Source organism: Apteryx rowi, unplaced genomic scaffold, assembly GCF_003343035.1.
Source record: "Apteryx rowi isolate R43461 unplaced genomic scaffold, aptRow1 scaffold_0, whole genome shotgun sequence".
Lineage (NCBI taxonomy): Eukaryota > Metazoa > Chordata > Aves > Apterygiformes > Apterygidae > Apteryx > Apteryx rowi.
The window spans coordinates 4,596,959-4,669,047 of NW_020447195.1; the positions used below are offsets into that span (position 1 = coordinate 4,596,959).

The window sequence follows — 72,089 nt, forward strand, 5'->3', positions numbered from 1 at the left end:
GGATGCATCTCCTAAGACCTTTCTTCCTCTTGGGGCTTCATGTGCTGCTGCTTTATGAGAAGGCTGACTCTGCTTCTTCAAAGCTTTTGTTCCTGTTAGCAGAGAGGAATCAAACAAAATGGGGAGTTTCTGTGTGGAAGGCAGTGCCAACACTAACCGTTATTTCATCTGCAATAATAGCTCAGTGGCATAAGGACATCCACAGCCAAACTTACTGTTTTTCTTGTTTTTCTGCCAAAAGGGTTTCCTGATTCCTGAAATTAGCACAATTGCCAACTGATATGGTCAAATCACGTGGTCACCAGTCCTAATTGCCTCTAGAACTACAGACTTGCAATGAGCATGGACCTGCTCTTAAAGTGCAGACCAAGAAGGGTTCTTAAGTTGTTTTCTTCCACAGAAGGCCCAATCTATCCATAATAGTAATATTTATAATATAATTCATTACCCAGAGCATATTTTAACTGAAAATTGCTTAAATGCTATCCTAATATAGAGGAAATTATACCAGTATGAAGACACTATATAGCATATTCCTCTTTTCTGATAACAATCACTGTGCTGATATTTGGCACTTTGATACCAGCATGTAAGCATGGTGGATGCCGTGCTGTGTGTAACTTTACATGTGTTGATCTAATTAAAGCTGTATACTCTTCTAGCAGAGRCAAAGCCTAAGGCTTTTCTTTTGCAGCAAAGCTGGATGTAACATGCCCAATTCTTCTCTTGTGCTACCATGAATGAGGATCCACAAAAGTTACTGGTCCTATGCTGATGTAGAAGTAGGTCATTATGAATCAGGTCTAAAATCTGTAAGTAGTCACTCTTGATTAATATTACTTTGTATGGCATCAAAGGCCCAGTGTGCTAGGGAGAAGAACAGAAAGTACTGTTGTAACTAAAAGATGAGGGCAGGCTTTTGTGTTCTGTGCACAGAGAACCAGTGGCAAGTTTTGGTCCTCCACTACTAGTCCACAGGTTTGCAGAGGCCACTGCAAAAATATCATCTGCCTGCAATATTTCTCCTATGGAGAAGCATGTTTCTTTTACCTCTGTCTTCTATAACTAGTAAGAAACATAAATCTGCAAATTTTGCAGGATTTATGCAGTTTTTATGKGATAGATTTAGTGTCACATCAATCACCAGAAAACGGACATAAATAACAAACCTGGTTTTAGAATTAAAGAAGCAAATGAATTTTTTGAAAGGATAAGTATTAGTTTATTTCATCATAAGGAAATCAAAATATACAGTACAGTATCATTCAGATGCTAGTGTGAATTAAAATGTCAGGCCCATGGTTCCCTGTCTGAGCTAGTCCAGGGTTGAATAAACTACAGAAATCTTAATTTTCTGTAAAATTTATTAACTACAGTTATTACAAGAGTCTTGTAAAGCAGGGAGAGGCCTGATCAGCCTTGATTTTGGTTTTTACTAGGATTAATTACAAGTATGGATATAAACAAGTATTTGATGAAACAACTAAGATTTTTTCCTATCATCTGAAAAACATTAATAACAGGATTGTAGGTACGGCCTTGGAGTTAGGACTGCAGTGGGGATACGGGTGCCCCCTTGTGTTCCTATTAGAACCTTAAATAGCTTTTAATTTGTTATCCCACCTCACCAAGACAAGAGAGAAGTTGTCTCAATCATGTAAAGCCTTTGCATTTTAGCTTTTTAATTTACATTAATAACCAATATGAAGCATAACCTTATAACCACTGATTCTATTATACTGCAGACTTTGCTAATTTCAGCACTATTGAAAACCACAAAAGGTGGCTTGGTTGTTTTTACTTTTAAGTATAAAGTTTATCAAAGGGTGGGTTTTTTTTTTTTTCCCCCTGGCTGTTTTAAAGCTCGCTAGTTGAGGATTTGTTTCTCATGCCTTACTGCACAAACTGCATTCCTTTGTCACATGCACTTTTTCTGCCGTTTATTTAATTCACTACCCCTTTCTTACCTTACATACCCTACCCTCCATAGACTTAAAATCATCCACATGACCTTTCTTTAAATGTAATACTACACATTGCTTCTTGACAGAGTTTTGGTTTAATCTTTACAGTTACTTTCTAGCATCTAATCAACAAATCCTGTAAATGATATACCTTAAATGATACACCAATGTTTGCTTTAGCCTCGGGCATTTGATGACAGCCATATAAAGGAAAATAATGAGTCATCTTTACTGCATGGGAGCTCATAGAGAGCTGCTGTCCTTCAGCAGCCAAGTGTATTTATTACTTGGATTTCCCAGCAGGTAGGATAGACACGGGATCTGTTTGCACTTCAGCATCAGACATCCTTTTGGGACCCTGTGGAATAAGATATAGAAATTTATAAATAGTGTTGAACATTTCATAACAGTTAAGTCTGGAATTACGTGTTGGGGCTTTGCTAGCAGACATTTTCCACTCATATCACCTCACTGCTTTTTTTTAATTTGCCCTTTTAAAAATATGCTTAAGTATATGAGCACCATCTGCATCATGACAATCCTAGAATGCTACTGCTTGTGATTTTCCCTAAAAGTGTTGGTTGCTTATTTTAATATAATTTTCTCAGTCAACACGGGAAGAAATTGTRCTCAGAAACTGGACTAACCAAATTGGAGACATGTTGCTGCATACCTGCAGTATTGTAGTTCTGGCATTATTCTCACTAAAATATCCCTGGCCCAGATGGTTCACTGAAACCGTCCTCTCTGGGTTAAGAGTCCTTCAGGCATGATTAATAGTTATATTATAGCCAGCCTTGATCTGCTCTAAGTTAAAGGAACATTAAATACTTTTTGCATGACAGGTATTTGACAATGTTAGAGTGATACAGCTTTTTTTTACACTACAAATGTAATTTTGGTTTTGGAACCAGTTCAAGACACTACTCTGGCTTAGGTGAAGGAAATGCACTGGTCTAGATATACCAATCAAATTTTTGACCAGTAATTGACAAAAACTTGGCTTTAGTTTAAAATGCCTTGATCCAATTTTACTGGCCTTGAAGCCATTGAACATTTCAGAACAGCAAAACGGATCCACAAACGTTCTTTTAGAGGTTACAGTTAACACTGTATCCTGTTTGTAGCCAGATGCCTGTATCATTGCATGCTTAGCAGAAAAATGTAGTGACAAAGCTATAGCTGACTGCTAAATGCTTTCCCTACAGTAAGAACTGTGAAGAATCATACGCTAATTGTCCTTTCACACAGTGTATTTCACATGGGAAACCTGACTCATCACTTCTGGTCACCATAGGACTGTTCTGTATCGGACCGGGAGAGTGAAAGATCTTGACTTCCTCATTCCTTTTAAGGAGCTAACTGCAGTGTTTTTTTATATTGATTAGGCTTGAACTCATTGGTATCCTTTTAATTTTTCACCTTTGAAAATCTCGGTATAAAAAAGAGCAGCTAACAATCACAGTGGCTTAAGAGAATCCTCTGCCTTTTGCTAACTGTAATCCCGTGCTGGTGTGGGCAGTTACAGCTCCACTGACTGCAATGGATTTGCTTCTACTTATATCAGTGTTGAATTTGGAACAGATGCTAGAACAGCGTAATTTTTTTGGCTACTTATATCCAACAGCATACAGAAGACACTTAAAAATATATATTGTAACAGGTTCTAATGTCTATCAAACAATACCAAATGAGCTAGTCATTCCAAATTTGTCCAGCAGTCCTAACAGTCTAGACATCTGTTAAATGATTTCCTACATTACAAGATTAACTTGGGGTCTGTCAGCTGTAACTGTTCCTGTGCATCTTTAATAAAGATATTAAACCGTTTCTAGACTGACCTAGGAAATAAGATAATACCATTTGCTGTACTTCCTATAAATGATGCAAACTGGGTGGGTGTTCCTTTCAGATAATCCCCATTTTGACTCATTTAGCACATTTGCAGGACAGTGTCATATGTTAATGTTTGCCTATGTTACAGTCTCCCTGCTGCATCCATTTTCAGGGTGGCTTTCTGATTAAAACAGGAAGCTTTGAAGGAGACTCACCAATGATTCTTGTTAAACTGGAATTTCCAAGCCTTAAATGAAATATAGAACTTTGTTCCTGTGCTTTTAACGGACAAATTCCAGCTCTGCTCTCAGGTTCGGAAGCACACGTACCATAGGCTCACAAATTGCTCTCAGTTACTTTGCATAACCCTTGTAAGCTCAGTGGAAGTTGTCCCCCTTTGTGATGGTTAAGCTGGAACATATTTAATTTGGGCAAAACACAGTGCATACAGAGGAGTGTCGTGGAGTTGGGGTAGTTTATTTTTCAGGTTGTGCGCATCAGAAGCTTTTGTCAGTATGCCTGATACTCTGATCTGAAATAGGGCAGGAGGATAATTTCCACATGCTAAGTGCTCCCAGCTTCTGACAACTTCAGTATGAGTTATTTCAGCTCGGAAAACAATGCCGTTAATTTCTATTATTATTRTTTTTTTTCTTTTTGTAAATACAAATCTTTCTAATCATTTAGGTTACAAATTCATCTTTTTTGCTCTAGGAACAGTCATTGGACCTTACTGTCTGTGCCAAAACTGTGCAAACTGGGCCATAACACTGTTTGCTTGCCTAAGTGGCTCCGTTTGTATCAATAGTTTCAACATTTGTTAGCCCAACTGGGAGCAGATGCCTGAACTGAAGTGTTCTCGGCAACTGCATTCCTGCACTATGACATCCTTTAACACTGTGCGCTTTCCCGGGGGAATCAACAAGTTCAGGAGAGAACATTGTTAAAATAGCTGCTATTGAAGTAGCTGACCAGAATTTAGGGGGAGCTCAGTGGGCATGGGTTATGTGAGCGAGTAAGGCCTGCTGGATCTCCTGTTAAATGGCTTCYGTTTTCTCAGCATAGAGCTCAATATTTTGTCCGAGAAATTGTTACCAGATAGCTGAGCTGTTACCTTGAAGTGAAATTCTGGGATTAGTTTCTTTCTGATGCAATGCTTTTAGATTAATGATTACACCTTCCTGAGACTTAGTTTGATCACACAGGAGATGTGGAGATTATTTTTTGGAACCATTGCAGAATAGGTTTCTTAGGTGTGGGTAATTTTCTCAGTGAAAGAGAGAGGTGGTCATTCTCTGTGAAATATTTTTCATATCTCTTTAGTTTTAAATTTAATTCTCCTTGTATAAAGGAGCCAGAATGTCCAGTGCAATGGGAATATATACTTAATCACTTTAGGAGCAGGTTGTTTTTCCCAGTTCAAAAGCACAGTAAACTGGCCAAATCAGCTACATTGTTATCAAAACTTTTTTTTTAAGTGCCATCTTCTATTAATGGGAGATGGAAGATGTAGGGATCCTATTGGCCTCTATAAATACAGCAGAAGATAAGGGACTACACAGTCAAATTGTCTGGCATACTCTTTGAACATGCAAAACTATCTCACAGAACATCTCTTCCTCCTCTGCCCCCCCCCCCCTTTTTTTTTAATATGGTCTTCTTTTTACCTCTGCACAATCTTTCCTCTCTTGATCAAAAGCTTTCTCCTCCCCTTTGGATCAGAGATACCTTTCCTGCATCTCTGTGTCTTTTAAGAACTTGCACTTGAAAGGATGTTTCCTTGCTTGCTTACACTTCCTAATCTCTCTGGAATAATTCTAAATTTGTATCTATTGTTAAACTCTACAAAAGATTTTTGGATACAGTTTGTGTGAATGACATTATACAAAATAAAATGCAACTGTCAACAAGCAGAGAAACCCTTTCTCATACACTGGCTTCAGTGAGAATTTTGACAGAGAAAGGCTCTCAGTACTTAATTTCAGCAAATCTCCAGACCAGGAAAACAAATCTTAATTATCTCTAGAAATAATAGAGGTAGTTAACATTTACCCATTTCTAGATAACCTGTGCCAGAAAAATGTGTCTCTTCCCCCTTTCCTCCAGTTGACATAAGAGATCTATTACCATTTTCTAAGTGGTTTAAGTAACAGAACTCCTGATTTCACTTCTGGGAGCGGGGAGGGACAGTTTCAAATACACATTGCAGAATACTGCAGCTACACACCGTGGTTGTGAGTGTGACTCATATGTTACGCAGTCACACCAATGCTGTACACAAGGGCAATTTCATACAGAAATTTGGAAGCAGGGGGTGAGGGAAGAAAAGTACACATGCACAAGCAGACATGTTTTGATAATTTCAGTTAGCTAGTATATCATACAGATAAATATAAAGCAACAGCCTGGCTTTTTCACATTATGCTAAACAAAAAGATTTCTCTTGATTTCAGTGGGTGCCACAGATTAATGGAAGTCAATGGAGGTTGTTGGTTACTACAGATGAGCTCCATGACTTCCTTGTTCCAYTGAAATCTACAGAAAAATCCCACTGATTCGTAATGGACCAGGATTTTACCACAGAACAGTGGGGTGAAACACAAAAAGCAGAAGTAAGTGGCTGGACTGTTATTAATAAATCCCACAGAAATAGTTTGTTCTTTTGTTCTTAATCCCCCTGCTAACATGTAATTATTTTGGTAATGCAAATAGCTCTCTGTAGGATATAGAGTAATTCTGTGAAATGTGTGTAAATTAAACACTTCTTATGATGTGGAAAAACATCTGCCTCAAAATGAGTCATATTGGTCTGTATAGCTGCCTAACTTTATAACCAAGTGTTCTAACAGGGCTAATTTTCAAATCAGTGTTACCATTTCAATATGTATTACTTGACTTTTCTTCTTCCAGGTCTGGAGGGCTGCCTAACTGTTTTTTTTCTTTCATGACAGCCTTAGAAGCAGAGTAGGGAAGGAAGTAAAAAGCTGTATGTGTCTCAGAGGAACCAAATTCACTACGAAGCGTTTCAGGTAATGTAGTCAAATCAGTTTAGGTTCTTCGTAGCACTTAGAATTTGTGATGAAGCTCAGTTTGCAAATGAGCTTTCTAAAAGATGCTAAAAATGACCCCATAGCTCTATGGATTCAGTGCTGTTGTGGCAGATTGCAAGGGAAAAGGAGTAAACTGCTTCCTTTCAATTGATTTACAAAAAGCAATGGAAGTCTGCCCTTTTGCACTGAGGCTTGTAAGGCAATCCCAGGTCTCACCTGTGTTTTTTTTCTTCATTGACCTCTGAATGTGGTTGAGGAGGAAGAAAAAAGGGGGGGGGGGAAGAAGAGTTCCCATGTATTGTAGTGCTCTGAGGAAGCTCTAGCTGCATCAGTAATACTAAGCCTTGTAGAAACTCAAATTTTAAGTATCCTGAATTCTTTTGTATCTACGTTTCAGGTTTTGGTGACGGGACCATGGCAAGCTGAGAGTGAGATTTAATAAGGTAGGAATAAAAAATACACCTGTATTTTTTTGTGCACTAACTAGTCTATTACTGGTTGATAATACAAGGAGCTTACCTAATGACAGCTCTGTCAGCTCCCATCCACCAAGAGGTCTGCTCTGATTTTCTCCTGGAGAAAATCCCTCCTTGCAAGGGATGCCCATGCTGCTTTGAAGCAGCAGCTGAACCACCATCGTTGCAGGTAGGTGTACTCTGGTAAACCTGCACATCCTTCACTTTTCCTTAATATACACACCATAATTTTTAGGTGGTTCAGTACCTGCTGCGGGAAGAGTTGAGTCATCCGTGTAGCCAGGGCATGAACCTCTAAAACAGGGGTGTGGGAACAATTATAGCTGTCCCATAGTAAATTGTACTTGCCTATAAATCAGTACCCTGAGGCCCAATGGGTTTTTTTGCCTTTGACTAAAAACTTGCTGTTGTTTGGCCTTRGTCCTGCAAGCTGCTTGTAAAGTTGCACTGCTGTGTTCTAACCCTCAGTGCCATTTGGAGCACTGTGCACCAGAGCACAAATCTCACGTGGTAAGCAACTTGCAGGCCTGGTGTTTAAATCAGCTGAATAATGACTTAGAAAGATAGGATGAAATTAACGTACGAGGCCCTTTAAAAACCCTCCAAAGGACTGCCTCTTCTCTGCCTTCTTGAAGGAGGGTTCCTTTGAAGTGTCTCCTCCATTCTGGACGGAATCGGTCTCAGTTGTTTGCTGCTCTCTGGAGTCTGGCTGCTCTCTGGTTTCCTGTTTGTTGCCTTTCTGCTTGCTCAGCTCCACTGTCGACTTCTTGTCTTTTGAACTCTCTTTGCTCTTTTGGCCCACAGGTTCACTTTCAGCTGGGGCAACTGGCCTCTCTGTGGAGTTTGATGTCTAAAGCAGTTTCAAACAATGGTTATTTTTAGCGGGAGATGTAAACATTTTGGCAGGAGATCCATAAATACATTAAAAAATGAAAGGCCACCTGTCAGGGAGAAATCCTGCTATCCAACAGGTTTTCATTTACAGAGTTTGGGACTGACTCCTGCAGCCTTGACTTTAGGAAGTACTCCCAGGGAGATTTGATAGGATTACTTATGAGCAAGGACTGCAAGATAAAGCCATTACTGCATAGACTTGCTTTATTTTTGTATATGTCTATGCTGAAGCTGCTTTAGGAGGCAGAGAACATGCATGGAAAGATGCAGAGTCACAGGCATGCACTTTCAGCTGTGACTCCCTCAACTTCTGCATCCGAGGCTGTGAAAGCACCTGAAAAGTGCAGGGGTAAAGTTTGAGAGAGAAAGGAAGTAACTGGCATCAAAGTAAAGGATAAAGAAAGTCCCTTCTATAAAATTGCAACACTCCACCAAAAATTAACAACATATGATTTGGCTATGGAAAGCCAGTGTTATAGAAAATTCTATGTACAAGTGTAAAAGAAGAGATAGTGAGTATTCCAAAGATAAACACAATGACAGAGCACCTATTTATAGTGAGGGCAAAGATTCTGAAACTTGGAAAAGAACGGGATATGATTGAAGTTCACAGGACAAAATTCAGATCTGTCAAAGAGGATAAGACAGTGAAACTGTTTCCGCAGTAGCAAATGACTAGATACATTTTTGCTAGGAAATCTGCTTGCAAATAGGATTTTCTTTTTCCTTATGCCAAAAATCATATTACCTTATTTATTTGTGTGTCATGTTTAAATGCTGGAAATCTGACATTGGCACTCAGGCAGTAGCTCAGAGCTTAATGATGTGCAATTTTCCTGACTTTTGGGATATTATCATTACTCTTGAAAAGTTAGTGTTCTTCTAAAAGTCTAGAGTTATATGCTTRCATGACTAGCTTAGTTTTCATTAAAAACAAGACATTTTTAGACACCGTGATTTCAGATAAAAATCTGAAAGCAGAAACTCTAGAGAAATAGTATGCAAATAAACCTATCAGATATATTAAAAAAACCCTCTCAGCCCAATCTCTGGGGTTGTTTTGGGGAACCAAGAAAGARAGGGGGTAGTAGTATTGCCACTGGCCTTTTTCACTTGATTCTCCTTTTTTCCCCCACCTAGTCTTATTTTTTAAAGTTATTAGAGCCTTTTGTGCAGCAACCACTTAAGCTGAATAGTCAAAACTGAGTGCATTAAGTCCTCAACAAAATATGTGCTTGTATATAACTATTTCCCTTTCCTATGGGCAGACATTTATATGTGGGTGTATATTTGCTTATATCTGGATTTGTCTGCTTTTACACGCAAAATATACAGTCATGAAGCTAGTCTTTTTTCCTTCTCTTTGCTCTAGTTCTGCAGCAGAGACATGAAGACAATGCATGTAATCTGGAGGTGCAGTTCTATGATCAATAGCCCCATGCACCACAGGCAGGCAATCTGAGAGCCAGTAGTTTATTAAAGCAAATTCAATAACCTCAAAATACAAGAGGACTGCTTGGTCTAACTACACAGACATGGCACGCTATCTGCATCTTGTTCACCTCACCTGAGGAAAGAAACCTGCTTGGATGCACTTTTGCGTGCCCAAGTGATGCAGGATCTCTCCCAGTACAAGGRTGAATGGAGCTTCATAAACCCCAATTTAATTGTCTGTTTTTCATTCTGACTCATTTCAGAATGAGAAGGGGAAGCACTCAGTTGCTGGCCCCATCAGTTAGCTTGACAGAATCCTTCTAGCTCTCATTTGCCCTGCTTTGCTTTTGAAATGTTTCTCTTTGGTGCAGTTGCAGATGTGTACATTCAGTTCAGAAATAACCACATCACCCAAAATACACCTATGAGACTGGATATGTCTGCCTTCAAAGGTGCCAGAATGACTTCTATCTGGTATTAACACTCTGTGAAATCTGTGGGTTTACTTTGTGGGTGAAAAATTAGAGTAGAATCTTCCTTACCACACGTTTTTGATTGCATAGGTGCCCGATAGTTATGGTACTGCAGTCAAATTCAAACTGGATGCAACAGGACTATTTCTATGAGCAGGTTTGGGCCTTTGATGTTAGTCAAACAAAACACTTCAAAAATATTCATAATACATTTTCCAGGCAAAGTAAAAAAAAAAAAAATCAGATAATCTCTTTGAGGTGTTTCATATTAACCTTGAAAGGCAGGAAATTGGCATATTTTATATTGATGGGAGCAGCTCAGGAAATACAAAGTGAAAGCTATGAATAATGAAACATGTTAATGTTTCTTATTCTAAAGGTTGATCTGCACCTGACAGATTGCTTTAACTCTCTTGGCATTAACAGTGCCACTGAAAAAAAATAATAAAAGATTAACGGGATAGTATTTTTCCCTGTCATGTTACAGGAGGCCTTAATCCAAGGCTCCTTTCTAAACGCAAAAGAAAGACCTCATAAATTTCAGTGGACTTTGGATCAATGTTCTAATGCATTTCTGTAGCATGCCGAATGGCAGTAATGAAAAGTGAACAAGAATCATGGCATTCCAGAAACAGTAAAGGATAATTTAAAGAGATTGTTTCATGCAAATTCTTAAAAAAAAGGAAAAAGTCACAAAAGAAGATACATTCTTCTCCTAGGCTGTTTTATATAGCAAAATTCTGCTAATTTATATCAGTATAAGTGAGAGAAGAAGGAGAACTACAAGTTGGTTAAAAAAAATGGAAAGAAACTGGTCACTACTTAATAAGAAATAGATGCAGGACTATAACTTTCAGTCACCTGATCAGATTGTCTAAAAAAAATCCCAAACTATTGTATGAAATAAGGAATAAAGATCACAGGACAAGGCTTTCTATATTCTGGGATGCTTTTAGAGAAATAATTTGCAAAGATTAACCTTAGTATCGTGGGACATCATGAAAACAGGAAAAGGGAGAACATCATTTTGCTATTAAAAACAAAAGGAAAGTTTGAAAGGCCAGTTTTCAATACAACTTCAGTTTTGCTCTTGGGTTAAAGAAAACCCTATATCTATACACAGAACCTAATTCTTATCTGTTTTTGCTAGTGTTAATCATGCTGAATAACTTGACTTGTAGCAGATGAGGGTTTCACTCAGAAAAGATAACAGTATTTGCATTTCCAATGAAAATGTGATTTTCTGAAGTATTTTTAAAGCTGTAAAGAATGTAACATAAAGGTTGCATCCAAAGTTTTGCTTCAGATTCTATGAACAAAGAATAAAAGAAYCACAGAGCAAAGAAAAGGAATTATTTTGTTTTTTCTTAAATTTCAGTGAAAAGTTTTCATTTCACTTTCACTTTTCTTCCATACTGTTTCCATCTAAATAATTCTGTCCTTAGCAGACAAAAATAAATCTACAAAATAAAAATTATTCTAGATGTATGTAGTTAGTTCACTGCCTAAGCCAAGGATTATGCAGAAAGTAAAATAACAGGAAGAGAGATAGAAACAAAACTGAACGTAAAAACACTTTAATTATATTTTAACAAAAGGAAAACATTTGGAAAAAAAGCATGAGTTTTAATCTGACAGTGACTCTCTAAAATCATGATTAATAGGATGAAGAGATAAAACAAACAAACAAATAGAGAAATAGATAAATACATGAAACTTAGCATGAATCACTTTTCTGGAAGTGACTGTTATGTTTCCAAAGCTAGGAGTTGTATGGAAGTAGGTGACAGCAACCCATCACCAAAAGATGAAAAAAATCCAGGCACTTACTTGGTGATTGGGGTTTGGACCATTTACCTCTTCTGATTTGGTTGTCCCTCCATCACCCTTGACTGACTAAAATAACAAAGGATTATAGGACTTCTAACTAGGTTCTTGGTTTAAATATAAATTCAATATGAAAACACACATGAATCAAAYAAAGCAAGGTTCGATTTAAGGATGTTCTTTACAACACTAAAACAAAACCAGACATTTCAGAGTATCTACTGACATTTTTGAAATACCCACATCTCTAAGGTAGATTTTTGCCAGTTCATTTCTATGTGACATGATTGTCTTTTTGAAGGCAATTTTCCCATTTAGGCTTGAGAAATATGAATAGGCTCTCAGTGGACCAGAGATCATAACATCTGATAAACAAGATAGTGCTATCAACCCTTTCTTTTAGAGAAAAGAGCTTTTCCTTGCATTTCAGAGACAACACTATCTTATAAGATCTAGTGGGACTTCCTTTTTATTTAACCATCATGTTAAGTGCATATAGGAAATAATTAAAACCTACTCAGTTTCATGGATATATTTTTACATTTTGTCATTGGCATCCATTTTTCCCAATTTTCACTTTCCAGTTTATGCCTTCTCTCTCAAATGAATATGTGCATCAGGGTAACAGCTCTTCTTGGTGCCCACTTTTCCCAGCCAGTCAAAGCAGATCCCAAGGCTATAGCACAGGCAGGTCATTCAAAGCAAATCTTGACTCTAAAATATGTTTTTAACATATGATCCCCTGTATGTATCTTAAAAATAACAAAAACCTGTTTGACAAAACTGGCTCAATGAGCGAATATTACAAGATCTGTGATAATGAGATTGGATTTTGTTAGTAATATAAAAGAAACAAAAGGGATAGTATGTGCATGTTTAGTTTAGAAGCGTGTTAGAGGATTCAACATGGTATTCTCCTGAGTATCATTTAAGCCACAGAGTAGTAAAGCATAAAATAAACTCCAGAATTTCAAAGTGCCTGAATTTAAATGTCATTTTGCATTGCATAAGTTCAATGAAAACAATGAAAGGATATGACTTTTKCTCTAAAGACAGATCAGGCGGATTTGTGGTTTTCTGCAGCTTGTAGATTTGTTATTTGCAGCACAACATTATCAGCTTGATCCTATGTATAATGTTACTGCAAGGATCTGTTTCAGCATCTGATTTTCCTATAAAACCATGCAAAATTAATATGTAGCAGCAGCATGATAAAAAACTAACTGACTCTATGACAATTCATTGCTTGTCACAAATTGTGAGAAAAAATACTCTCCTTCTGGAACATGCCTTTGCTCGGTCTCTTGCATGCTTATGCTCATGACAGTTTTTATCTGTGTGAGAGGCTGTAGAAATGGAGGAGAGGAAGCACAGTGTGGTCTGTCTTAACATTACAGGCTAGTAACACATTCCAGAGTGTATGAAGATGTATTGCGATAAGATCTAGTCTGCGTTTCTATTTCAGTGACTCTTTAAATGCCTTCAGAGAAATGTAATGATGTTAAGAAAGTTTGCGCTCTAAGAGCAACCACTTTGCTACCTTTTATTTTTTAAAAAAAAGAACAGCTTTAGCCAACCTTTAATAATTGCTCTGAGTTTTCACCGGAAGAACACAGAAGAGTAAAGGCCTTGTGGACCTTACCTAGACAAAGTTCCCTATTGCTTTCAGTGAAGCTTTACCTGCTGATTGTAAGGATTGCGTTCGGAAGCACTGCTAACTTCTTATTTTTGGCTTTGATCRTTTAGGATTGCTGCTGCTGAGTTCCTGGAAGTGTTTTCTGTGGCAATAGGGGTGGATCAGCACATCTTTAAATGGAGAAGGGTGGGGTCAGGCAATAGACTTGCTACATTTTTGTGAATAATGAATGGAAGTTAAGGTGGGACAACATAAAATAATTATTCTTGAATCAGAAAGCTAATCATTATGTAAAAGTTTGTTTATGTGAGGCAGGAGGCCAGCATAACTGTTGCAGAATAAGTCCTACAACTGCAGGCACTTAATTTGGAAATAGCCTTTGTTGTTATTCCAGAATGATTTACTCAGTTTRGGAGTATTTTCATTAATCCAGAAATTGGACATTTTATTTGCAGAGATCAGTGCTATTTCAGACCATCTGTGCTGTCAATCAATTTCGTGGTTGAAGACAAAGGTATGAACCTCAGTTTAAGCTTAACATTTCTGCTCATTGAATTTAAAGAATGCCATTTTATGCTTTTAATGTGTCCACAAAATATCTCAAAATAGAGATTTTGGAGGGATCTGTCTTATCCAGTTTCACATCTCTGTTTATATTCTGTGGAGAAAAATAGGAACTTTCCAGGTTCAGATCATCTGACCAATTCTAGGTATTTACTTTTTTTATCCTTAGAAGTGCTTACTCACTGTCCTTAAAGGGAGCCTTGTGTCACTAGCTCAGGTGTARCTGTTTCTATTAAGACATCTGCATCAGGTCAGTTGTATCCCACCCTGAATATAAGATAGCTATTTGATTTTGATTAATGAGGAATGAGTGACATTTTCAAGTGGCAGCACAGGATTTCATATTCATGTACAAGGTGTGGCCTGGTTAGATAAAATAGCAGTGATATTTCTTCATCTGTCATTGAAACACAGGGCTTTAAACTAATACTTTATATCTTACCATAATTTCCCAATAACTTTTGTAGTATACGAACCCTCTCCCATTTCAGCCTCCGTGATGACATTTGTGACCCTTGCAATTGCAAACAATTCATACCAATTAAGAATGGACATCTGTACTGAGCAAGTCAGCAGGCAGCCTGGGACATGCACGTTGCCTCATCCAGAGTAAAATATTCCTAGTTTTAGCAATGGTTATCCTTACATCAACACCATTAATTATAGTGCTGTGGATCTAAATGTCTAATTGCTATGGGCCTGTGCTGGTACTGTCTGAGCAGAATGTCACTTTTCTTTCCCTAAGCCCTGATGTTTCTTTCTCCATGGTGATCTGATGATTTAAAGATTCCTTTGAGTGTAGAGATCCCTAAACAGATCAAGACATTCTACTCAGAAGCTGAACAGCAGGTAGTTTTCTGCCTATGCTTTCTATTCTGGAGAATAATCAAGGTTAGGAAGAAGACCAGTGCTGGAGTATTACAGAAGGGATGTTTTGTAGGAGGAAAAGTATTTCTGACGTTCTCTAAGTCTACTTAAGGTAGATTGTCCTACTCAGACTTTGTAGTTTTCATTTACATCCACCATGAACAAACCTCATTTCTCCTTAGCTTCACTGAGAACATGTAACAATTCCAACTTTGCTAACTATCCTGTGGAGCACTGATGAAAACGCATGTAATGCTGGGCATTTCCCACTAGGCACACAGGCAGTAATAGCTTCTTTCAGTTCCTGTCTGGAGGAGAGGACTCTATGGGTTATGTAATAATCAGGGACTTTCTATCTTGTTTGATAACCAAAAATTAAGCATACAAATCTTCATCAAATTGCCTTTTTCTTTTTTTTTTTTTTAAACTGATGAGAACTTAAATATACCCCTGATCCCCAAACCATATCAAGGCACATAGAGAATAACTGGCTTGCCTTTTTGGGCAATAGACTGTGAAGTAGAATTAAACTTAATTTTCTGAATCCCAGTCTTGACTCTTAAGAAGATAAGCTGCCTTTTCTTAGGCATCTCAGTCGTTAACCTGTGTAATAGAACTGTGGATTTTCTCAGTATGAACAAAAATGACAATCTTTATTCTCTGTTTTTTTTAAATCATACTAAAACTGTGTAGCACAGAGTATCATTGTGCTATGCACTGTATAAAAAGTATTATTTCCTCCAACAGTTTTCTAACTTGCTTGCCTTTTCTTTCCCTTGTATATCTGCTTATTCAGTTATGTGAAGGTATGAAGGGACACAGTTTCCTGACTTAAGGAGCTAGTTAATATCAAAGGAAGTAAGGTGCAAATGTCTCCTGTCTTTGCAAGAATTTATAAAATAAGAAACCTTGAGATCATCTTCTGCAGGCAGAAGAGAAACACAGTAGATAATCATATTAATTTAAAATTAAGTCAGTCTCTCTTAGCAACCAGAGCAATAGTCAATCTATCGCTGGATTGGAGACTGAACAACAAAATATGTCACCAAACAGGAGCTTGAGTTTTATTGGGACAGAATTTGCTGGACTTCCTCATCGACAAGCACGGTTGTTTCAGAGACCTTAAACACTTGTGCTTGTTAAGATCCTATCTTATACAAATTCATCACTTGTTCCATCTGCAACAAGCCAGGAGGAGTGCTCCTGAGAGAAGGTGCCAGATGAGTCAGTGAGCTGCATCACATGGATGGCACGTTTTGTACAGGCTCTGCTATCTCTTCAAGGCATTTCCCACACCCCTAGAAGCCTCCTGCCACAGTATCCACCCGTGTAAGATGGAATATCAGAAGGTACATTTAGGCACTGATTGAGGTTTGTCCAGTTTTGCAAGTGAAAGTTTTAGACGTGTTGAAGAGATGCAAACATGTTAAGTCATCATTTTATCCCTGATGCTTCAGGTAATAGGTGCTAAGGACTGAGATCCTCACACACATGCAGGAAATAAAAGGGAACGGTCAAGTGTCAGGCATCTTGCTGTGTTCCTCCAGATCTATGTTCATGCTGTAGTCAGAAGTGCAGTGTAAAGTCTCATGTGTTTGAGTTAGTTTTTTGATTAACTAGCGTTAGTATGAAAAGCGGACTAATGATATTAGCATGAGGATTGGGGAGGTTGCAAATGGCAGCCCACAAAAAGTGGAAATTAGTCTGCTCTGAGCTCCATGGTGCCAGAATTACACAGCTACCAGGATGCGAGCTAGTTATTTAAAAGCTGGCTCAGGAATGCCTCCAGTTTATGGCTATTACYGCAGGGTTGCCAGACCTCAAGAGAAAAGTACAGTGGAGACAGACCATTTCTGAGTGGAAATTATACCTTCCAGTACAGTCTGACAATATAGCTATTCTGGGCCAAGAGAGCCCTGTTAAACTTCTTTCTACAGTACTCATCCCAGCTGTTGTCCCCACAGTGCTAGAACTTTTTCCTGTTTTCTCTACATAGTCTTTTGAGAGGAAATCAAGACTTTGTGAAGGGAGATGAAGGTGTAACTGGAGAAGCCAGCAAACACTTTGCAGTTGTAAACATTTCATTCATTTTCAGCATGTGTAATAATTAGTTCAAAAGCTTTACAGAGGCTAATTGTTTAGGAGTGGTTTAAAATCCTTCTGTGTGCCTTCAGGAATCAGAAAGAGTAATACTGAGACAGGTGACCATTCAGACAGCACATAGCTGTATGACAGCTACATAGCTAGGATTCTATGCAACAGGATGGCAAGTATCCAATAATCCAAGAGTTATTCACTGGAAACTACTTGGGACATACTTCAAGGACTATAAATGTATTAAAATAATTAGGATCTGTTTGGAATTGATAGTGAAAAGTAGAGTAAATCAACACAAAAGGATTCATAAAGCTGCAAGACCAGTTATACAGGTAATATAGTTCTGTTCCCCATGCGGGTGGGTGTTTGTCTGAATTCTAGTTCTCTCTTTCTAGGCCAAATCTGAACTAAACCCCTGCTCTGATTAGAAGAGTGTTACAGCTACCACTCTGTTACACAGTTCTCTTTTTTTTTCCGTGATGACTAAGATGGGTGTGGAGCACAGCTTTATTTTATACGCAGTGCTTTTTTTTTTTTTTTTTTGTAGGGTGACATGATTTGAAGTCATGGTCGCCTCAGATTTATTATTTGGTACATATTACTCCTGATTCACCTTCTGCATTTCTAACATGTTTTGGTGACAAACTTCTATGCAGGATGGCCACATGGCCCCTTGCAAAGGCATGGATTTAGGAATAAAGTTGAGATATTCCAAATATACTAATTTTGCTAAGTGTCCTTTGTAATCAAATGCATGTAGGGTGCACAATTTCTTGGCCGATCTAAAAAATTTTAGCTTAGATCCTCAAATACACCAGAATGGCTGTGTGGTAAAGTAACTTGGAGGGGGAAAAAAGGAAATGCACCCATCATGCATTGCGCTGAGGCTACCAAAAACCTAAAAGAGTAAAAGCCACAGTGTAGTCTTCTGGAAGTAGGGAAAAAAAAAAATCAGGATTTGGGGGATCACCTGTACATTCCAGGGTCTGCTTCATGGCTTTTAACCCTTGACAATGTGACTGTTCTCAGCTGTATATGCACGTACCCCTGAGTATACAGGCAACTTGGGCTATTTATTATATAGTGTTAGAGGAAATTGTTCTTCACATTTTAATGAGTAACCTACTCTGACTCCTWCACCACGTAGCTGCCTAAAATTAAAACGACACTGATTAAAAATACRAATCTTTTTCATACTCCTTTGCAAACCTGCCAAAATAAGATAAATTGCTATATAAATCCTTAGGCCTGTTACAGTTTAAACAGAGAAGTGTTAGTTCTAGGCTTGGATTATTTCCTTTCTTGGCCGCTTCTGTAGGCTCTTTTGAGGAAGTTACAGTAGTTACAAAAGACAGCAAGACAATACTCTGTACACAAATTCGCCAGGATAGTAGTTCATACATTTAACCACAACAAGATACCAGCCACATTATCACCTCAACCGCTATGTTTGAATAGTTTTCTTTTTCTCCCCCCCCCCCCCCGCTTTCTTTTGGGGAGCATTAGATTCTATTTTGTGTCTTTCGTCAGCTACCTGATAACATCTTTAAAGCAGCAGTTATATCGTATCATGCACCRGTTCAGCTAACTTAGCGTAAGCTGCCAAAGAGGGCTTCACTACTCAAAATGTGGCTCCCTGAAGTAAGCACAGGATTTACAGCGTACAGGGACGTTTGGTACTAGCGGCTAATAGTAGGTGGTTTCCTCTAGGAGCAGACTCCCTAAGCCTCACATCACCTACTGGAAGCGGTTTGTGAAAGTAAAGGAATGAGGTTTCCAGAGTGGAAGTCAAGAAYGCTAAATAGATCAAGACCTCTGTGAATTGCGCTACACCACCTTGACAGCAGAAAATGGGCCAGGGCCCCCTGGAGTTAATTAAAAGACTCATGGGCTGGTGGTGGGAGCTGTGGGAGCCCCATGAACGTTCCTGGAAGAGCCACGAGAGGGAGATACAGAACACAAAATGAGCAGTGGGGGACTTGCAGYGCCTCGCACACAGCAGGCTCAGGGCAAGAGCAGGGAGGCCTTGGTTTCTTCAGCAACACTAACTGCCAGTGGAAGGAGAGAAGCAAGTATTTTCAGAATTGTGAGATCAAACACATGCATACCCTTCTGGAAATGGGCTCCGTGATTTGGAAGCATAGCTTCACACCTGTACTCATATAGACATATTTATTTTGAAAAATTTTCAGAAGTTACCACCCCCAAACTTGCAATGAGCATGTCACTCTAAAATCTTGACATTCACAATGCCCTGCTTACCAGTTTAAAAAATTTCCTCAGGTTTGCTTTGGGGGTTTTAATTTCTTCTCTTCTAGGTTTCACTTCTGAAGCTTCTGGGCTTTTACTCTCATCTTTATCAGGAGCCACTGCTTCTAAAGACGTGTCTGCTTTTTCATTGCTTACAATCTCTGCTTCATCCGATGGGTTCTGGTGTTATTTTTGGCAAATATTAAGAATGCAGAAAAAACATTCAGACTTAATCAGTGAGGTTTTGTTTTTTGAAGAAGTTACAATCACAGTGTGTCAGAAATGCAGTGAGTTGGTACCAAAGGAGTGAAATTGGTATGACAGCATTCTCTCAGGACTTCACTACATCTGTACAGGTTCTTAAGGAATCAGTTCATCACAATTCAAGAAAATATATAACAAGTATAAACCAGTAGTTTTTTAAATACTTGTTTAAATTAAAGAAATAGGCTTTCTTGAATTGTGGCACCACTTCCCAAACACTATCATTTCTCTTTGGTCACAGTTTAAAGCAAAATTTAAATGAAATTATCAACACTTAAACTGTTATGAGCCAGGAGTAGATGACACTTAAGTAAAACCAGTAAGAATGAGAGAAAGATCATGCCCAGGAGTTTGCACATAAGAGCAGGAATAGTATTAAATAATTAAGAAGAGAAACTACATACAACACTGTAGACGTTATTAATTGTTAAAACTCTGTTTAGCACCCTTCTTAAAGAGTGAAATATGGAAGCAAAACATCACAGCCACAGTGTTCTGAGGCTGTCACATCAGCAGCCCTAGCTTCCTTTTCCAGTTGCAAAGATATAAATGACTTCTTGAGGTACAGGGTAGTTAAATAGCTCATCTATTACCTCACCTAATCTCATGGGTCACAGAGACTTTCTTGCATAGTCTTGACCCCCATTTGAGTTCAAGAAAACCTACTGAGAACTCAACAACTTTGTCTCTATATAAAGATTTTGGGTCCTGCTGAGCTTTTGTGTATTACTGAAAAGTTCCTTCTATTAGAATAGTACTTCAACCAGAGGCATGCAGCTTATAAATTCCTCTGAAATATGGATCCCCCTAAGATTTATTTATTAATCTCCTGCATACCTCCATTCCACAGCCTTTTCAAGGCTATCCTGGGAGTGCTCAATGTATTTAAGTGAACAACAGAAACTGTGCAGTGCAGAATACACGAACAGGGGGCACGTATCTGCTCTAGTAGGCTTAGTGGCACAGCTGAGCTGGAGGCTAAATACACATTTCCTTAGCTAACTCTTTTGCCTTTTATAAATGTCCTGGCATATAACACTTTCTTCCATGCCTTCAGGAATCCCTAATTAATTCCCATCCCACTGTAACTATATAGAGAAGTGTCTTCCTTTCTTCTATAAAGAAGGAGCTATTATCATGCTAATAACCAAGTAATTTGACCTGAAACAAGCCCTTTGTCATTTTGCAGCCTAGTGCAGAAAGGTGCAATACATTCTAAAAGCAGGATAAGTTACACTCTCAGCCTTCAATAGTGAATCAAATAGAACAGTTAGGTATTGGCATTTCAAAAACAGGCTCCTTAAATGTATAGCACAGTAACGACTTAAATATATACTGTGGTTACTGTAGAAGAGAACTTGTAAATACATCTCACAATATTTATATTTCACAAACTTTACATGTACTTACAGGAACTCACTTTTGATGCATTCATGATTATTTTGACAAAATTAATTTTACCCACATGAAGAACATGAGAAGAATTTACAGGGCAGGACTAAAGATTCACTGTAGTGCAATATCCTGACTCTGAGAGTGACCAAAAATGTATGCCTCCTACAGTGCAAGCTTGCAGTAATACTGCCCTCGTATACTTTTCCAGTCATCTTCAACTCAGTGATTCCTATGTAGTATCTTTTGTTTAATAGTCCTTGATGGATTTTTCCTACAGAAATTTAGCTAAACACTTTCTGAGTTAATGTCAACTTCTGACATCCAGCAGCATCCTGTTGCAATTAATTTCACAGCTAAAGTATGCATTTTTTTGAAAAGTACTTTGTTTGTCATCAGATAATTTCATTTGATACTTTCTACTGCTTGTATTTTGAGAAACAATGACTGATTTCTTCTGTTCACCTTTTTATGGGACAGTAGTCACTCTATATTCCTGTCATCTTCCCTTCGAACAACTCTCTTCTGGGCCGGAAAACCTTAATTTATATACTTGTTCTTCATACAGAAGCCATTCAATACCTTAATGCATTTTTTCTCTCATTATTATACCTTTTAGTTCTACTATATTCTTTCTGAGTTGGGGGGACCAGGACTGCACACCACATATAAGATGGGGACTCACTGTGGACTTCTACAGCAGCCTCAGAGATTCCATTTTGTTCTTTACTCCTTTTCTTTTGTGGATGAAATAAACAGGGATTTTTGGGGAAAAGAAAAACAACAAGGGAATAAATATTCCTTGCCCCCTGCTGCCTGAGATGACTGCGGCACAGCCCCCTTCCCCATGGGATTATAGATTTAATTTATATTTATGAACATTTCTGAGATAATCAATCTATAATAATTTTAATCTATATTTCTGCCTCATTCACACATACATATAATCAATTCACCATCTATTTTCTTGAAGGAAGTGATTCATTGCATGAGTTGAAACAGTGGCTCGATAAAGCAGCAACCTAGCTTCTGGGAGCTCATCATTCAAAGATTACAGTTTGGGATCATATTACCACTGTGCTGTTACAGCTGCAACCCAAATGAGTTTTGTCTCTCAAGCTATGTCTATGCAATGGCTTTAGTGYCACTAGTGATAACAAATGTGTCCTGGGGAGAAATGCCAAATACTAAAATGCACTGTCTAAAGAAGAGAGCAAAGTGATAGTTACCTACTCAAAGCGACTAATTTGTTTAGAATAATCAGTGACTTTTTTATATATTTCTTGCTGGATACCATAGAAAGCTTAAATCATATTTCCATAGAAAGTTTAAATCATATTTTAGAATACTTAATTTTGCCAATTTTTTTTAAATGTAAGTGTCCGGTGTACCTATGCACTCATTTTAATTTTGTGCTCTATTAGACATATGGAAGTTGTTGCAGAAGCTATGTGTTATCTTGTTTAAGGTCTTAGGCTTGGTATTAAAAATGACATTTTATGATAATTTTCTTTCAATTACCTATAGGAATTATTATTATATACACATATATCTCTCTAAGACTGAATCATCTGACCCTGCAAATTTTTTTCTGAGATCACAAAATTCATAAAAGATATCTCTGGAGGTCTCATCCAGCCTCCTGCTCAAAGCAATTACATCAGATTGCTCAGGAACTTTCAAGTTGAGTTTTGAATATCTCCAAATCTGGARGTTCCACAACTTTCATGTAATCAGAACAGGCTATTCAGACATGCTGGGACAAAATGAAACTCTAAGACACCATGAAATCCCATCAAATAAGACTTATCGACATGGCAGATTGTTGGAGACTGATGACGCACAAAGGTGGTACATAGCACGCTTCAGAGATGCAGAGAATAGCTGTGCCTATTCTTTCAAAAGTGGGGAACCTCCCTTCCAAATAAGAGCGGTTTCTGACTTTTAAAGAACAGAGGTTTTTATTTTCGTTCCTCCCCTAGGAATCTAGGAGAAAGATTTCCTTTTATGCATTCCAGAGATATTAAAAGATGACTTTGGGAGGAATTGGAAGTTTAATAGGAAAAGTCTGACAACGATAGTTGGTCAGTAAACTTTGAATGTTGTTGCACTATCCTAAACTCTTCTCTGGAGAAACAGGCTGTTTCCTCTCTACATCACCTGGGACAAAAATAGAATTTGTATTAAGTTTCATGATTAGTTCTATGAGGCAGAAACTACAATTTGTTTATAATATTAATTTACAAACAGCCCAGCTCTATCAAATTCATGTTCAACATACATGTTTTCATTTCTTAAGTTATATCCCTAATACCTATAAATTGCACGTGTCCAAATTCTGCCTCCATTTTACTTAGACACAAATTGTAATAAATTCTACCTAAGTCAGCAAGCTATTCCTATTATGCACCAAAGAGACAGAATGCTGTTTATTTTAACTTTTTTCTTTTTTTTAAAAGGGGAAGAATGCACTCTTTGCCAAGCTTAGAATACTATTTTAAGAAACATTTGTTTGAAGTAAGATGAGCTCCATCCTCAGTTATTCCTATTGCAGAACTACCATCATTTTTTCTTTTTTCAAAATAATATTTTAGTAYATCTTCCCTCATTTTGTTTTATAAGAGTATTTTCCTAGGCTCTTTGTTTCACTGTGTTTGGGAAGCATTCTTCCACCTCTTAAGTGATAGTATCCCTGATTTTCTTTTAGTAGTTAGCTTACTTAAAACAGTTACAGTGCAAAGTTACTGTCCGCTCCGAGTCCTCATGCTGGTTCCTACAAGCCCTCCTGTTGTTTTCAGAAACTGCTGCTACGTCACTTGCTTGTCTAAGTTTCTGACCATACAAATCGTTGCCTTATGAGAATGTAACTTATTTTGTGACCWGGAGAACTTTGGTATGACTTTTCCTTTTGCTTGCTGCATCTTTCCTCAGCATTGAGGTAAACACTGTACCCTGCTTTGGTCTTGTGCTGTAGTCTGAGTTTGGCACTCTCCACTCTAGTTCATCTGACTCAAAATGCAGTTCTATTTTTCGTGGGTCATATCTTCTTTATGAAGCAGCTTTTCTTTTATCTTAATGAAATGACCTTTTACTCAAAAAATTTCCACTTAAAAGAACAGTTATGCTTGAGATCTGTTCCTACTTCTCATAAACTCACAGGCAGGAAGCGGGGAGGGTTAGAGAGACTTTCACCCATCTTTGTGCTCTCCTGGTGTCACATGGTTGCTGCTGAAGACAGGTTGCTGCAGTCAGGCAGCTCACCTCCTTCCTTCACCCAGCAGTGCTCTCTGGGACCTCCCTGTTGGTATGCAGAGCCGTCTGCTCTGGGCATCCTGCCACCTGCAGCTGCTGGCAGAAGATGCCACTCAGCAGACCTTGAGCTATCACAGTTCAGAGACTAGTACCCAGTAAGTATTGGTCAATGCTGTCAGCTTATGTTAAAAAAGCACTGGATCTGTAAACTGAACTGGAAYATGGTTCTGACTCGCAAGTCCTATCGGTCTTGATCAGTGGGTTGAAGAGGCTAAGGCCCCTCCCGGCTGCAAGGATGGCAGGTATACCAGCAATCGTGATTAAAATCAGACAGTTTGTGAACTGGCCCTCAAAAGCCCACTGCTTACTCCCTGCACCAGGCTGAATTCTCTTTGAGGTTTCTTCAGCCATTTACCCAGCAAAAAATGGACAGAATGCCATTCTCTCCTGCCTTTGAAGTGGTATATCTCAGGATGGAAGCAGATGAACTACTTCAGGAACTAGATGAGTCCTGGACAATTTTAACATTTATCTCACACACTCCACCCAAATACTTATCTTTTCTTTCCTATGGCAGAGTATGGTTGCAGGCTCACCAATAAAAGGTGTTATTCTGCTTTTCTTAACAGCTAGCCAGGTTGCTGTGTGCATTATCAGGGCATAAATTTTTCTTCCTTAGTAAAACGTGTGATTTTGCTGTGTTTATGGCAATAGAATTGCAACAGCTTAAAATTCTATTTTTTTCAAATATATCCACTTTTAAAGATGAGTCACAGAGGAGTGTAAATGATACTCCCTGAATAACTTCCCTCTGGCGTTTATTTGCATGCTTTGATCAGATATAGATGATGTGTCATGTTTCTCTGTCCTGATCAGATATGTACAAGGTCTTGGAACCGGGTTTCCAACACAAATGCATTACATTGCTAAATGTAATTTTCTGTTATTATTCTTTAGCATTTAGTAAAAGAAATGCTAATATGACAAATATTTGAGTAACACTTTTATGAAATTCTTAGGCAGACTGATCAGGAAATGGGACAAATACAGTTGAAGTGGTTTTCATCTGAGGAGTTGAATAAGAATTCTTTTTTTTTTCTTTTACATATTTATTCATCTCTAGTCAAAGCAGCAGCATTAACTGCAATGTGTTGACAGGCACTTCATTAGCAATACTTTGAAGTGAAACCTTGTCAGAAGATAGATATTTGAGAGGTTGCCTGAAAGGGGAGAAGTTAGACCTGAATCTCAGATCTATTGAGTGTTGTGGTTGCTGTTTGTTAGTTCAAAAGAAAAACTACACATTAGTGTGAGTTATACACCTATTTGGAACAGTTGCTGTCTTTGACTTTCTAACCTAGCAAAAGAGCAGTACATTAAGGGTGCCAGAATGCAAGGTAAAATCATTGCAGGGGGAAAAAACAAAAACAAAACAAAACAAAAAAACCCTCAACCCAAGCTGAGTCTGAGTCTACCCTGTAGTCTAAGAACTTTTTTACATCTATCCTCATTTTTTTAGCCTCAAGCTGACTGGGTCAACAAGGYCTCTCATCAAAGGAAATATAATATTCTTCTCTGTCAAGAAAATCCAGTAAAGTAACATCAGTCTTTTATGGGTAAAAACTCAGCACTCAAGCAGGTAGCTTCTGTGTTTTTAAATACTTAAAATTCAATTCTCTGCTGCAGAAAGTTATTCCAGAAATCTCATAAAAACATTTTRTCTCAGGACACTTCCAGATCCAAGAAGTTCAAAGTAAGCAGAAATGGCTCGTGTTGCAAAGTTCAAAGTCAGACTTCATGCACTCATGTAGTTTAGCGTATTTGAGTACAGTGATTTAACTAACCCTTAGTATTTTCAGTGGCAACCAAAGTCTACGCTAAGTTATAGAGAGTTCTCTACAACACTTCCCATCCTCTGAGGTAACCATCTTTATTTTAATGATGATGTAGGATAAATTAAACCTAGCGTTAGAACGAACAGCAGAGAAATACAACATGGGATTTTGGTAAAAGGTTTATACCCTGAGATGTTTGAGTTCCTAGGACTTTAGTGAAGATTGTTGTAAGGTAAAAAGATATAGGGTAGTTATCTAGACGTAGTTTAGTTGTAAAATGGTATATGGGGAGCTGGTAGAATTTACGTTATACAGAGCAGTGAAATACCTATATACTGCATTTGTTTGGTTTAATCTTTCAAAATAACATTTTGAAATCTTACCAGAACCTTACCAGATTCATAACATTTTTTACCTCCCATTCCTGCACAGAAATGATTTTCACTATTTTTATGCAAGAAAAGTTATTTTCCCTTCTTCCATGTTTTTTCTTTCTCAAATACAGAAGGCTTTGTTACTTCATTATGAAAATACTGAACCTCAGACCGGATTCGTTACTCTCAGTTTTACACCAAGAATACTTATGGCTGTTTGCCAAAGGAGCTTATTTTTTCTTCCTTATTTCGTCCTGATGTTTGTCATACATCCTGCTTCCCATCTCAGTTTTCAAATGAGCCAGATTATGCAGACACTGGAGGAGGTTTCTGTAGCAATGGTAATTATGTGAAAAATCTCCCTCTACACTTTATTTACAGGTCTCTTGTCATTATAAATACCTGATTCACCTAGTTCCACAGGAGATTAAATTCCAAATAACAACTATTTCAAGCTTAGATATGAAATGAAACCAGCAAATTATGTTTGTTCACTTTGTAAATATCTAAACACTTTAGTTTTTTAGAGCATGTAACGTACTCAAACTGTATCTCAGTATCTCTACCCAGCAGAGCAAATACAGCTAAAGAAGCTCAAAGGCCAGCCCTCAGCCAGCATCTGCTTATTGGAAGTATTTCATTTCTGGGATTTGAACTTGAGCAGAAGCCCTGGAAAGCAGTTATTCAAAATAAAGTGATTAAGTTCAATACAGCTCTTCCCTTAAATGAGAGAAGAGCAAGCCTTCAGAACAAGCCTTTCTAAACCACAAAAAATCAGGGAAATAGGAAGCATGTTTTCAAAATTAGTCCTACTTTAAAAGAAAATTGTTGTTTAACCCRAAGAAAAAATGTGTCTTCCCAAGCAGTCAGCCTTAATTCCCAAACTTACAGGTTGATCCACTCTTGTTTGAAACTTCTTTTTACTGAATAAAGATAAGCACACCAGAATCCAGGTTTTCAGACATGTAGAACTAAGTCAAGCAGTTCTCATAAAAACTATATCTCTCTAAACTATATCCAGCTGTATTTCTGTTARTGATATAGTTTGGTAAAGAATAACACAATCTCTGTGGGATTTTTAAACAAGTATGTTGAACTGAACAGAGATTAATACTCCACCTTTCATAATATCATTTAAAAATACTACAGACAGCTTTAAAAGACTGTGGTTTTATAGGACTTTTCCAGAGGAGCCAAACTGCTGTTATTAGCTGTGTGTATATATGACTGCCCAAGACTCRTGTACGCATTACTAACTGCATGTATCGTTTTTGCCTCTCATGCATTTAACACTCTGGCTGTGCTTGGCTTTCCAGATTTGACTGCTTTATTATGAGTATATCCCCCAGCAGTAACTCTAGGCTCTGCATGAAGAGGGAACCGTGGAGTGCATCAACTCTGAAATCCAGACATACCTTTTTCCGAAAGAGTTTGCTCAGAGGCATGGGAGCGGATGATACTTTCTCCTTAGTCTGCTCTTTGGGTGCTTCAGTAGCTGCTGCTGCTGCCTGCTGCTGAGCTGCGGGTTCAGGGGCTTTTGTGCTATGTTTAGTTGTTTGAGCCTCTTGAGAGGATGGAGCATTTTTTTCTGATTTTACAGAGGTAACAGGCTGCTGTTCGGTGCTCTAAAAACAAACACATAGGCAATTACAGCACTGTTGGAAATGTGTAAGCGACAGGAAAATCGGAGCACATTCAGGCGTCAGCTGGGCCAAGAGGCAAGTCCGCACTGGACTGCCGCTGCGCAAGATGTACAAAGCAATAAGGTGGATTTAACCACATCCCCTTACAAGCTGCATTGCCCTGTCCTTTTGAATGAAGTAACATCTTGAAGAGAGGAAGCAAATTGAATAGCAGCCCACCCTTCACAACAGAGATGATAAACAGATAATGAAATTAAAACACTGTCTTTCAGACTGAAAAGAAGAGTGAGAGTAATTACATTTCGACTGCATTAATCACACAGATAACTCAAGTCATCGCACTTACTTTGGTATTAGTCGTCTGTCGGGCTTCTTTTGCAGTCTGTAGGGAAAAAAAACACAAAGACAAGTCCATTTTTGACAATGCCAGCCCTCATAGTTATACAGCTCAGGAATTGTCTGTGTCACAAATTATTTTATTTTTAGTGAATGTTTGTGGAAGTCCTGGCTCCTGCAACCATGGAAACTGATCTTTTAACAGAAGCAAGGCTGCCTTTTACCTGACCTAAAGGGACTGTCAGCTTGTGTCCTTCTACCTGTAGGTACTTGGAGCCTTGTGCTGAATTGCTTTGTACTCACTCTGGTGTGTTTACAGTTCTCAACTTGTTCTTTGAAAACATACATATATTTCCAGTTTCCACAGGTAAGACATTACACAGGGTTTTAAGATATTGGCAGAAATTTTTATGAGCCAGGTCTTTTCCACTGAGAGAATTGTATTCCAGTCATGGACATGCTAAAGTGTGCCTTCAAATTAGGAAACTTTGCTTTCTGGAATATGAAACATGGGCAGATGCGTGCTACACAGCAGGTTAGCAAATATAGCTGCCATTTACTAACCTCTTTGAAGAGGCCCTTTCATTTTTAAAGATCTGATACAAGCACTTTTTCAGGATGGATTTGTGGCTATATTGGGCCCTGTTACAGCCTGCTTTTTTCTCAGTTTCTGCATTAAGCTGTAGTTAATATTTTTTGCATGTTGTAAACAAGTACATAATAAAAATATACATGAGCATTTATCAGTTCTTACGGCTGAGCTTCACAGTGCATTGTATATATTCAAACTGTAAGATAAATGCAAATGTAGAAGGTTATCTGTTGCCTTCTGAGTTGGCAGTACAGCTGCGCAAAGGGAGAAGGCAACACAGCCTGGTTGTATGCTGTCACCCAGCAGCCCCATGTTGCATGGAGATACTCCAGGAGATGCAAGACTGCATAGATCTAGTGGCTGGGAATGAAGGGCACAGAACAGCAATGGTTTTATAATGCAGAGGCAGGAGGTGCAGCTCTGCAAAAAGCAGCTCTCCGGGCGCTTGAGGATTGTTTATTCCGTTCCCCAAACTTAAATTTACACTTCTGTGAGTGGACAGGGTTTTTTGTTGTTTCTTCAAGTATGTCTTCTAGTTTTATCAAAAATAGGAAGCTAGAAGAAATCTAGTTTGTTGAACTCATTTCTAGCTAGTGATATGGATCGGCATCTATTGACTCTAACATGCAGCCAAGCTAGTACTGAAAGAGGAGCAGCAAGCCACAAACCAAAGTAAAACCAGGGTGCTCTGATTGCATTTAGGCAGCCTGCCACACTCCTTGGAGACTTCTTGAAAGAATAGGTGAGAGCTATTTTGCAGGAGCCAAGAACTTTTTTATGGTTAGCTCTACTGAACAAGATCCAGAGCAAGTGGTAAAAAGCAGTGTAATGCCACAAGCTGGCTTCAGTAATAATGCTGAAAATAACTGATTAACCCTTTTCTTCCCAGTTAAAATCCCTTAAGTCAGTACAGTTATACTGCAAAACCAGCCTGCAGTGTAAGACAACATATATAAATGGAAGTAGTAGAATGCACAGAGACTCAGTGGTCAAATCCCATCCAAACTCATTCTTTAAGGTTGAATGGCCAAATCCCACTGCATCAGACTTATGGTATGGATTTATAATAGGATCTATGTTGCTGTTTGAAAACAACATTTACAAGTCTTAGTATGGTTGCTTTAAAGTTAGTATTTATAAAAACACAGGACACTGAAAAACAATGTTTCTGTTGTTGTTCTTTAAGCTAATAGTCTTTTCTTAACATACTGAGAAGCAACAGGGTGAAGTGCTTAAAATTAAATATGACTACATAGATATAATTAAAATAATGATAATTTCAAATAAAGTGATTCATTACCTAGTCAGCACATCATGATAAGGCATTTCAAATGAAGGAAGATAGATAGAACTGCATCCTTTTTTCTTACTAGAAGTGATAACTTCAGGACTTGCCTGTCACCTCAGCACTCTGATTTGCATTTCCACTTTTAGTCAGCCATACAGGCAAACCGTTAACTGCCTTTTAACCTATCTCCTTTACTATTGTATGTCACACATGATTACCCCCCCCACACACCTGTTGCTTCTGCATTTTGTATCTGGAAAGGGAAAGCTATGTAAATAGCTTAGAAATTACAAAAAACCCTCTACTCAAAAACAGTGAGAGTTTGATGACAAGTTATCCAGTTACAGAGTTGTTGCTTTCCTTCAAGATAATTGCTTTCATTCCACACCCAAAGAAAAGTACTTAAAATTCTATCGATTAGCCTAATGAAAAACTATCACCTCTTCCAACAGCTTGTCTCTTAAATTTTCTTTTTCTTTTTCTTTTTTTTTAAGAAGAGGCTTAGCATCTTAAAAAGATGTTAGCTGGTCATGTTTATACCTAAAAGGAAGCCCTAGTTAATGATGAACAAGTAATTTACATTTTAAATGTGTTAAATGTCAAAATTAGTTACAGATGCAATAGATATAAAATGGTATCTTAAGTATTTTAAGYTGTTGGGAAGAACTGTAGTCATAAGTGCATTGGAAAGATTATTCCTTTGGTGATACACAATGACATTTTTCTCAAATATGGGAAGACAGTGGAAAGAACTTTTGTTTTGAAAATCTCAGCTTCCCTCTGTCTTGCTAATATCACTCCTGATTATAAAGACCCCTACTCACCAAAAATTGTGTGGGTGTTTTGAATGAGCAATAAATATTAATTATTTTCCTCCCCTGGTGTAAGGGGCTGTGCTTCTACATTCTTCAGGCTAAAAAGCTGTTCTTTGCTTCACTGCCACAGAACATCATTAAATATATTATCCTCTTCAGAATAAGTATTGATGCTCATGGAAGACCTTGAGTCCAAAGTTGATGAAAAGTTTTCAGGGACTTTTCTCATAAGTTAATATTTTCTATAAAGCAAATACTTGCATGAAAAATGTGTTTCTCAACTTCTAAAGCATCCACAAAAGACAAAACCCATTTTCCTTCCAAACTAAATTCAGAATTGAATTATTATTCCTTTACTATGTTTTCAGGGAAAAGTCAGTATTTCTGATGGAAGTTTCCTATTTCCAGCCTTCTCTTCCATATCAGTTCAGCATCCAAGTTCAGCAAAGCCCTAGTTTTAACCACATGACTCAGCATGTCAAGTCAATGTAGATCTTATGGACTTAACCATAGCTGGATTGAGCTCTCAAACTTGTCTTATAATTGAAGGAGATGCACATATTTGCATAATTCATTGTTTGTCAGTACCTGCTTTTTTTTTTCTTTTTAAAGTGTTTCGGTATAGTTAGAGTTAGTAAGAGTAACTAGGAGGCATGTAACACAAGCTTAGAGGAATTTTTCAGAATCCTGGATTCACAGATGGTATACATAAGAAACATTTCCCATTTAAAAAATACTGTTTTTATAGTACATGGTACAGAAATGCTCACGCCATTAGTTTTCAAAGTGCTGAACAGTTGGCCAGATTCTGATTTCAGTTACCAATTAAATATACTTCATTCTGTGACAGGAGCCATCTGTTACTGCTCAGGATTCTGCTCTTGCTAGAATTTCATACAGACCTTATGCCTAAAGAGTTTGCTAAATGTACTGTGTCCTAACTTGGGACTCTCCGACTTCTTTTTCTTGGCTCCTTTCGTTTGGGATTCAGCAGCTGTCTTCGGAGCAGGTTGCCCACCATGGCCTTTTTCCACTTTTGAACCCTTTTGTACAACATCATTCACAGCTGAGTACTTGTTAGCAAGTTCACATCCTTTTGTTCATGAAAAGCATTCAAATACTCATGTTATATTAAAACAAAATATTTCCTTTTTGTTCTGGACAAGAAATTTATATTTTCTGTTCCGCAGTAATTACTCAGTTCTTAGATTTTTCTTTGGGATGAGTAGCAAAAGAAATTTCAAAATATGCATTTGACAAATCTTTTGCGTTACACTAGGGCAATGCAGTTGATTCAAAATTAGATCAGAATCTGCCCCCAATTCTTCATTAAATTATTTGAGACCCCAATCCTGCAAAGCCTGAGGCTTGTCTATTATCCTAAATTCATGAGTAACCAAGTCAATTTGGGATTATTTATGGGTTTAAATTAGGTAGGTATATAAATCTTTGAAAATATCTTTATTCTTATTTGTATTGTGGTATTACAGGGACTTTAAAATGTGTTTTCTATAATGTATTATTCATGAAAGGGACTGAATATTAATGATACATTTATTATTTATGCATACTTAYATACACAATATTACAGATTTGCACTGGTGTTCATGAAAAAAGTTAGAAATAAAACTATCAGAAACAGTAATGATAGGCTAATACCAACACTCTAAAATTAGAAAGCAGTGTTTCCTGTTCTCTCCATTATAAATGTCTGAAAAAGGCATTGGTTTTGGGACTCATCTCCCACTGCAATTAGAAACAGGATCTCTAAAAACCTAGGTATCACRTTGAAAAATCCATTACAAAGGAATATAAATTAAAGAGCAACACATTGATTTTRATGACTGTACAGAAGAAGGAAATATTGGCTATTTCAAATAGCGGTAGCAGGCTACATGCAGCTCAGTGCAGACTAAATTACCCTACTGAGAGTAAAGATGAGTCTGTTCAAATAGGTGACATTCCTGAGTCTTTGGAAAACTTAAGTAATATTTGCTAGAATATTCCATTTAGCTTTTCATTGCATAAAAACCTTATTTTGCAAAACTGAAATACTTCCTCAAAATGTCACTGTTAAGATTTTTTTTTTTCCGGATACTCAGCCCTCTAGATTTATCAATGCTCTTAGAAAGTTTAAGTTTTCCTATTATGAATATTTTTCTTCTTCCTTCCACACCATTTTCACCGTTCTCTATAAGTGGTAGAAGAAAAACGTTGCAGGTGTTGGGGGGGAACAATACAGACTCAAATATCCAAGACAGCTTAATTGGGCTTCAGCATACAAACAAGTTAATGCAAGTCTCTTTTCTATGGTAACTGTCCTCTGTGTATCCTCATAATATGATTGATCACAGATCATGAGGTAGCATTCGTCACCCTTCAGTGTTTCAGTGTCTGGTTTTAAAGCAGCAAGAAGCTATTGTGTTTACCTAGTCCAAAGAAGGATAAAATTTTATTTGCTACCTGCTAGTATCCTGGACTTCATTCTGATCTCCCTTAACTTCATCTTAGGCAATTTAATCCTGATTTAATTAAGAACCAGACCCAATTTGGGGAAGAAATAAGTTTCTTAAATTATATTTCAATGAAAAATAACTTCATGCAAGTCTTCACCCTGCAGCTAATTAACTTGTACATTCGCAGCCTTTATTCTGATTTCTTTTGCACTTGAACAAGGCAAAAGCTTCCACCTAGCAAAAGCTTTGAACAGAGTTGACAAGTTTCCAGGGCCTACAAAAACACCGAACTCCGGAATCTACATCTTCAATGTAAATTATCAAGCCATGTGGTTGACCACACCTAATAAGATGCTTCCTGTATAATGCTTTGAATTATGTAATTGGACTGAATGAAACAACAACCTTGAAAGCAAGATCTTCCCCAAACATGCCCAGAATTGTTCTGCTCTGTACTCTGAACCTTTTGCCCTATGAAGAGGCTGTGGCAAGTCAGGTCTAAATTAGCCATTTCTCCCTTTAGTACTCTGTAGAGTAGCAATTGCATTATTTCTATACAATGACAAAGTCAGGAACTACTAGAGAAGGGTCAAATTCATGGTACAGAGCAGATATGATCCAAATGAATATGTAGTGTCAGTTTGTAAAAACCTGTAAAGGATCAATTAATCCCAGGAAGTTTGACTCAACTATTATGTAGGCTAACCTCTTCTGTTTACATGGATGAAGTGACAGTAGTGTTAAAGGGTGCACCCATATTACTGAAAACATGACTTGCTTTAGCCAGCCGATTAAAACTAGAGGTGTRGCTTATGACAGTATTGCTTAAAAGACACCAAGCTCAGCCTGATGCCGAGTTCTCACTGATACCACACACCTGTTTTCCCAGGGGGAGTACGCCTTGGTGCTTTGGTAGGCAAAGCAGCAAGAGGCACTGAGCTGCTTTCTCAGAGAAGGATGAGAAGACTTGTCTGTTCTTTTAGCACGTGGTAGAGTACTGCTGAGACACCGGACACATGTCGACCCTTGTGTGATCAAACCCAGCTCCTCCCTGCTAAGGCAGCCGAAATGCAAACGTGACCAGGACTCAAGCCCACAGCAGTCCCCAGGCCAGCCAAACTGTTCAAGTCTTATGGAACTTAGGAGCTGCTCAGACCGCATGAAGAGGAAAGTCTGGCTTAATGCCATAGTAAAGGCACATTCTTAGGGAACTTCTCAGGGAAAAAAGTGACCGTTTTCATAATACAAAGAGCTGTAAAATAGTCTAATGTCATACAGAAAAATTTCAAAGTTAACCTTTTTAAATATATTTTTCCTGAAGGTAGTGGAAATGTATTTTTTTTTTATTAGGAATTCAGGAAAATACGAGCAAAGATGAAGATATTCTTTGTAAAAAAGAAAACCTCCCATTAGCCTCTGTGCAGTGAGTTTGCATATCCTGCTGAAGTCATCTGGATATGTTTACCTTCACAGGTGTGATAGCAAACCAAGCCCAAACAGCATATTTGTTTCCAAATTAGTGTGCCTGCACCAGCAGTCATCTGTTATCAAACACACCCACATGCTTCCATAAAGTATGCAAACTGTACAAACAGCTGGATTTTTCAAAAGTTGTTGAAAGAGCTACAAATCTCCCTGAAACAGTAAGATTTGATGACTACCTTTTCTGGCCTTCTTGGAAAACCTCAGCCCTGATTGCCCATTTCCAGAATTGAGCTAGATTAGGGAAGGTTTCTGGAAAATTTGACTTGACCATTTTAATACCAGGCTGTACAAGAATTGAATGGGATAAAAACCATTGGGCTAGAAAACAAAATTTTGATGCCAATAGTGATTTTTATTACCTAATGAACACATGGAAAAATCTTTTTTTTTTTTAGGGTTTTATCTTTTATGCGTTAATTAGATTTTATCACATGCATTTCAGGAAAAATTTTAGTTATTAGAGTCATAAAAGTGCATTTAATCTGGAAGCTCCCAGTTATTCAGTCACTGATAATTCTTGTAGGCCACTGAAGCATCAGAAGATAGAAGGCAGCTTAATACAAATTTGTCTGGCACATTTCTCCCGTTGAAACTATTGTAAGCTTTAGCACTGTCTTAACAATTGGAAAAGAGTGGAAAAAAAAGTCTTTGAATATCTGTATTTTTCCATTATAGGTATGTGTTTTCAACTTCAATTTTTACAGTTAAGGTAGGTTTTTTTAAAAAAAACATTTTTACAAGTTAGGTGAAAAGACTGTATCATTTGGAGGTTTTCAGTATCTGCAATAACAGAAATAAAAGCTATAATGTTCTCCTAAATTCACACAAAGAACTGTCACTGCTCAGATGCTAAAACCAAATCTCCTGCTGCCTGTGGAATCCAAAAATGAATATTATTTTTAAAGGGACACAACAGGCCTGTGTTCCAGTTACATTGAGGAGCATTTCTCAAACTGAGTTGTCTGTGTAGCCAATGTGGATTTCGGCTCTTAAAGGAAATGTCGCTATAAGCGCATTTGCAGTCGGCTTGGCGCATTGCATTAGAACAGTTTGCATGTTCAATTTATCCCACTTTAAAATCTGAGCTTGCAAAGTTGAAACTGATCCACATCTCCGCAGGTAAATGAAAGAATCCTAAACCATCAAGGGAAGGATAGACTTCACCCTGCAAATCCTGATCAGGCCCAGAGCAGCTCTAGCCTCTGAGGTTTCGGCTGCTAAATAGGAACAGCACAGGAGCTCCAACCATAGCACACTCCTTACGGAGGTGCTTAGGCCAGAAGAGGCCCAGACAGGAAATGTTGGGGTCTTCTCTGCTTCCTATGGCTTTTTATTGGTTTCAGTGGGAGGTTGACTCTCCCCCAGCTCCCTTCCCCGGGGTGGGACCCCAGTGCCTCTGACCATGCCTGCTGCCCACCTGACTGCAGAGCTGCAGGGAAGCCTCCCCATCTGGACCTGACAGTCCCAGCAAGTATGAGGAGAAAAAGGAGACTTGTGTATAAATACCTGGAAGTTAAAAAACAGAAGCTTTGCACAGATTTGTGGGCAAAGGAAGTTTTCTGTGGAGTTCGAGAAGACTTCACTGCAAGGACCCCCACTTGGTGAGATCAAGGATAAGTCAGAGTACCAGTGAATGAAAACATGTTTCCAGTTCATCATCCACCTTACAAAAAGTGCTACAGTTCTGATCTTCAATTGTAATGTATGGTACGAAGAATTACACTTTATGTTCATCTTCCTTTCAAATATATTTGGGGAAGAATTTTTTAAGTTATTACTGCAAATGGTAACATCAATTGGGGGTAAAAAACCCATACAATAAAGAGGAAAAACCTGTGTTAAAAACACTTAATGACCAGTGATAGAGAGCAAGGAATCTGCCTACCTTGTCTTCAGAATCACTTTTGGCATCAGCTTTGCTTGGAGAGACCTTAAATACATTTGAGAGAATAAACAGTCACACCCAACTTAATCTTTTAGAATAAAATTTGAAATTTCATCTATTACTTTGAAACTAGCAGTGGTTTCTATCACAAAAGTAAAAACTGCAAACATTGCTTTATTTTCTAGGTGGGAAAATTTGCAATACAAATGTGTCTCGAGTGTAACTTCAGGGCAGTGACTAAGAAAACTATCCCAACCAAAAATACATTTCTCAAGCTTATATATCCTATTACTCCATAAAAATGAAGTTTTGAGATTTTCAGAATTTCAACATGCAGAGGATATGCATGTTGAGACAYGCTAAAGACATAGAACAGCTAAATACCTCCAGTTCTGAAAGTGTCTATAATAGCAGAGGAAATTTTCTGAATAAAACATCATTTGATCACAACTGTACTATATCTGCATATCTCAATCTCAGATCATTCTTAAGCCATCTGTTTGGCTTCATAACATTACTCCTTGGTGCCTGTGAGAGTAAGCGTGTTACATTTAGTTAAGTATGTCCACAAGGGATTTTTATAAGCAGCCTTAATTTAAAGCATGGTATAGAGATGAAAACTAAAGGCGTAGACTTACCAGCATTTTAAGGAAACTCATGACAGAATTATCGTTGTCCGCTGCAGCAGCTGCTTGAGGGTTCTCTTGTTTTACCTCTGCCTTTTCAGGTTGCTCAGTGGTGGCACAGTTGACACCTGCTGCGTCCTGCCGTATGTCTTTTTGGTTGCAGTCATCTATCTCCTAAAAAGGGGGCAGAGTTTCTTCAGTACTAGCTTGCTTAATTTCCAGTGGAATGTAAAAGTAACATTTGTGACTTGCATTATGTTGCTCTCAGTCACAACCCTAATTCCAACCATATTTCTCCAGCCTACATATTTAGAACAATTGAGCATTTATACATCTTTCCCCTCTTTTCTAATGTATTCAGCATTTGCCATTGGAGGAACATTGTTCCTAGCTACCAAGTATAAGAAAAAGTTGCATACTGCATCCCAAACACCACCACTTTCTTATGAGCAAGACTGAGAACTTGTGAATAGGACCAAACACTGAGATTTTGGCCTTTGATGTCTCAGTGTCTGAATGTACCATACAAAGATTGTTTCAGATACTCTAATCTGCAACTCCAGAAATTATTTTTATCTAGTAAACAAACATGATATAAATTGAAGAAAAGCCACAACTCAAACATGAGTAATTCTGAGCCAGATCCAGAAAAAGAGACAGCTGTAATCAGATTTACTAGAGCCCCAAAACAGTTTTCCAGGGCTCAAGCACCCAAGTATATAATGTTCTTAAAGTTACTACCTTTCTATTTGGACACCTAAAGAGGGGCCTGGTTTTTAAAGACACTTTTTAGACTAATTGATGGCACAAGTGTAGAGAGGTTGGCACCCCCTTACTCTCAGCTTGCTACTCTGGCCACTTTTGACTTGAGCCTGCACAGGTAAACCCAATGCAAACTTTGTGCAAGATAACAGTTTGAGACCTCCTCAAATCCCATTCAGCATTTCCCTTTTTAATATTTAAAGAACACTAAATCTGGCTATCTCCAAGCCTGTTATCAATAATACTCCTCCTCCCTTTTGTTTATCTGTCCGTATTGTAAACTCATGATGGCTGGATCTGTCAATTATTAGAGAAGCAAATTGTGTGAGCACAGTGGTGGCATTGATTTTGGTAGGGAATCTGAGACATTATTGAATGAGCAATCATTTGCAACAGTACAGTATTTCTTAAGCAAATGAACACCCCCAACTATCTAGACAGCAATACACATATCTGGTCACTTAAAAAATTATGACCATAGAAGCAGTTAGTCATTAGGAAACTAGATGTCCAGATTACTTGAAAGGAAAAATAAGGACCAGAAAAACAAATGAGCTTAAGCTTGTCCACTTGTCTTCAGTACATGGTATCTTTGAAATACTGTCTCTCAAAAGACTTCCTAGAGCTCTAAATGACAAAGATAGTGGGKTTTTTTTAAGTACCAATTAGACATGCTTGTTCAGTGCCATTTTTATTAGGAAATTTTAGAGTTGTACCCTTGAGAACCTTCCCCTTTACTGAGGGATTTAAAATCAGTATTTGTATAGGATTTACTAAGGACAGATTTCTGTAGGTAGCTCTGGGAGGGAAGAGACTAAACACGTACAAATCACACGCAGTTAAAACTTCAGAGGGCTAATTTGGCACCGGGGAGCATGAGCATAGAGGGGCCAGTCTCCCTGCAGCATTCAAGGAGTTAAAAATGCAAGGTTTTACTTACAAGAACAGAATTCTAACTCTTCACCCACCATTTTCCAAATTTCCCCAGGAAGAAAGCAGCACAGTAGTTCAGAATGCCTCAACAAGCTATTTAGGAGTTTCTTGTAAGGGCCTGACACACCACTTTGTACAGCTGCCAGTTACAGGCCAGAGTCACTCCAGGAACAGTATGTTCCATACAGAACATGGACAGCCTGTGCCAGCTTCAGCAGCCCTTCTCCCAAGGATGCCACCTCAACAGTTCTGGTCATATGAAAAATGCTGGCTTTATTTCAGATATTAAAAGGGCAACAAAAACACAAGGCAAGGGAGCAGAGAAGCAGGAGGCAGAGTATATGTTGCTAAACAAAACTAACTTCAGTCATAAAGTCCCGATTCTATAAAACTCAGCAGCAACAGGTCAGACATTTAGCCCGAGTTTCTGCTTTTATGAGATATGCATGCACATATATATATACACACACAGAGCAGTTGCAGAGGCAGTTCTTAGCATTTGCTGCATTGGCTGTTCCAGTCCACCTCACTCCTGAAGCCAGACTTTGCCCAGCAGATGTGAAAGGTAGTGCTGAGGGCGCAGAGCTCAAGGCATCAGCCACAACTCGGAGCACACATCAGCCCCATAACTGCCCACTGCCCAAGGGACTCCTACACTGTGATTCTCAAGCTGAGACTCCTGTTGGCTATGGAGATGCAACTCAAATTGAGCCTTTGGTAGATGCTGTGATCCATCTTGTGCTTTCTTGGGAATACYGCTGTAGGAAGGAATACAGACTCAGGCTCTCAGTGTGTAAATGAGGGAGAGATAATGTGGAGTCTTACAGTACCGCAGTTTCAGAACCATAGTCAAATAACCACAAAAACCTCTACAGCAGCTCACTCAATATGCTGTGCAAAGCCCTAGAGGCATATAATAATGAAAGAAAACTCTAGAAACAACAGAAGAAAGTCAGCATTAGAAGCTAACAGATCCTGGGTAAATGTTCAGTTCATTTCTTTGAGGAGCCAAATTTGGGGGTAAACACCTTAAATACTTGTACTGTAGTTTTAATTCAGTCATTAGAAAAATCTATCAAAAGAACATATTCCTGCCAGCACTTTTGTTTGCATGAATCATGGCTCAGTGAAACATTTCAGGCATAATTTGTCTTTTCTTTGGCTTAAATAGTAAATGCTTCATGAATTCATGAATTCTGTCCTTGTTTTAATTATGCTGTGTTCTGAATGTAGTTTTGTAGACCACAAAAAATAAAGACTGGTTCACTAAACACAGAATGTTTGTGCAGCTCCTAAGCTACAACTGCAGAGTCTCTCTTACCAGCAACACTGTTTGTTGTGTGTTGGCACTCAATTCAGGGAAACTTTGCTTTAGCTCTTACAAATATTACAAACCATAATCCACCAGAAAAAGCTGTGTTGGCAGTGATATCTGGATTTTTAGTATGATTATTATTTGGTAACAGTTTGTAGTTACTAAAGTAACAGCAATTAAATTAGAAGCAGTCTGGTAAATTAGACTTAGTCATTCTCTCATCCTACATGAGAACTAGCAACTTTATAGGGAACAGAGGGCAACTGTGCTGGAAGGCAGAGCCAAAGCCTTTGTTTCAGAAACGGAGTTAAATCAAGTTTGGCAGCATATCAAGAGTGCTTAGTCAATATATTTTTGCCAGGAAAGGTCTTAACAGCCCTCCTCCACCTCAACGCACACAGTTATATACTTGAGGGATAAAAGACAAAAGGTATGGTGAGGAAATTCAAGATAAGGTTAAAATTTCATGCCCCCTCATGGCCCAGTTCTGCTACTGTCATCTACACTGAGTGTCTTAGACCCTGATTTTGTGAGCTCTCAGACATCCAGTGGTGCAGCTTTAAGCACATGTGTAAAGGATGTGCAGGCACATTCATTAAACAAGAGACTTGCCCACAAGCAGGCCCCCAGGCATCAAGAGGCTATTGCGTGGGCTAGGATCCTGCAAATACTTACATTCATACCAAACAAAACCTAGATCTGAGGAGTGCCTAGAATTTCCAGTAGTAAAGTTTAACATATGGGTAGGTATAAGATGAAGATTGGAACAGAATTCAAAATGAATAGGAAAACCAGACATCACTGCCATAAGAAACTAGATCTGAATGAACAATAAAAGTGTTCTCAGTATTTGAAGACAGACTGGATTTTCTTGGTTGTCTCCCCACCCCTTCATAGTTGCTTGGTACAGTTGCTTAGCTGAGCTTTCCCAATATAACTCTTGCTACCAGCAGTGCATAACGGATTCCTGGTTAAAGCTACTTCCGATTGCTCATTTCACATTGTACTACTTCCACAGCATCAACTGAACTTTCACATTCTGTACTTTGCAATCATAACAAAATAAGAAATAAACTGTAAATTTTGTATTCAGTTGTAAGAGTAGCAGTCCTTGTGAGCCACAGGCAGAACTTATCCTTCATGTGTATTCATGAATTCCTGCAAATATTTTGATTATGTTTGAAAACTCCAGTCTGAATAGCCACAAACAGAGGAAATGGCACTATGCACCGAGTAGATTTACGCAGCTCTGTTTATGTAGTGAATGACTTGAGATCCTAATAGGCTAAGACCACAGATTCTTTAAATGCACATATACATCTGAGACTAGTGATGGGTGCCACTTTTGGAAGGCAGTTGTCAAAAATGCAAGTGTTTGTACTCTACAACTAAACTTCAGAGAATTAAAGTTGTTGAGAACAGAAATCTTCAAATTTAAGCAGAAGATACAGAATACTTGTTAGAGGAATAGAAACCAAAGAGACCTTTGGAGAAAACCTGCAGTGATACCAGTACAAGCAGTGAGCATTTTCTGAGCTATGTTCAACACTATTCAAAGAGTTAGTGATCATACAACAGTGTTACTGGAAAAGCTGGACTGCGTTCCTAGAAAACAATTATGCTTAATAATACACTTTCATACAGATTCTGGTGAGAGGGTCATGCAGCTAATTTCTCCCTCCTGTTCCTCAGATTAGACAGTATTTGAACAAGATCATCAAGGAGTATAGATTGGCTCTTCTCCAGTGAAACTAATAACAGTTATGCCACTTTACCTAGGGGACTGACTTTTTCAGTAGTCTATTTTAATATTCATCATATAGTATATTTGCTGATATCAAATTTCACAAGAGGTATAAAATCTCATCCTGCTGTCCTTGGAAAAAAGATTTTGTTTTAGGTACTCTTCTGAGCTAAAGTGGAACTTGGCTGTAGGCAATAAATTATACAGAGAAGGATCCAACACTTAACTGATGCTGTGCTCATGTGTTCTAGTAACTTAGGACTAGCGTGGACTCGGATTTTATTTCTTTCTGACAATTTTGTCATGCTGATGATCCTGAATAAATAACAAATTAAATAAAACCTGACTTTTCTCTATTGCTGTCTCCCATTCTGCAGTAGACAAAATGATCGTTATGTTTGAGTCACAGAATGGCTACGGCTAAAAGTAGCAACACAGTTCCATGACATGTAATGAAGCATACTGAACTCGTCTGTTTTCCACTCCTTTGATTAGTGTGCTAAGTTAGCTAATTTCTTACTTTGCATTCTCCTCCTGTAAATTCAATTCTAAGAACTGTATTTCCTTGACTAAAAAAAAATCACAGTAGCTAAGAGTACCAGAAAAATCATTATTGCATATTATTCTTGATTCTGGTATGTAGGCTATGCAACAAGCAGCTATTGCTCAAGAAAAGTATTTTTTCAGCATGACAAAAAACATGCCAAAGAATTTTAGACCATCAAGTGTCAAACTCTTCAGCTCCTAAAGCATAGCAAACAATTTTACTTTCAGGTACTTTTGTTTTCATTTGTAGCCAGCTGCTGTTCATCATCCAGACTATTGGAGCATGAACACAGCTAAACCTTTCATAGAAATACAAATGAACTTAAACTCTAGGTCAGGTGCCAGCATTTAGTCACAAAGCAGACAGCTATTATTCCTCTGCCATAGATGCTTCTCCCATACCTCTATTCAGCCACCCTTTGGGGATTACTTCCTATGAGCTTAAGAATAACACTGATTCATCCATACAGCCATCATGACATGAAGTTGTCCTGCACTTCTAATGTTCCTAAGAGACTTCATTAAGCATGAAATGGATATTCCTGTTCAAACACTTGCCTTCCCCTGTGGGACACTGCTTGATGTGCTCTGTAATCCGACAGCCTCTTTTGCTGGGATGCTTCCGTCAGCAGTGTCTGAAGCCTGCCCTTCCTCTCGGGTATCAATTTGGGTTTTACTCCTTTCCTTTTTCTTCTCCAGCTTGAAGATTCTGTCAAAAAAGGTTACTTGTTTTGGCTCTGACACGGCTGCATCCTCTCCGTCAGGTGTCCCCGGTGCTGCAAGTTCGACTTCGCTAAGCGATGCTGCAGGAGGGGCCTGGGTCAGGTTTTTATGTGAGCATTGCTCCAGTGCAGCTGCTGTGGGAAACTCCACACTTTGACTTAGTGCTTTGTTCACTTCAGGCGTCTCTGAGCTGACATCAAGTTTAGCTGATCCAGCTGATGAATCTGTAGCTTGATCTTCAGTACGCCCTGGTACAGGCCATGAAAACGCAAAGACAGAACGAGATTTAGCAGATGGCATGGGTTTCTTGGCATTGTTCCCCAGATTCTTTCCGCCTGCATCAGAAACGGAGCTTATCTCCATTGTCTTCGGGGAAGAAACAGCCACATTATCCCGTGCAACACTTGCCTTTGCATCCACTACAAACAGAAGCATAAAACAGTAATTATCCACCACAGCAAAGAAGTTATACTAGTTGTGCAATTAATCATGGTGACCTTGCTCTTTAATAAACTAATTCTGAAATGTGGAGCCTCAGGGAAGACCACACACAGTGTGACTTGTTTAAAGATYCTGTTGTTTTCTTGTACAAAACACGAGCTGCAGCTCATCTATTGGACCTGCCTGTCTGATTTCTTTCCTCTCTCTTTTTCTCATTGAAGTCAGTGCAGATTTTATGTTCTCTGCACCACTGTCCTAGTGTCAAAATCAGTGGCTGAGGTTTGTGACTACTTAGACTAAGTGGGCACACTAAAAGAAATGCTGATCAACTCAGATGCCTTCAGCATTTTAATCAACTGGGCTGAGGGATTCCATTTTATTTAAGGATCTTTTACTTTCTAATTAAAGAGCAATATGCAAAAATTATTAATAAGACTTGAGACAAAGTTTATATTAATATAGCACTTTCCTCTGTGAAAGCTAAACGGGAATAGAGAATGGAAACAGAGGAATGATTGTTTCCTGGCTTGCCAAATTCCCCAAAGGGCTTTGTAGTCATAACTTATTTTATTCGTTTTTCCAACACTGTTTCTTGCCTTGTTGCATCCTTACTATAGTACAGTTTCTACTTGCACTTTTCTTCTATTGTTTATAGACTAGTGTAAGCCTAATTTGAACAGTTATAAGTCAAACCTGAGCCATGCTTTTTATCCTTGTATTTCTGACTTTTTACCCACAAGGGATATGGCTCTTCATATTTTTCCCCATCAAAATTCTCACAAATAATTTTCCACTGTGTACACATGACCATCATACTTCAGGGGTGAAAAATCTTCCATCTTTAAAGTATATTTTGTGATTTATATTGCAGTGGCACTTTAATCACAAGTGAGATGAAAATACCTAGTACTGTATAGGCAGATAAGAGAAGGACTGTGCTTTACAGAAGACAAACAAGAGACAGAAGAAAGAAATCTCTTATATCTGTTTTGCACATGGGAGACTGAATCACAGACAGATTATGTGGTTTGAAATCCCAGTAAACAAGAGAAGTCTTGTAGAGAGGCAAGCCGTGCAGCTTCCCCTCGGCTTGAGCTTTTCTTTACTTTTTGACTGGAATATATGTCTAATTTCACTGTCAATCATCACCACAGATTTCAAGCATGAATTTAGATCTAATTATAACTGTGCAGAACTGTCAGTCTCAAACTGACTTGTTAAATTAAAATTTAAAAATTGTCAGTTTCAGTGTGAAACAAATTATTTCAGATGATAATTGTAACTGTCTTTAGTCAATATTATGCTCTTCATACTTTACTGTATAACAGAAATGAAACCCTACATACCAATAAAATTTGACTATATGGTCTCTTTCATAATACAGATTTAAGGTTCAGGGTTTTCCTTTTCCCTTTTTTTTTTTTTTTAAACTCCTTTAAGATAAGAAATGCCTATTTTTAGATCACAGCTTTCAAAACTACCAGTTAGCTTTTACAGCAAAATTACACCAGCTTTCTAACTTTCTCATAGGATTTTGCATGGTAGTACATGTGTCAGCATTAACAGGCACTATACAGGGATGACCCATATGTTCTTATCCATTTATTATTATTGTCTTGTAACAGTGCTGGGGACCAAAGTCATGTCTTTGTACAAAACCAGAACAAAAACRCAGTCCCAGCATCTGGACATAACATCTCATTCTTGACAACATTAACTCAGTGGAAGTCCCCACTGGACTGTTGTTTCACAGCACAGTGTCCGTACGGACTGGCAGGAGCTGGGAACTTCCATAAAACAGAGAGGAGAGAAGTGCAAGAGTGCACTGGCATGCCAGCGTGAATGTCAATTGAATTTACTGAAATACTTGCCAGCAATAGAGGCAGCAGCTGACAAAGTGAGGACTGTCACGGCAGGATTCACAACTGTGGCTAGCATTTTACCAGCTGCCAGGAGAGCTGCTTCTTTTAGCTTCTCTACTTCTAATGTTTTTATTCTGGAATTTGCCTTCTTACTGTGTTTTGTGCATATGCGAGCACATGAAGAGGACAGAGTGCCTGAGCACATCCTGTTCTGTTCAGGTAAATAGATTTTCATTTCTTTGTGCACCCTAACAGGCAAAATTTCTTCCCTGGATTCTCTTTGTTACTATTCATGTAAGAAAATGACTCATGCTGGCAAGAATTCCCATTGTCAGTAATACTCAACATGCACCTATTTAAACATATTGGCATGCAAAGAAGAGATACAGATAACTGATCACCACTCCTTATCAGTTAAGGCCACTAAGTATCAGTTCCTAAGCCTCCTAGAGTACTATATGAAAAAGGACTGAAGCACTAATTACTTTATAGTTGGGAACCTGGGAAGCAAGCCTTAGAAAGGCAGAGACATGCAAGACAATCCCAGAAAAAGCAACTGCTTCCCCAAGCTAGAAAAATAGAAACAACATTCATCGGAAAATAATTGTAGTAGATGCAGAACTTCTGTTTTATGTCATAGATAAAGTAAAACACAGGAAAACTCTATTTAGTATAAAAATAGGTATACAATGCTCATCATTAAGAAAACCAAGCAAACAAAAAGTAGCTCATGAACCTATCAAAATCCTTTTATCTCTAATTATCATGGAAGGAATGAAAGTCCTGGAAAATATCACTGGCATGAGCTCTGCAGCATGTCTCTTGTGTCAAAACAGTTCAGACTGTTTCAGGGAAAGTCTGCTCAGACACCAGACAGAGCAGATCCTACCGCTAGAGAGGAGACATTACTGTGGTGGGCTCAACAGAAGAGTTTGACTCATGCCATATTCACAGAAAACTGAAGAAAACAGATTTTGAGATTGCAGTATTTGGATGAAAATGTTCCAGTTTTGACAACATCATTCAACCTCTCAAAACATTTCATTTCAGTCTTTTTTGTTTCCACAAAGTCTGTTTCATTTTCCTTAAGAGTCCCTACCATTGCTTGTAAATGCACAAAGATGTCTGTGAGACTTAAGATCTTCACAAGTGTCTCTTTCCAACTGATTTCTCCTCCAAAGTAGCCAATTGAAGCTTACTTCACCTCTCAGTGAATTCGCCAGCCCTTGAACCCTGTGTATGGCAGAAAACTCAACAACTCCCAACTATTTGCTCTTCTCCAAATTCCATTTATTTTAGAGCACTCTAATCCTTACTGCCCAAACACAGCTTCCACTGTTTCATTTCCATCAGAGCCTTGATAATAAAAGCACACCATTTGTTGCATTTATTCATACAAAAACAGCTGTAAGCCAGGGAGCTGAAAGTGGATGAAGTTTGTTTTTAAAGAGAGCCCATACAGTTCCTTCCAAGATTATTTAGCAGTCCAGAGGCAGTTAGGAATAGAAGCAAAACTTCCTAAATCCTAGGCCAGTTGTGCAAGTAAATCAAAGCTGCTCACTCTGAATGAGATTAGTAACTACTCTGAAGCTAAAAATCAATGCACAATTTACAGCACTGTTGTGAGATTGCATTTCATACTACAGACATTTTCCTATCAAGTATTTAACACAAGACAGTCACAATGCAGGAGATTTGTTCTCCCTTCCCCTTCACTTCAGCAGGATATGTAAACAAATGCAAGACTACAGCTGCACACAAAGTCCCACTTGTGTAAAAACACACTGAAGTTAGAGACATTTTTCCAGGCTTTGGACATAATTTTTTTCCATGATTTAGAAGAAAAAGGCACAGAGAAGAGTAATGATTATTATGCTGATTCCATTTCCCTGGTCAAAAAATTGCTGACACAGATTTTCTCCCCCCTCTTTTTGTATACTTGATTTTAGCATTAAGCACTTTCATAGGCTGAGAACAAAGAACACCACCATCTTTGCTGACCAAGGATGGGACAACATCTACAGAAGAATCACCGAATTTTAAAAGGCAAGAGGTTGGGTTTTAATAGATAGAACCAGTAAATAAGCATTTATAATGGACAAGCCTCCAGCACAGGCTTAGGTTGACCATATTAACTGCAAAACTGATCATATAACTGTGGAATTATTTCCATTCATTACAGGACCTAATGTATCCAGAAACCCACAGGTGGATAGTATAGATCAGAAAGCATTGGTGTAAGGTGCCTGCAGAGAAGAACCTGTTTTATAGACATTTGGGACCAGTTTCAAGCAATCTTAAGATATAGCTCAGCAATGGAGGAAACTGCAGATGCAAGAAAGAATGCTGAGGATGCGATTGACACGAAGGGAAGGTCAGAGCTGCCCAGTCAGACATGACCAAAAAGGCTTTCCTAGCTTTTGTCACTTATTTGCTGTTGCAGATCRGTGGGAATAGCAGCAGACATCAGCCAGGTACACATAACAGATGGCAGACAAACTCCTCCAGAGCAATTCTGGCCAGCACTTCCAAATTGGTTTCCCCCACTCCTCCACTATAACCCGATTTCCTCCAAAACTCAGTTTGCTCTGTTTATTCCAGGCAGCAGCATAAGCAGTGTACTGCATAGATATCTATTTCTGATGCCATCTTTCCCAGGTTACCTCCTTCACATCTGTTCTTAAAACATGCCTTTTTCCTTAGCCTTTGCTGGCTAGTCTGATTTCAGCAGTTCTGTACACCCTCATAGCTAATACTTAAGACACTGGGAACATCTAAAGTAAGGCTTGGTCCTGTGATGTCTTATGTTGGCAACTTCTTTCCTCTTGCCATTTACCCTGACTTCAGTGGGGCAATTCATTTTTAGTTATTGCATGAGGAACTACTTGAACTGGCAAGGTCCTCGGCATAGATGTCTCCTCCTCTAGGCCACTAGCATGTGATGAACACGCTATACAATAAATGCTAGGAGCAGATGTTTTCTGATACTGTTGGTTTTGATAACAGAAAAATCCATACTTTTTGAAACTGAATTGAGCAGGCCATTAGCTTAAAAACATGGTTAACCTCTCTGGCTATTTTGAATACAAGCCAATTACAAACAGGTATTTTGTTTAGCAATGTAATTATAGCACTGCAGCAATATCTTGTTCCTAGCAGTTCACTAATAAGTACAGAGAAAATAGACTTTAATGGCCATGAAGGAGCCAGTAAGGGCTACAGGCAGCATTTGGCACTATAAAAACTCCATCAATGTAGACTAGCATGATGGACCTATAATAGCCCTGAGTGAGTTACTGCAGTGAATACTGCACTTAAAGAAAAAAATGAATACCTGGTTACACATAAGTGAGTTGTTCTACTTAACATTTCTGATCTATGTTTATACATACTGTGTAGGTTTTTTCCTTCCAATACGTTGAACTGAGTTGGTGTCGTAACACTAAGGTAGACATAAAATTCTGATCTCTAAATACCTACAGTATTTGTGTGGGAGATATGCCAAAATGCTTCAAAAAGCTGTTGTGACAACACTAAATGACTTGGAGTTTTCAGAATCATTACAGCATTCCAAAATAAGACATTCCCCCCCTTTCTTAACAAAAAGCCCACACTAATATTCTTTTGCAATTTTGCTTGGCAGAATTTAATGCAAATAGTGTTGAGGGTGCATTCATGCTCTAAGAATAATTTTGTTGCACTAAGTTAATTAGCACTGATATTTACCTAACACATTTACTGAAAATAATTGAGGTGGGGAAACAAAGGAACAGTAAGGATGGCAATAACTGTTCTTAAAAAATCCATTGCATTTCACACACTACATGCACAACAGCGTTATTGCAACACACCCATTTCTTTCAGATATTGGCTGGTATCAGAATTTGCTAGATCACATTTATTCTCTGGAACATCAAAGGAATTACATCTTAATCGAACTTTTCTTCCTGTGTAATACTTCTGTTCATGAACATTATTAATCAGGTCACTGTTTTAAGGATCTGCATATAATGACCACCCAACCACAAACAAAATTCTTCCCATCTTGTCCTGCTAATACATCTCTGTTCTCTGATAATCTAAGTCCCAGAGATATGCTGCTGTTAGTTCTGGCCTCCTTCTCTTCTCCTTTTCTCAAGTACTTTATTACTTGCAGTTCAAAGAGGCCAACTCAAAGCATTAGGAAAAGTCATGGTCAAATTTGCCATACTTTTTCTTGCAAAGCAAGAAGATGTCAAGCAGCAGCAGCAGGGCACCAGTACTATTTAAATGATTTTAGAGGAGGAAAAGATGGATGCTACCACTCTGTACAATGTCTGCAACCCTGATAATCAGTAGGAGCAGGAAAGGCAAGTAATGGAAAGAATCCCAAAGTCCACACATCTGTCAGCCTGCTTGAGCAGAAGCAGCAAATGTAGGGAACCAGTCACCAATCTGCTCACCCAGATGTGAAGCAGATGGTGATGGGGCTCTTCCAAATAACATTACTTCCTCTGGTCATATTAAGTTAACTCTCTGGATTCCTTTTTTCATTATATTAGTAGATATAGATTTCATAGACTCATTCATCAATCATACTGTTTAATGCACAGCACATGGGCAGGTCACTGGCAATCAGAGAAACTCAGACTAACAAGACAGACTACAAATATACATCTAACATTATTAATAAAATCCTCTTGCTTCACTTGCATCTTTTGCAGCAAAGAGCTTTATTGCCTTCTCCAGAAATGCTCACTTTACAGACACAAAATAGGTCACAGTACTATTTCATGCATTAGTTATTCCTACAGAAAGTGTAGCTGATAGAAAGAAATCTCTAAACAGCAGTTCCACTTCTGTCACAAAAATCTAGACTGAATTACACAAATCAGTGAGATTTCAGGGGTATCTTAATGGTTAATGATTTTAACTGCTTTTTAAAATAACAAAAAAATTAAAATGTGGGTAATACCAACACAGGATAGTTCAATTTTTCAACTTGCTATTTAAACTGATTAAGTAATTAATTAGGTGATCCAAGTAAAACAATGCCTTATCTTCTAGGTCTTCAGATAGTGTAAATCATCCAGCTTTTACCTCACAGAACTGTGCTGCTTTACACCAGCAGAAAAAACACTTCAGATTTTTTTTTAATAGGCAACCATTGACTTATTATAGCTAGATGGCATTAGGAAATTAGCCATGGAATGGAGATTCTGAACTGTAATCTGTACCATCTGCATATTTCCATACTAGTCTTTGATTATTTTTTTCTAAGCTTAGATTTTTTTTCAACTGGATATAACAGACTGAGAGGTTTCTCTTAACAATGAATAATAGAATAATATTTTCTTTTCTTACAGAGATTGGAGAGAATTGTTGGCTTTTATTATATTCTGAAAACAGAAAGAAATCCAATACAAGGAAAACACTGATAAAATTAACTTGGCTGAATCTGCAGAGATGTGATCTGAAGCAATAGTGCTACACGTGAGTGCTGCCTGAGCACACAGTTCAGTGCTCAGTGAGGCTCCAAAACCAACAATAGGTGGTAAGAGAAATTAATGAGGTGCTGAACAGCTAGGAGAGACATGTATCTGTGGCTGAGAGCAATTACCCATGAATATGTGGAGACAACTTTTCAAAACAACTTGGAACCAGATTTTTAGTGCTCAGGCCATATAGTTCACACCAGATTTTTAAAGAGATGTAAACACTGAATGCAGAGCTCAGCTGCTGACAGGCAGCTCTCTGTAGGGGAGCCTAGGGTCCAGCCTGCCACCAATGTGATCGCTTAAATCTGGTTACTGTCTTGCTATTAACACCATCCAAATAGGTTTGAAATGGGATGCACTTGATGAGTGGTGCTTCACCCATACCCCACAAAAGCACCTTGTACCTGTCTCTCCTTTTTTGATCTTTGTATTGTATAGAATATCATTTTATGAGAGCCAAGCTATGTCAGATACCAGTTACAGATTCCAGGCTAACACTCACAGTTTATATATAATAAAGGCATATCAAGTTGAGTTTGTTAGTGTACAGAGAAAAAAACCCTCCACCCTCATGCTCTAGTTAAGCAAGCAACAGTTAAATAACATCTAATACATCCTATAACAGTAATAGGAGAGAGGTGGTCTGGTTTTTAACATTAGTCATTTATGACAGTTTGAATAACTTATGGCAAATAACACTAAACCTTAGTTAATATTAACATCAGCTTTGCCACATTCTTGGTGGTCACATATCTAGCTCTATAAATTGTTGTGCCATACCCTAAATTCTCAAGAATTCAGGCACAAGCAGCTGACATTGAGTTAGACTTTGTTTATGAAGATCTTGCTGCAAATGAGACAGACATACTCTGCTCTCTTGGAGGAGCTCTACTACCTCTGAAACATGAGCATAAGATAGGTTTTTGCATATGAAAGATATTGTTAGGGCCCAGCTCAGGATCAGAAGTGATATTTCACTGCAAAACCACTTACACAGGCCCAGGAGCATTATATTATAATAGCATAACCGCAGGTGTACTGGCTGCCACATTACTGTAATTCTCCCAGCCAGTCACTTTTTCTAAATGACAAATAGGACAAAAAAGTTCCTATACATATTTCACTGTTAACAAACAACTTTTTGGTGTCTTTGAAGTCAAAACGATACACCTAGTCAGGAACACAGCTTCAGGAATCAGAAAATAAGATGGAAATGCTTAGAGGAATGCAAGTGCATTCACACTTCTACCACATAATTTGTTGAAATTGCTACTGAAGTGGCCAGGAATATGGTTTAATAGAAAAGCAGAGGTGATTTCTCAGACTTTACAATCCAGTGGGTGGGAACATGGAGCTAAGGCTTAGATTTTATTTTAGTTTTAATTTTATTTCATTTTTTGTAATCAGCTTGCAACATGTAACTTTCTTGTTAAATAAGATAATTTAAATGATGTTAAGCTGCTCAAAAATGCCAAAAGCTTGAGCACATACAGAAAATTGCAAGACAATGTCTTATTGCAGTCAAAAAAACACATCAAAACCCAGTTTTGCACTACCTTCCCCCCCTCCCCTTTCTTTCCTTAAGATAAGATTATTTGGGTGTTTAAATGATTTATACTTGCAGCTTCACTTATTTTAAGCCTGCATGCTTCCATCACCCTTTCCTACACCAGATACTGTAACAATCCGTGACTCTTGCTAAACACCCATCTCAGTCATGTACCTGAAGGGTCAGATCAGTGGAGTAAACTCCTGTTTTTTCAGCTGCAGATATCCCTTGAAACTCTTTCCTCAGGCTCCTTACAGAAGTTAAATGATCAAGCAAGACACATTGAGCTCATTGGTAATCGACTCAGTGTTACCTGGAGGGAAGCAGTGGTCATTCCTCAAGCCCATTACTGGCTTTTCTGTCCATCACAAGATATTCCTCCTTTCTTGCAAGGCTCTGTACTGTTCTACACTGCCTATCTTTACACATCATTATGATTCATTAGGCAATTTTGGAATAAACCTTTAAACCTGGAGTACATTATTAACCTTTTCACAGAAAGAACTACAGTGGCTGCCTGTGTAACAGCCCAGTTCCTGCATAGGTCCAGCCTTGTGCCCACTGTGATCCGAGAATGGGTTTGGCGGGGCAAAGCAGTCTGATCAACAGAGCAGATATTTGCCTCCTGAAAGTCTGATTCCTCCACAGCAGTTGGGGCATATTTTAAAGCTTAATCAATTTGGTTTCTAGCCYACATAAATTCACATTCCTTAATCCATTCAGTCCCCATTCTTTTTTTGATCATCTCCTGCATCCCCTCCAGACTATCAGTTTCCACACCAGTGGATATTTCAGTCTGGCATCTGAGCACAACAACATCACTTGTTAACTCCCAGTTAGCATCAGGGATGTCAGGATGTTAAAGGCATCTCATGCTCCCCCACAAAATACAAGCTGCTCTCTTGTATTCTGTTCTGCAGAAGAGTTTTCTATCGTATCCCCCACAAACACAGGCCTGCTCATCCTTGCATTGCTGCCACTGCCGCTCTGTACTCCTTTGAGCGGCCCTAGCTTGTGCACTTTGCAGCAATGAATCTTCTGAGGCTTTTTAGGGGCACTAATTCCACCACAGCCCAAGCAGTGGTAGCTTATACAGAACACCCTGAGGCTTCTGCAGACCAGAAAGGGACCAACACCAAACTACACCTACTCTACAATACTTACACTAATCAAAGTATTCAGTCTATTAATCACTTTTTTTTAGACCAGATGCAAAGCCAAATTCCTACAACAAATAAACAGATAGCTTCCAGAGGACTTTGGAATTCATTTCCTATTTTGCTGCTTGTTATCTTCTCCCCTTTAAACTTTCAAGCTTCTGAAAACCACATCTGTTGATTCACAGGCAAGAGCTAAAACATAAGCTCATCTTCTAATGTGATACCATGCATCAATATTTATTGTTGCTTCAGCATAAACCTCTCTCTGCCTGTCTGGTGGCAAGAGAATCGTGAACATGCCACACTTCCCAGTACGTACCTTCACCATTCATCGTAGGAGAAGTAGCCTGAACAACTGGAACAGACCCATTTTTAATATTGGCAGGAGATTCAGATATAGCCTGAAATATCAAACATTATGGTGCTTAGCATCAGGTACATCAAGGGATTTGAAAACCGTTGGCAGTACTATGCAACGGTCAGGAAAGACAAGAGCAGGCAGTTCTTGGTTACCTGGTAGCTCTTTATTGTGCAGGTATTGTCTTCTTCAGCTTCTTCTGGGACACTCAATGTATTCCCCATACCGGCTGCAGGAAAAAAAAAAAAAAAAACACTTCTTTCTCATTAATATGAACTTCCTGCCTAATTCAAATTAGGAGGTAGCAAATGGTGATGGGCTGTTGAAATTTCTAATAAGCCCCACCTGCTTTCCCCAAAGCACCCTGCCCTGGTCAGCAGCCTAGGGCAAACATACTCACACTAGATTACTCACAGGGGCTCACAGCTGCACACGAAAAATGGCACAGATTAACAAACCCAACTCGGTTATTGCGGAAAACTGGATGCAATCACACCTGCATCATTAGTTAGGACTCAATAGATAGTAAAGGCACATGGAGTTAGCAGCCACAAGCACCATGCAGAATAAAGTGGAAAAGATCAAAATAAATGAGTGAATTACAACAGTTTTGTGGTGTTTTATATTTTTTCTTTGTTTTCTGATAAATAGAAGAGAGAAAAGAGGCAACATGTAAAGAAATTATGCACCTAAACTCTGAAAATTAGGCCCTACATGTCAGGCAACTATGTTTAACAAATCCTCTGGGGGAAATTCTCTCCTAGCCTGTGACTTGGAAATACTTGACCTGCCCTGGACAGCTTCAGTGGTCGACCACAGCTCAGAGACATAGCTGAGCTAGATTTTCTTGGCTAGTTTAAGCACTTGTAGCTGCAGCAAGTCAGAGACAACATGCACCAACCACCTCAGGATTCATCTCTGTTCCCGGACACGGTTCTAGAGCATGCTGCATCTTGTGTTGCTAATGCTGCAAGACTACTGCTACCTAAACTAGTCAGCTTACGATTCGCTTTCTTATGATTGTACCCACTAGAGTCACAGCTCTGACTACAATTCAGGCATAATCTTAATTAATTAATTACTAATAGTTCATTAGATGGTCTAATGCAATACCTACTGAAATTAATGAAAAGACAGCACTGATATCTTTAAACTTTGTTTCAGGATCGATACGTTTGATTCAATTGTAGGCTCTGTTCTATATAAAGTACACATAAAACTGTTTCTGTTCATAATTTAAACTACATTTGTGTATTGTCTGAACTCATTATGCCTTTGGACTGTAAATTCTTCGGGCCAAACATACTCCCAACTTAGCAACATGGTTGAAAGGCAAACCAGACTGAAGCCAAGAGGAAGGTTCCTATTGACTTTGGCTCAGGGTCTGTGTGTGCTGTTAAAGCTAAACAAACAAACAGTAAGGAGAGATTATTCTGAGCCACACCTTGAAAGAGAAAGGTCTCCAAAGGGAGGAACGCTGAGGGCTGCAGCCAGCTCCAGGCTTAGCACTCATGCTGTGAAATCTCCTTCGCAGGTACCATGGGTACCAAGTGCAGTGCAGTTTATTATTGCTCTGCTTTATGTCTGCATGAATTAGTGAACCAGCAGAGGTACAGAAGAGAGCAACTTCTTTCTGAGTGTTTAAACTAGACAGTCATTGACTATTGGAGAAAAGGAGGAAAAGAGTAGTTTTGCTAAACCATGTTCATTAGAATTTGAATCTGAGAACTGGGGGGGAAGGTCTCATTTCAGCATACATCCCCAAGTATCTGGTTCTAGTTATTGTTTACAGAGTTCAAGCTGGTTGTGTTTTTTTGCTAACCCCAATCTACAAACCTTTGCTTTACAGCAATAGTTCAGATCTGGTTTCTATTTTGTGCTGCATCCTAACTGAAGTGAAATCCAAGCTGGGCCTCTCTTCCAGACTTGGTTATTGTTCTTTGCTAATGCTGAGCTGGACACTGAATGGCCCCCACAGATACTGAAACATGAACTGTAGTCATGCGCTGCTGAGAACCGCTGCATAAATAGTGGCTGCAGGACAGAGCCCTGATTTCAGAACGCAGGGCTGTTCTGCAGCGATTTTATCTTCTCAGCTGATATTTCCACTATAAATCAGAACTTCTGATTTATTGTGGAAAACAGCCAGCGTTTCCCCGTGGATGTACAATGGCCTCTTGTCCTTGCTATGTAATTCTGTTACCTAGCAACATTAAGTATTATCCTATTGGAAGAGAAAAAAAACAAGATTCAAATCCTGCTGCTTAGTCTTGATGGTAATTTTAGTATCTAGTTGAATCTGGAGGATTTATTTTTGTTTTCCATTCACAAGACCTCCTAGTTTATGCCAGGAGACAACTTAAGCAGGGGATGGAATATTTGCAGGTTATGTGCTTCCTTTTTCTCATATGCTGTAAAAGCAGTACATATTAGAGGGGAGTGAGAGAGGCAGAGTTCCTATTTATTTTTATTTCTACAGTGATTTGTAGCCTGATTCTCAATTACTCCAGTTTCCTGGTGATGTAACTCTACTGATGTCAAGTAAGTTGTCTTTAACTGCTATGTAGCAGAGATCACAAGCTCTGATCTCTGGTGTATTTTGTTGTAGGTGAGATTACCTGTTTTCCACAGTCGGGTTTATAATTCTAATTGAAGTAAAACACACACAGTGGTCGTGTGGAATTTTAAAAGATTTTCACTCACCAGAACCCTCTCTCTCATAGAAAGCTGGAAGAGATAAAGCAGACTTGAAGGCTATTTTTGAAAAAAGACTGCAATTAACTTGTTACATAACCATCTTGGACTATGTGCCCAGAGCACCAGGCACAGTATTCCATCATGCACATATGTGAAGTCTCTTCAGACATTTTTCCTTCTTGTAACAGTAATTGATTATTGTGTATTACAGCTGCCCATTTAACATGCTTGGGGGAAAGTGGCTACAGAAGAAAGGGAAAAGTCTGTTGCTGTTACTGGGGTTCGGAACTCCAGTCAATGGCACAGCTTAATAGTAATGGCCCAGACTCTCTAATAAAATAAGAAAGATATTTATGCATGTATGCTTCTGCCTTATTTTAAAGAAAAAATGAAAGGTCACTGCCACCTATAGACAAAACTGAGTATCAGCAGAAGTGATAACACAAAATGGTATCAGATTGGCAGAATTTCAAATTGCCAAGCAAACAATGTCACAGACATTCATTTCTGCCATTGCATTTAGAAATTGTTGCTGTAGAGACTGTTGCATCTGATTCATGTGGATCTAGATTTGCATAAAAGAGTTCTGCTCTAACTGTCATTAAATGAAACAGTTATGTTTTTCCCAGAGAGGCCAGGCCTCTAGTTTATAGGAATGAATCCATTTTTCTCTCTTTTGGGACACTTTTTCAGGTCTGAAGCTTCAATCTAAGGCAGTGTGCTTGAAGCTAGTTATTAAATGTGGAGCCAAGAAGGTTTTAGGAAAAATAAGACAGGCTCCCAGTGCTAGCTCAAGTTACATGTACAGTGCTATGGATCCCTTCCTCCTTCTGGGGGTATCCTAGCCTCTTATCAGCCAGGCCTGTTGCTGCAGCATGTTTTTAAAACCTTCCAGCATTACCCCATACCAGAGACTTGCAATCTGGACTTCCTTCTTTTCTTAAAAGAAGTTTTGGAGGCCATGAGCATCGTCACTTGATAAGATGCAGCATGGAAATGGAGCTGATAGGTGATAAAGCTGTCCCTGGAACTTGTCTTACACTGTAAAGCCCCCACAAGGCTCTCATTTGGCATCTTTTTTCACTAACGCATTTACAAAGACCACCATTTTTGACCCTGGGCTGCAAAAATATAAGCACCAAACCCCATTTTGGCATCCTGCTATAAACTTTACATGAACAACTGGATTTTTGAAAGCTGCTGAGGACTCTCAGTTTGTCATGACTTGTGTGAAAACTGTAAGTCCTCAGTATCTTTCAGGATGTGGCCACGTACCTGTCTCCAGTGGGCAGAGTCAGACGGCATTAGTTACTGTCTGAGAACCACTCTCCAGCTCTGAATGCATCACAGTCTCATAGGGTGCTGACTTGGTCTCTCCGTTGGATGATTTTGGTATATCGCGGTTATTAATAATGGTTATTTATTAGTGGTACAACCACGGCAGGACCTATCTGTGCCCTTCGTTCTGTGTCTGAAAAGCACCAGGTCTCTGTTCTAATCTGTGAGTGTTAAGCAAACCTTTAGCCAGACCTGGGAGGATAATGCTTGCCATACATCTATTTTATGAGAGGAGGTTTGGCAACTTTTACAGGGACAAGACAATTCTCAGGGACTGGGAGGGAAAAAGAGATGATCCTGATGCAAGAACATCTTTTAAAAATGAAAAGAAAGCCCTTAGAAGTGGAGAAGATGAAGGGTAGATTTGTTCTCATCCTTCGGCTTCCTTTCTAGATATAGTTTTTTTATTATGTTTCAAGGATATTATCCTTGTGGGGGGCTCATTTAAACCAGCTGGAATGCAGTCTAACTGGTTTAAAAAGAACAGGCACTACCAGCCTCCAAATCATACACGGCTCTTAAACAGTTCCTTTTCCAGATTATGCTTCACTGCTTCTATTATAATGAAGAAAAGAATCCAAAAGCTAAATTGTATTTTGGGGGGTTGTTTGTTTTTTTGTTTTATGTTACATGAACCGTAGTGTTCCCCAACGCTTGATAAATTTCTTTCCTTTCCCTCACTCTCAAAAATCATTGGTTGGGTCCTGGCAAAGTGGTGAAAGTTTTCACAGGTTGAAGCTAAATGAGAAGATTAAAACCAAATCTGTGATCTGCTTTGTACTCTAGCTAAAGCCAGATGAGCTTGCCCTTTTAAGGTATTGACCACCCCAGAATATTACAATTGCCTGTGTCACAGTGTCTATTGATATTAAAAAGTACACATGGATTCTATTAATGCCTCACTAAAACTTGCCATATGTTTTAGTTAACTGCCAGAAAAGAAAAAAAAACAACTTTACTTAGTTCTCTTTGTATCTCATTTCATTATAGATATGTCCCCTCTATAAGTGTTGGAGAAAGATTTAAATAACCTAGGATATATTTGAGAAGCAGAGGAGGGACCTAGCATGCATTAATTCATGCAGGCAGCTCTCTGCAGTGCAGCCGCAGGCGAGGACTGGATCCTGAGCTGTTTGGTACATACCTGTCCTGCGTCCTGCCTCTCAGAAAACAGGTGACTGTGAGAACGTGTCACTCAGTGTCCGGCTCCGGCTAGAGAGGCGGAGTTCCTGCTCTGATTCATGTGTTTTAGAAAGGGTTTTAGAAAGTCTCCCTACCCTCCTTCAATGCAGCTCTTGATTGCTCTCATGCAGAAAAAGGTAGCTAACTCAGATGCGTGTTGGGTATGATTGAAACCAGGGACAAATGCATCTGAACATTATCCCTGGTTAAGCAAGAGGAATGGACATACTTCAGACAGTAGGGAAAGGACAGGAGAAGGAAGGATTGAAATGACTCATCCAGAGCAAACAAGAAACACCCAAGAACAGTCTGAATGGCAGTTAGGCAGCTGGCTGTGCATTCAGGACATGCAGTGTTACAGCCATTAAGGCTTTGCAGGTCRTTTTTTAATACAATTCTTTCAGCCATTCTGTATTGTAGTCAAATGAGAACGATAAAATAATTCAAACATTCACACCCTGGGCTTTCAGGGAGGGAAGAGTTCAACAGTGTCACAAAGGCAAGCGATCCCGACTGGGTTCGTAGAACCAACCATCAGAAAGCAGATCTTTTTATTCTGACCATTTGCAGAAAATAGCAGTGCACAGAAATGGAAAACTTAACACCAGGTACTTTAAAGAACAAGCAAAAAATAAATGTTTTTAAAAGCCGACCACTTGGTAAGAGCTCCCAAGATCTAAACTGAAGCATAGGATAGAAGTGGCACCACGAAGAAGAATAAAAGCAAAACCTAAGAAAAGCCAGAACAAGAAGAGCAGCATGAATTACCTGGGGGAGGATCTGGCCAGAGCACTTCAGCCCCTGCGGGCACTGGTGCTGTTCAGGAAGAGGTGCTGCACTCGCTCTGCCCCAGCCTGGCAGCTCTCGCCGGTTATGCCTTTGGTAATCAGCCTGTCCGTGCTCACAAACACTGGGTGCAAATACACAGAGGGGTGGAGTATTCCACCTTCCCAGCCCTTCTCAAAATATTTTCTTTTCCTGAGGTTTCTGGCCACCTGAACCTGTTCAAATGCATATTTGACTTTCTGGCTTCAGGGACAGCCCAACATGGGTGTTCTGTTGCTGGAATTTGCAACTATGATGTGCTGAACACTTAAAAACCCCTTCCAAACATGTATGTTTCCCACAATGGCAAAAAAAGTCCCCAAAAGTGCATTTGATGACATGATGGTTTATTGTAATCAAAGTGGATGCTAGTATCCTTCTGTAATGTGCCTACTGACCGAGTGGTTCTATTTTAATTCTATTGCCACAGTTTACTGCTGCCTTACAGCCCACACTCCRACTGGGATGTCTCTGGGGCAGGGGCAGACGTTCTGTTCCATGTTTCACACCTCCTTGTCCAGTAAGACTTGGACTCATGAGTTCCCAGAGGCTGTCATAATACAGACAAAAAATTCCTTATTTTATAGATTGAGAAAGCAATATCAAAGAGTTGTGAAAGGTTCATGCAAGGCGATACCATAAAGCAGTTTCAGGGCTGGCTGCAACTCCTGCTGCATGGCTCAGAGCGACCACGCTCCTTCCCAGAACAGCACAGAGCAGCGGGAATGCTGTTAACGCTGTAGTGATGTGAAGATGCTAAAAGCACAATGTCAACTTCACCTTAATTATTAATGTAATATCCTGAGGCCAGGGCTTTTCAGAGGTTCTCTTTAGGCTTCCTTTCATCCCAGCCCCATGTACGTAGATGACTTGACTGTCAGCTTCAAGTGTTCAAATATAATATTCCGCTTGTTTCATGTAGTACGTCATCCGCACAGTATGTGTCTCAAGATTCAGCTAAATTAGAATTCTCTTGCAATCTCATAGATCTTTTTTCCCTATTGACTTGCTGATACCATCTTGATGGCCCTTTTATTCCTACGTAGGTCTATGTTTTTGAATATAATTCTGTTATAAACTATGATATAGAAACAGGAACAGATCTATAACAAAGGTGATGTGCTGACTGTGAGTAGCGAGTGCCAGATGCTTCAAAAGATGAAGAAACTGTAAATATCTGGACAGCACATTTGGAAACAGCAACAAAAGTTACCTACAGGCTAAGTTACAGAATGCCAGCCTGGCTGCCAAACTGGTCATCCATTCTGTGACTCTGAGCTCTCTTCGCTTTTTTTTGGTCTTTTTGGTTTCGGTGGGGTGTGACTTTACTTTCTTCTTGGGTTTAATTTTTATCATGGAATAATTTTGAAATGCAAGATACAAGTATTTCATTCCAGAAATGCTTCATTCCTTTAAAGAAAATGTCCTTTACATTCAGTATGTTTTTGCAATATATTTTGCTTTCTATGGAGCTATTTGCTTCAAAACAATTGTCAGTTTCAGTCTTAAAACTTAATGTACATCATGAAAGAAATAATTTGTGCTGTCATATACTTCTGCACCTTATGGTATGTGCTGTGAATATCAAAAAAAATACTCATTTTCCTCCAAAAAGGATATTCTTAGAATTTAGCCTCTGACAGATGGTACTGTTGCTGTAGGATGTTTGTTTGTTTTCCTTTATGTGCTGCAGGATTGTTTCTGCCATTATTTATCCAGGCAATTTTTTGCCTTCATGATTTGAATTAGGAGGACTGATCTAGATACTCTTAAAAGAAAAGGTCACTGATAGCTTTGGGCATTTAACATAAGTGCTTAAGTGAGGGGATAGATCTTTTTTGGATCTCACATAGGCCGTGCTGTGAATCTGAATTAACCCAGACAGATTAGGGTGGTGTTCTGACACGTGTCTGAGGTGCCCTTCTCTCTCTCTCAGCTGGCTCTCTCTCAAGTCCAGTCCCTAAATTTAGGCAACTTGAGTCAGATACCTGCAACTAGGCTGGGTGAATACTCTCAGTGCCTCCGTGTTTCTTTCCGCATTATCAAGGCTATTTGTGTTGAAACCAAAGCCATTTCTCCCTCCCATCCTTCTCGTACCTTGTCATTCTCTGACCTGGTTCGGCAGCACTTACGACAACAGAAAGAACTAACTGTACAGCAAATAGCAGAGCAAGCGTCTCTCTGCTGTGACTCCTCCAACATGACTGAAGCTATACTGAGAGCTAATTTGATGTGCAATAGCTGAGATATTCTTCTTGAGCACACTGCTGTAACTTTATTAAATTAGAGAAATCAGAGCGAGGCTTATACAGATTTAATTTTTCACATTTATGTGATCCTATGGGCAATTATCCATCCATTCTTTGAGGCATATTTCATATCTGTTTTCATTACTTTTTTACAGCCAGAGACAGTCCCTATATTCAGCAAAGGCAGAACAGAGGTGCACACAGTGATGTACCATCTAGTTCTGTGCCTTGGCTGTGATTTTAACTCAGTAGCTATTTAGCCTGAGTGGCAGCTGAGGGAGGAAAACTCGAGCTCAGAGGAGAATTCTCCTGAAGCAGAGCAAACTGTGTTTCATTCATTATTTCTTAGTGATCAAAATGCTATTTTTTCTATCCAAAATCTATAATGAAACTGTCACCAAATAAATCTCTCTCCCCTCAGGAAATGCTCAGCTTGTGCATCTGACAGCTGCATAAAACTTCCTGTTAATTAATGGCACAGAGCTCCCAACAATTATATATGATTAGCCAGTTTCATTTATTACTGTCCAAAATGAGAGCCAACACCATTCAAATATTGACAATTGAAGAGCAGATTAATATTGGTCTATATTTGCAGCTGGTTTTGCTATCTGAAGGGGCTGATGTGTTAATTTAAGGTGAGGACTTGCAGCCAGCTGTTACATTCAAGGTTTATTTAGCACAGCAGGATGGCTAAGTAGCAATACATCCTTATCAACACTAGAGAGAGCTGAAAGAAAGAACCTACAGGAGAATGGCTGAGGAAAAAAATCAGGCGCAACTTCGGGCAAATTCTAACGGTTTAAGACAAAATACAAATGAAACTTTGACTCAGCCTTTCCCATTCCAGTCCTGATCAGATGGATGAAGTGAGTCATGGACTTCCTTCTTTCCCATGAGGGAGGACCAGCCCAACCTTTGCATTGCTTAATTTGTTCAGGATCTTGAGTGGGAAGAGCCATGTAGTTGTCTAATACCTAAAGCCAGGACAGTCCCCAGCCAGGCAGTTAGTAGGAGGGACACACTGCTCACCTGCCCCACGGGCATCTGGATGGGTTTTGGACTGCCTCCCCGGAGGGGTGACACAGAGTTTCTGAAATCTGAGGATTTAGCTCCACACTGATGGCTGAGTAACAGCCATAAACATTGACAGATTGTGAAATAAAGCATGTTTCATTTACAGTGAAAAATTCCAAGTTTATTGAGTTCAATTTCTTTCCTGTCCAGGATGACTGTGGAAAGGGAAAATTGGGTACATTTTTGCCCTCTTTAGTCAGAGAAGCTAACTGGGTAACATACAAGGAACCTGATAGGGTTACGAGTCTGGTTTAGGTGATTATAGGTACATCCAGGCCAGCATTTGAAGGAAGCAGACACTGAAGTAAATGAAGGCAGTGACACAGAATTGTTTCTCACAGTAACTTGATAAGTCTATCAGGAGCTGCATAACCATCTCTCTTTCCACCATTCTGTGATTTCAGCTTAATCTGAATGTCCAAACTACATTTAATATCATCCTAATATCTCAGTGGGAATTTTCCCTACTGAAAATGTTGGCCAAATGGGCCATTTAATGCTATGTATTCAGGGAAGGATGTCCTAGAAGTGAGAACTTTTGCACTCTGGCACAGTCATTTCAGAAGAATGGGAGAAACTCTATTCTTTCTAAGACTTCAGTGTAGATGGAAAATGGCAAATGATATAGCATGAGTCTTCCGTCTTTGGATGTAATGCTTCATTTATATGAAACTATGAGTGAGACCTCTGAGGTTCAGATTTGTCAGATAAATGTAAGCTACTTTAGTAGAGTAGGTTTCTAGAAACTCCAAGGCAGTGCAATGAATGATGTTATTACAGACTTGGGGCTTCAACAACTGATGCTGTTGAAAGTAAGGGCCAAAATAAGATGCTGGCACTCCTGTACACCTGATTCCTGGAGCGAGATCCAGAATCCTTGGAACAGACATAGGGTCAAAAGACAGAGCAGAGAGACAGATGCATCACAACAGCAATGCAAATATCCCCTCCTTCAGAGAGCAGGTACTGTTTTGAACTAGCCAGCAGAAAAGACTGGGCACAAAAGCACATATGAACTCTCGTCCCTCAAAGCTTAAATGCCTGACTCAGGCATTACAGGCACAACCTCAATCCAGTCAAGCTTCAAAGCTCAGACCGCTTCCTTGAGATAAGTATTTATAATACTATTCCCAGGAACTGCGCTGTGATCCCTTGGCTGCAGACAGAATTAATACTAGCCTGCTGGTTGGAGCGGTTGCCCAAGAATGGTGAGACTTGGCTTCTTTTCAACCTGAAGGAGTTGCAAACCCGCATCTCCACTCCTGTAAGATTAACCACCAAACGTAGACTTATCAGGTAGGAATTCACTCAGTCACATTTTGGATTGTAAGTGCCTCAGTTCTGCTTAAGTTTTAACATTCAATAAATCTGGCTCCTTTACAGTTAGTGATTCCTAGTGATTACTAAAGAATTATGTTTTCAGCAAGTAGGTTTTCCCCACTGTCTCTTATGGACCATATTAATTGTGAAAGCTGTCTTGTGTTTAGCCAGTGCAGTTTGAATGGGTAATGAAAAGGAGTGAATAATTGCTTCAGTGCGGGGAGCTCTGGGGCAGCAGAAGCATCCGTAATTATTACCATGCTTACAGTATCTCTCAGCAGGGACTGCGAGTGAGGCCATATTCTGAGTTACTGTGATCTAGCTCCGAAATAACTCCATTGAACTCAGTGGCATTCCAAATTTACTCTAAGGTTAGAGCAGAGTTTGGCTCACACACTCCAGCTAAAACACCATTCTGAATAAGAAACATTTGCTAGCGTGCCTTACCAGAAAGAATCTGAACATGATGTTTTAAATAGTGTATTGCAACCTCTAGTTTCTCCAGAAGTTGATTGTGGTTCACGGTATCAATGTAGGAAGAGAGCTAGTAATCAGTTATTGTTTTTCTTCCCCCCACCACAAAAAAACAGGTTCCTGCTGTCATTATTTTTTTTAAGAGACAGAATTACAAAATATATACCAGCTATTTCTTCATGTGGGAGCTTCCAGAACAGATAAAAGGTTACTGTGTTAGACTGAAACAGAGAGTTATTGTATACATAGTTCCATAGTGGGTGGGACAGGCATGTGAACCACAATCATTCTCCTGTACGAGCATTTTATGTTTCCATCAAATATGCACTGATAATAACAATACTATGTTAAATATTTCACTTCATTAATACAGTTTCTGCAAAGGTTAGGTCATTACTTTTGCCAGCTGTCACTGCTTTTGAATCCTGCTGGCTGTACTTTTCCCCCTATCAGGCTATCACCCTTCCCACTCCCAAGCCTAAAATATTAAATGTGAGGAGCTCGGTTTACTGGGGAAATAAAAAAAAGAAAAGAAAAAGAAAGAAAAGGCTTATTCTTGGCTAGGTATTTCGTTCTTCACTTTACTGAGAAACTAGCCTGGTCACAAAGAGCATGAATCTGCAGCAATGTTATGTTATTATTAGAGATGTAATTATCTTAAAGAAAGTGCTTGATCTATGTGGATGATATCCATGATGCTTCTCTGCCCTGAGGAAAAGCCATGCGTGAAGCTGAGCTCGAACCAGCAGACTGCAGGGTGTGYGGAGCTGAAGGTGGGTACTGGCTTTAGGCAAAGTACATGTGCAAGCCCCCACAGCCAGGTTTTGGCTCTGCAAATGCCTAGCACCAACAACCCTGAAGGTGAAGTGGTATTAGCTGTCCTGCCTTTCTGTGTTATAGTTTTGATTTTGAATCTGTATTTTGCCACCAGCTGCCCCCATGGCTTTATGCCAAGTTACCCCCTTGGGAAAATGCCACAGTTATCTTTTCTTTGGACTTCCTCCAGGGAAAATTACATTCACCAGTCTCTTGGGCACCTCCTTTTGATGTTCCATGCTCTCTGGGGAAACAGTGTGTACAACTCCAGTTCTGGACACCCTGCAGCTGACACGGTGTACAGAGTTAGTATTCCTCTTCAATGCATAAGAGATCCATTAGGTCACTGAAGGATTAGAACAGCTAGAGCCAATTTTTCTTCCTGAAAAAATATGGTTCAGTAAACTTAAGTAAAAATACAAGCATGAATAGCCCTAACTTTAGTACACTGAAGGGGTAAAAGCTTTAAACTATGCAAGGAAACATTCATTTCAGAGAATGGGTTTAAAGTATAAGGATAATGTTTCGTTTTATTGCTGCCACTGGCAGTGAGCTTCACCTGAAACACCAGATGTGAGCCCCATGCAATTTTCTGAAGGAGAAGACAGAGCCGCTGGTCCAGACTCTGCCCTAGGACTGGAGGCGACCCACCGTTCCAGGCAGTGTTAGCTCAGCTCTGGCCAGGCTCTGAAGGGCTCAGCTTCCACAATGAGACAGTTCCTTCCAGAGCCATCAGATGCAAACAGATTCATTTCGTTCAAGGGAGTTATCAGAAAACCTCCTCCTGTTTGCTCCCTTGTCTGCGGTGAGTCACGCTGAGCTCCCCGCACGCGTGTGCCCTTCTGCTTGCGCTCTGGCATCCTCCATGGGTGAGAACGGCGGGGGAGACAGCGAGGTGAGAGGCAGGAGACAGGAGACACTCTGTAGGGTTCAAGCAAACTGACAAATGATAACCYCTTAAAAACAGACCCTTCTATCTGTTCACCTTCCCCCACAAATGAATCAAGTGCTGTGTGGCCCTGTGCCTTTTTCTTAAAGAATTCAATCTTTTTCCTAAGGCTGGAAAGAACAAACCCAAAAAAGGATCTGGGAGTAGAAGGAGAGGGGAAGATGAGCAGGATCCATTCCATTTTTGTTATTTTCTATCTCCCAAGAAATTTGGAAGTTATTACAAATCTATTAAAAAAATGGTAATGTTGGAAAGGCATAAACTAACACCAGGTATGGCTGGCATTGACTTTTACTAGTAAGATTGCCTAAAGTTTAGAAAGGAACTGAAGTTCTGAGATTTTGAAACTCACTCCTTTACTTCCATTACGTATGGCAAGTGCRTAAATTCCTCTGGCAGTTCCTGCACTGTGCCTTTCCCTTTCTGAAATCATCATCTCAGCACTTCAGTTAAACTCTGCAACTCTGACATATTACTCAGCAAGTTCTTGATAATTGCAAGCTAAAGCTTTATTTCGGGATAGCTCCCAGCTTTAAACAGAATGGGCCTGTCCTTACGCGTAGCTCCATAGAAGTCAGGGACACTTCATCAACCGATCAGCTCAGCAGCCAGCTAATGTGACATGAGGGAGCTGGGAGAAACGAGGCAGGAATTTCAGGCAGTGTGGGAGGATTCTTGTAAATCCTCCTGGTTCATGAAACCAGTTGTGTCATGTACAAAAAAAATACAACATATATCCTGGGATTTCATAGTTTTATTTATCCAGTGGTGCCTGTTGCAGTCTCTTGTGCTTGAATGCTGCATTCAAAATTAGTAAAAATAATAGAAGATTTCTAGGCCTTGATGCAATGTGGAGTAATTTCTTTTGCATTCAAAATTCATATATCAGTTGTTGTGCTTTAGATGAAGAGGATTTACCTAATTTGAATAGAGCTTTCCAGAAGTGACTGGCTACTCTTCAACACACTTTGTCATTCAGTAGTCGGCATATGACCTGCCTGATTAAAGGTGGCACAGTCCTCTATGACCAGAGCTTAGGATTTGTACTAATGGCTTTTTGTGTTTCATTTTGCCCACTTGTAAAACAGAATTACAACTTTACTTCCCAACCACATAGTCAGCATTAGTCAGTAAAGGCTTGGGAAGTGCTAAAATATTATTGCAGCAAAGACTCCAAAGTGTCCAAGTAAAAGCCAAACCTCAACTCCTTGTTCTTGGACCTCATGAGAAAAGACATTTGGAYCCTTGAAGAAATACTGAAAACTTTTGTTCTTTCCCCATTTCGAATATGCATTCACAAACACTGTTGATTGTTTGCTCTCCAAGAGCAAGTTAAACTGTTTCCCCTCGCAAATTAACCTGGAAATGCCTAGGATGTTGGGTTTTTTTAGGGTGAGAACCTAACGCCGAGTCTTTTCTTTCCTGTCCTTCAGAACATTCTGCAGGCTGCTGCCCCATTGCAGTCCAGTGTCGTAACACCCAAAATTCAGTTCACAGAAGAGCTCTGAATCGCAGGGGTCGTGTCCTGACTGCCAGTTGAAAATCCCTCCCTCAGCAGGTATTCCTGTTCCTCCAGGAGCAAATGAGGCAGGATGCTGTCCCAACCTCACCGCTCAGCATCGAAGAGTTTGTTTGAATTCAGATGTTGAGTTAGTCTGTCAATACATTCCAGAATTCAGTAGCAGTTGGATTACAGGTGCTGATAAAATTGTTACAGAGATTTTCTAACGCAGCACAGGTCACTGTGTTGTATTTAGAAAACACAGCTTTTGCAGTCAGTCTCTTTGGAACCAGGTCATCATACAGATGCATGAGCAAAATGACACTCCCTCAGATTTCATGGACTTGTAACAACATAAAATTTAAGAAAACTTAAGATTTTCTCTCATTCTAAATCCCTAGCGAATATTGTCCAGATTCTTAATGCTTTGGTATAATACCACAAAGTTTCAAACGTCCCCCAGAATCAACATTGAGGAAATACAATAAAACAATCTRGGTGATGGCAGAATGAATAATGCTTACAAAAGTAAGTTAATTATAGCTCAGATAAATAAACACAGCCCAGAAGCAAATGCGGGTTGGGAGAAGCACCTGTTGGTCTTGTTAGTATAGAGCAGCAGCGCTCTGCCTTGGGAACGACGCCAAAGCGAAGGCCTAATAGGTGGAAGAGCATGTCTTCTGGCCAGCTTCAGTAATGGCTTGGGCTGAGACTGTGCAGTGAATGCCTTGACCAGTTTAATCCTCCAGCGAGGAGGTGAAATGTGTGCATTGCCAGGCCCCAGCTAGAGCACGGCACTTCTGCACCGCTCCAGCTGCAGCTGCTTCCTTTTCAGCGCACGCTGGCTGCACTGCTCTGAAAATGAGACCTGCTATTACCATCTGCAGACTGCCATAAACTTTCACCTACAGGTCAAAAGCGTGAAACAGGTGTTTAAATATTGTAAAATATGCCACACATCCAGGAAGAGCTCATTGAAGGAGATGTGAGTTAGCCCTCCCCTGGCAGTAAACACTAACTAATTGGAAATAGCCTGAATGTCTTGGCCGTTTACTCCAGAAGGCCAGTGAATCAGTCGGTCTGAGTGCCGGGCAGCACATCCTCTTACCTTCCAGTGAACTGCTCTGTGCGTCAGGCTGCACCTAGGGGCTTACATTGCTAATGAGGGATAAGTTAAGATATAACTATGGGGAAGCAACTGTGCTTGTAAGACAAAAAAGRCAAACCAGAATGATTTGTAATTAAAAGCAACCTGCTTAAAGGGATACTTTTTTACAGAACTTTTTTCTGAACACATTAGGCACATTTTCTACTGCCCGTAATAAGCATTGACTCCTAAGTTGAATGTTGGATGAGATCCCAGTCCCATTCCCTTCATGTTCTGGGGTAACAACCAGGCAGACCTATGCCAGAAAATTGCAGCACAATAGAAACTATACAAAAGTAGATTTTCTGAAATGGCACGGTGAAAGAGCAGTGATACACAAGCGTCCATTCCTCTGTAATTTGTTGCCCACGTAAACCCAAAGCTTTTACTGAGACTGCTYCCGTTGGTGGCCGTTGCAGGACTGGGGGTTGGTGTGTGCTGGCTCCCAGCCCTGCCCCTGCCTTTCGCTCCTTGTCTGTGACGAAACGGGCTGGCAGGTTTGAACTGTGCTGTCCCCCGGGCTGGACGGAGAGCGGTCTGGGGCTCCCAGCTGGCCGCGGTGCTGTGCTTCTTGCCCCTGAACGTCACAGTGTGCAAAAAGGGAACRGGCAGCACGTGCCCGGATGTGGTTCTGGAGCCTCCTTGTAGAGCAGGCTCTAGTGGGAGACCCAGAACCCTTGCAGAAGAATTCCTTGGCAATTTCTGCATTTTACAAGTGGAAGATGAGCCGTCCAGCTTTCAGTTTGACAGGGTTTCCTTGTATCTCTTAAAAATGTGAAATACAGAATACAAATATTTCTGAGTCATCTACCAATTTTTCACCTGCCCTTTGACAGAACTAGTGTAAGAGCAAGAGATATGTAAGATACAGTTTTGCTGACAGCTTTCTTTTGACTTATTTCACATTGTTTCTAATAAACCCTCGAAGACATGTCTTCTCACTCCATGATTTTTTTAAATTTAATCTCCCTCTGATAGCCTTTTTCTACTTTGCCAATTTGGAAATGATGCACATAGGCTAAATGTAGAAATGTCATCTTACTTCCAATGCGATCACAGGAAAGTTAGTTTGTGATGGAACGTCTTTATGAATGCAGTTTTAAAAGACTTCTGTGTAGTTACTCTGTAGGTCAAATGATTAATTTGCTATCCATTGCTAATTGTGATTTTTTATATTTACTGTATCCTACCTTTCCCCTTCGCCGCAGGTCTCTGCGTTGAAGGATGTTTTTTCCATAGTTAGTTTTGGTTTGTTTTTTCTAGTGTGCACTATTCTTTATCTTCTAAACCACTTCTGCATAGGCTATTTGCAGCACTTTAATAAATGGTTGATGCTCTCCACATCATTTTTTCCTGCTAGTTCAATAAAATGAAAGTTTACCTTGAACAAGGTGAGTCATCATCAGGTGAGTCAGAGTAAATGAGAGATTGCCTGGATTAACAAACAAAAGTAACACTAGAGCCAGGCTTTCTGCTGCTTTACTGTGACAAACAGGAAAGCTCTTGTGCACCGAGGCCCTCTAATTTTTGATTTATGGAATTCACACGCCCAGACAGCTGTCAGGAAGAGAGCCAAGAATTCACCTAAGATTTCTGCTGAGAAATAGGTTAGAAGAAATTAATTCTTTGCTAACTAATACTTCTTCTACTACAGAGACTAAAACTTCTTCCTGAGAAATACCTATATACTTCCAGCTATTAGTAATAATAGTTACTTTTGGAAGATTATAACCTTTTGCAGTTCTTTTTGCAATGATAGGATGTCTATGGCGTGCTTTGCACCTTTTATCCCTCTCTGCCTTACTCCTGTTGTCTTTGGCCACACATTTAGATTGTATGGGGTAGGAAACCATATGGACTGGTGTTCATATGGCACACACGCAAGTCCAGAACTGCGGTTTGTAGGAACTACAGCATTAAAAATTATAACTTCTCTTAACAACATTTTTTAAAGAGATGCTTTTTTTCTGCTTTGCTAAATTGGAAATGATGCGCATAGGCTAAATGCAGAAATGTCATCTTAATTCCAATGT

General features: G+C 39.1%; 1 protein-coding gene across 1 annotated transcript; it reads right to left on the bottom strand.

Moving 5' to 3' along the window:
• Window positions 1-2,111: 2,111 nt before the first annotated feature.
• On the bottom strand, window positions 2,112-54,852 carry BCAS1 (breast carcinoma amplified sequence 1). Its single transcript, XM_026055154.1, has 13 exons — window positions 54,831-54,852; window positions 54,637-54,710; window positions 54,443-54,524; window positions 43,470-44,053; window positions 37,624-37,785; window positions 36,986-37,030; window positions 32,062-32,202; window positions 28,475-28,510; window positions 27,901-28,110; window positions 19,381-19,548; window positions 11,958-12,023; window positions 7,910-8,176; window positions 2,112-2,322 (listed from the first exon to the last, which is right to left on the bottom strand). Exons 2-13 carry the CDS (start codon window positions 54,703-54,705, stop codon window positions 2,248-2,250), a joined length of 1,905 nt encoding a protein of 634 aa, XP_025910939.1. The 5' UTR covers window positions 54,706-54,710; window positions 54,831-54,852; the 3' UTR covers window positions 2,112-2,247.
• Window positions 54,853-72,089: the final 17,237 nt, after the last annotated feature.

What these genes read in the sequence shown, in the direction of transcription:
- BCAS1 (XM_026055154.1), bottom strand. Translation starts at nt 54,705, where the DNA reads ATGGGGAATACATTGAGTGTCCCAGAAGAAGCTGAAGAAGACAATACC. An exon ending in TGAGGAAATTTTTTAAACTG is followed by an intron (nt 12,024 to 19,380) that starts GTAAGCAGGGCA and finishes TTGTTATTTTAG; the next exon opens with TCAGTCAAGGGTGATGGAGG. An exon ending in GAGGGTTTTTAAAGGGCCTC is followed by an intron (nt 2,323 to 7,909) that starts GTACGTTAATTT and finishes CTTATTCCACAG; the next exon opens with GGTCCCAAAAGGATGTCTGA.